Below are 72089 nucleotides of genomic sequence, written 5' to 3'. Positions count from 1 at the left end.
GGATAGCAGGAGCGCGTGTGTGCCTGCTGCAGTGCGGTGGTGCCGATGCTCATGGCTGGCGTTCGCGATGACCGCCGGCCACACACAATCGCAGGCAAGAGAGGCAGAACAGGGACGTGTGTGTGTGTGTGTAAACACACACATCCCAGTTCTGTGAGGAGAGGCAGATTGTGAGTTTATACTAGCTAGGAACCACGATCTGTCATCTCCTGTAGTCAGCCCTCTCCCCCCACAGTTAGAACACACACTAGGAAACACAGTTAACCCCTTTATGGCCCCCTAGTGTTAACCCCTTCCCTGCCAGTTACATTTACACAGTAATCGGTACATTTTTGATAGCACTAATCGCTGTATAATTGTCAATGGTCCCAAAAATGTGCAAAAAGTGTCCGATCTGTCTGCCGTAATGTTGCAGATCACCACCATTTATACAAAAAATTATAATAATAATATAAATGCCATAAATTTATCCCCTATTTTGTAGATGCTATAACTTTGCGCAAACCAATCAATATACGCTTATTGCGATTTTTATTGCCAAAAATATGTAGAAGAATACATATCGGCCTAAACTGAGGGAAAAAATTAGCTTTTTTTTAAAAAAAGTACAAAATATTGTGTTTTTTTCAAAATTTACACTCTTTTTTTGTTTATAGCACAATTCTGTTTGGGTACAGCGTCGCACGACCGCGCAATTGTCAGTTAAAGCAACGCACTGACGTATCGCAAAAAAATCCTGGTCATTGAGCAACCAAAGCATCCGAGCCACAGTTTGGAGACCACAGTCCTAGAGGATGAAAATTAGCCTCTTCAGCAGTCCTAAGTAGGGTTGAGCGAACCCGAACTGTAAAGTTCGGGTTCGGTACGGACTTTGGGTTTTTCCCGAACCCGGACCCGAACCCGAATAATTGGAAAAGGTCTGGGTTCGGGTTCGGAGTTCGGGTATGTTTTGGCGCGCTGCACGGCAGCCAATCGCCATTCGTTTTACTATTGTGACTGGGAACTGATCACAGCCATGCCTACTTATGGCATGGCTGTGATTGGCCAGTGCAGCATGTGACCCATCATGTGACCAGCCTCTATATTAGATAGAGGCACACAGCACAGATCGTCACTCTGCTTCACTAATGATAGGGAAAGGCTGCTGAATCTGCTGCTTAGGGACAATGTTAGGTGTATCCTGCTCCAGAAATCTCAAGAAGCACACTTTATTTCTTTGATATCTGCATCATCTTATGGTATCTGGCTCGTTGTCACTGTCCTTCACTTATGATAGGGAAAGGCTGCTGAATCTGCTGCTTAGGGACAGTGTTAGGTGTATCCTGCTCCACAAATCTCAAGAAGCACACTTTATTTCTTTGATATCTGCACCATCTTATGGTATCTGGCTCGTTGTCACTGTGCTTCACTTATGATAGGGAAAGGCTGCTGAATCTGCTGCTTAGGGACAGTGTTAGGTGTATCCTGCTCCACAAATCTCAAGAAGCACACTTTATTTCTTTGATATCTGCATCATCTTATGGTATCTGGCTCGTTGTCACTGTGCTTCACTTATGATAGGGAAAGGCTGCTGTTGCTGCTTAGGGACAGTGTTAGGTGTATCCTGCTCCAGAAATCTCAACAAGCACTCTTTATTCCTGTGACATCTGCTGTGCTTCATATAGTTTAGGAATTTTGTTCAGCTATAGGGGCAGTCAGCAATCTATAGGTGACTCTGAATATTTCAACAGCACTGCACCTGCCACCACCTGTCCACCTGTGATATACTGTGTTTTTCTGTCAAGTACATAGTTCAGGGACAGGTTCCAGACATTTTCCTATAGGGTCAGTCAGCAATCTATAGGTGACTCTGAATATTTCAACAGCACTGCACCTGCCACCACCTGCCCACCTGTGATATACTGTGTTTTTCTGTCAAGTACATAGTTAAGGGACAGGTTCCAGAAATTTTCCTATAGGGGCAGTCAGCAATCTATAGGTGCCTCTGAATATTTCAACAGCACTGCACCTGCCACCACATGTGCACCTGTGATATACTGTGTTTTTCTGTCAAGTACATAGTTCAGGGACAGGTTCCAGAAATGTTCCTATAGGGGCAGTCAGCAATCTATAGGTGACTGAATATTTCAACAGCACTGCACCTGTCCCCTGTGATATACTGTCTGTGCAGTACATTGTTTAGGGCTGGGTTCCTGCTTCTTGCTATAGGTGGAGAAATATATAGGTGAATCTCTGCCCATTTCACCAGCACTCCACCTGTCCCCTGTGATATACTGTCTGTGCAGTACATTGTTTAGGGCTGGCTTCCTGCTTATTGCTATAGGTAGAGAAATATACAGGTGAATCTCTGCCTATTTCACCAGCTTACACTATTTTTGTATTTAAAATTTCTCAAAATTAGGGCAAGACCCTAAATTTGAGAAATATATAGGTGAATCTCTGCCCATTTCACCAGCACTCCGCTAGTACATTGTTTTGGGCTGGGTTCCTGCTTCTTGCTATAGGTAGAGAAATATATAGGTGAATCTCTGCCTATTTCACCATATTACACTATTTTTGTATTTAACATTTCTCAGAAATTAGGGCAAGACCCTAAATTTGAGAAATATGAGGAAAACGTCAAATAAGGGACGTGGCCGCGGTCGTGGTGCTGCTGGTGGAGCTCCTGTTACAGGGAGAGGACGTGGTCGATTTGTGCCAGCTACAAGCACAAGTGAAACACCTTTCTCAGGTGCGAGTAGCCGACAGAGCCTGCAGCGGTATTTGGTTGGGCTTAATCCAGCTCTACGAATGTTGAGGCCAGGAGCAGAACAGGCGGTAGTAGATTGGGTTGCTGACAGTGCCTCGAGTTCCTTCACATTGTTTTCCAACCAGTCTTGTGCTGAAAGTTCAGAGTTGGCGCCTGCAGCCGATGTCCACCATCAGTCTTTCACCTCACCCCCTTGCAAATCAGCCAAGCAGTCTGAGCCCCAAAGCATGCAGCAATCTCTCCTTCTTTTTGATGAGTCTGTTAGCATGTGTTCCCAGGGCCATCCACCTAGCCCAGCCCCAGAAGGGGAAGAGATTGAGTGCACCGATGCCCAACCACAAAACTGTATGGACCTCGTCCTCAAAGGTCAAAATCATTATATTTTTTATTTTAATTTTCTTTATGTTATTTTAAGTTATTTCCCTATCCACATTTATTTCCAGAGTACTTGCCATGCTCTTCCCGACATTTTGCTGCCATTTGCAGCCCTCCAGCCCTTTTCCTTAGTTTTTTAGAGACATTTTTGTAGTCAAAAGTCCGGGTCCCCATTGACTTCAATGGGGTTCGGGTCAAAGTCCGGGTTCGGGTTCGGTCCCGAACCCGAACTTTTTTTTCAAAGTCCGGGTTCGGGTCCGAACCCGAACATCCAGGTGTCCGCTCAACTCTATTCCTAAGCAACAGTTTTTGCTCAGCAAGTCCAATCTTTAATTTTTCTATGGAGATGAGTTTATTAGCACAGTCAGTGTTGGGACAAGGTCATCTAGAGCCAACATGCCAAATTGCGCCCCCCTCCCAAGATGTTTGTGCATGGTGTCAGCGAAAATACGCCCGCCCCAAAACAATTGAGTACTAATTTGCATGCTCCCTCCCAAGCATAAATTCCCCCTCCTCCCAGTACAAATCTGCCCCTCTGCTAAAAAAAACCCTCAAATTTTCCCTCTAAGCATGAATCCTCTCTCCTCACTCCAAATCCCCCCTTCCAGCATATATCCCCCTAATCATCGCTACTAGCACAAATCCCCCACCTCCAAAAATATATATTTCCCCTCTATTATATTACTTTTATAGCACAAACCCCCCAAATCCCGCATCCTAGCACAAATCCTCTTCCCCATCCCCTTTCCAACACTAATCCCCCCAAATCACCACTCCTAGCACACCTCCCCAAATTTGCCCTCCTAGAACAATTCTTATCCCCTGCCATCCCCAAATATTCCCCTTCTCAACACAAATTACCTTGCCCCAATCTCCTTGTGATGCCCCCCCCACCTCACATGATACCACAGTGCCCAGGGCAGCCACCCCTCCTGCCCACACCTTGTCCTGGCCCTGAGCACAGTGCTGCGAATCAGCAGCTCATAATAAGAATCAGCAGAATCATAATGTGAGAACTCTAAAAACATGCTCCTGCCATCTATAGTCAGGCATAGTCATTATCTTAATCAGATGTAGGGTCCAAAGTCTTTTTAGACTTTAATGAGCTTCAGTATAAGTGTTGCTAGGTTACAAAAATCTGTAGAAATAAACATATAGGACCAGTGAAAAATATTATTATCCTTCTTCATAATTTACCCTGTCTATGTTTATTTATAGCTGCTTCATATATTCTTTGTGCTCTGTAGAACCCAAACAATGAATTCCCATTGATGTTTTTCTTTAAAATCTAGGGATTAACTATTAATCTTGTTCTATATAAATAAGTGAAAAGGATGAGCACTGTTGTATTTAATACAGAGGAATAGAAGCAGAGCAAGACAGGTGTTTTGTCCAGAAACCTGTGCACCATGTCTTTCAGTGTAGTATTGCCATCTGGTTTGCTTCGTTTTGGCAGCTGGGGAGGAAATCTTTAAAAATCATACAAACATCCAAAATGATTAGGTTTTCTGATCATTTCTAAGCTTTTTATTATTATGCCAGATCCATGATAACAAGGACATCTTCCACAGATAAACATTCCAGGCTGTGCTTCATTCCGTTTCATAATCTTAGATCATAACACAATAAATTAAATTAGATAGGAAAATGTCACCCAAAGCAATTAGGATACAAATCCAGAAAAGGACTCTAAACAGGGTTCTAGTATTTTGTAGACAATGTTCTAAATAACTTTAGATTTACAGTGTTTATAACATTTTATATTTTTGAGTTTGACACCGGCCAGAAGAGTGGAAATTTGGTAAAGTTTATATATACCCTAACAATGAATTTCTCTTATTTATAGCCTGTAGTCTAATAAATATACTATTGAAAGTGTTTTGTTCTCTGTCTGTTAAATAAGTGCCAAAAATATACGTTGATCATGACAGAATTTCACAGCTGTCCTGTGCACACTTCATATAGAAAATGAATATAATATATTCTTAGACAGCGCTTGCTATAACATATGAAAAATCAAACTCATGCCTTAATAAATCACTTGGGATGGGCCGAACACCAGAACATCGAATAGGCAAAAATCAAAAGTCCTAATTTTAAAGACTTACATGCAAGTTATTGCCATAAAAAGTGTATGGAGACCTGGGTACTTCTCTGGGGGACATGTACCAATGCAAAAAAAAAAAACATTTTTGAAAGGATCGGTTTTAAAGGAGCAGTGATTTTAATGATGCTTAAAGTGAAACAATAAAAATGAAATATTCCTTTAAATATCATGCCTGGGGGGGTCCCCATAGTCTGCCTGTAAAGTGGCGCATCTGTACAATGTATAGAACATGCAATTATGACATTTCTAAAGGAAAAAATGTCATTCAAATTTGCTTGTGGCTGTAATGTATTGCCAGCTCCCAGCAATACAGATTGAAAAAAAATTCAATGGTGTGGAGTCCCCACCAGTCCATACCAGGCCCTTTCGGTCTGGTATGAATTTTAAGGGGAAATCCATGCCAAAAAAATGGCGTGGTTTCCCCCCCATAATCCATACCGGACCCTTATCCGAGCATGCAGCCTGGCAGGTTAGGAAAAGGGGGCGAGCGAGCGCACCCCCTCCTCAACCATACCAAGCCACATGCCCTCAACATGGGGGGGGGGTGGGTGCTATACAAGACCCATTTTTTGATGAATGGGTAGGGGTATAATGTACCCCATACCCATTCACATATGAGGGGCCAATGTGCTTTGGGGAGCGGTCTGGTATGGTTCATAAGGGGGAGGGCACTCGCTCACCCCCCCCTTTCCTGCCCTGCAAGGCTGCATGCTCGAATAAGGGTCTGGTATGGATTTTGGGGTGGCGTGGAGTTCCCCTTAAAATCTATACCAGACCCAAAGGGCCTGGTATAGTTTTTTAGGGGCCACATGTTGTTTATTTTCTTAAGGCTGTCATAGGGTTCCCCTTAACCACTTAAACACACTGTATTATATACTCTGCACTGCACTGTATTATATACTCTGCACTGCACTATATACTCTGCACTGCATTATACTCTGCACTGTACTGTATTATATACTCTGCACTGCACTGTATTATATACTCTGCACTGCACTGTATACTCTGCACTACACTGCATTATATACTCTGCACTGCCTGTGTTATATACTCTGCACTACACTGCACTATATACTGTGCACTATTTACTCTGCACTGTGTTATATACTCTGCACTACACTGCACTATATACTCTGCACTACACTATAATATTATTATTATGGGGTACTCCGCAGTGGGCAAACGCCCTGCGAGCGCCCCATATGTTTGTTTGTTCTATGAATAAACAGACACCCGATGTTCGATTTGAACATCGGCCCATCCCTATAAATCACAAATACCAAACTATAAATGCCAATATAGATATGAATATATATAATACACAATTGTTTAAAAATCTTAAAGTGAAATAGTGCAAAAAGTCTTTATAGATTGTGAAATCTTGAGTGCTTGGGTGCCTGATCCCCAGGGTATGCCCTGTTTTGAATATTCCACCTCTTGCTGAATGTTTACACACTGCACTCACCAGATGTCGATAGCAAGCGCTGCCTAAGAATAATTTTATATCGGTTAAAATCCCCTGTTGGGAATATTAGACAGCAGTTGCATTTACTAATACCATTGTGTAAATAGGCACAGGTGTTTTTTTCTGTTTTCAGTTCATATAGAAGAATTAGTCCCCTTTTTTGTGAAGATTAAGACAGTGCCATGGATGCCATAGTTTTGCAAAAGCATTTTTGGCAGCTCAATGTGAATTATTCTAAAGCAACAGGATCTTTAAAGAGCTAAACATGGGTAATGTGCATGTACTGCAGAAATGTGCAGCATACGTTTATTTTTATTTTGCCCTGACATACATTTTAACATTTTATACCCATTTTTCAAAACATGCACATTTTTTACATCTATGGATAAGTTTACAACTGAGTTTGAATGTCACGCTCAGCATTCTCATTTTTTTTTCTCTCCTTCAGATCTATGCAGAGGGTTTACTGTCCCATTTGTAAGGGTATTGCAGCCTCTGGATACTGAGGAGTTCCAAAATGAGAGTTTCCTGGTGTCTGTTGTCCAACGTTTGGAAGGACAACATGACTGTTTTCAACATGGCGTCCCCTGACCCAGTGTGGCCTCAGAACAATAAAGACGTTAAAAAGCAGTCTCTCTGCAGCATTTCTTGCATACAAAAACATCAAACCACAAAAATAAAGTAAAAATTGCACATGAATAAATGTAATTTCAGTTCAGCTAACAGGTTACTAAGAGGTAACTCAGGGATCTCAATGAGTACACACAATCATTACAAACATCACTCCAGTTAAACTGTCTTAACAGACTACTACCTCTCCTAATGGGAGGGACAGTCCACAGCAGCATCTTTTTTTACCCTCAACATGCTTAGGCTTGTCATTTAAATGCATTGTATATCACTAATGAAAGCCTCTCATCAACAAGGAAAATTAGTAGAGAAGTTCCTGTCACAATCCAAGAGCCTATGCAATATTGCTAAGGCAGGCTATAGACGGTGACGACAGGAATTTCTTTCCTGCATGATTCCCCCATTAACGCAGACAGTGTTGACAGCCCGAGATTCAAACCATTAATGGTCCAGCTGAATTAAAGGAGTTGTAAATAAAAAAAAATGTACACTGAAATGACTGTTTACAGGGTATAGAGACATAATAGTTAACTGATTCCTTTTAAAAACGATTAAAAATAGATACAATTCAATCATATAATGTACCTGTAGTTTCTAGTTTCGTTTTTGCATGTTGTTTCCTGTCTCTCTGCTGTACAGAGCCACAGAGCCAATACAGGGCAGTGATGGTTTGGAAAACGAAACTGATTGGTGCTGTGGGGTTTTAGACACACAGTAATCACACCTCCTTGAAGTTAGTGACCACAGAGAAAAGTTTCCAGCACTGTGGTTATCAGGAAACAGACAACCAGGAAGTGTGGAGATCAGAGAAGAATTACAGCAAATTGAGAGCAAAAACGAACAATGAGGACATGAAAACAGTACTGCATTAAGGTAAAGGAAGCTATTAAGATAAACAAATCCTTTACAAACCCTTTAACCAAGTTGATCGCTAGCGATAATCACTGTCTTCTCCCAACGGGGGTGGGAGTGGGCGGTTAAAGCCGTCCCCACTGGCAGTAGACAGAGATTATCACCAGTGGCTATAGCAGGCTGGCTGGTTGCACCCAAGTTGATCGATCGATTTACTTGGTAGAATCAGCCTACCCACTGAGGCCTCGTACACACGACCAAATTTCTCTGCAAGAACCTTGCTGGGAGATATTCTATTGCAGAGGAAACCGGTCGTGTGTACATTTTCGTCGAGGAAACTGTCGAGAACCTCGTCGAGCCAAAAAGAGAGCAAGTTCTCTATTTCCTCGACGGGAGTCTGATTTGGCTCGTCGAGGTCCTCGACGGGCTGGTTTTCGACGAGAAACTCGAACGTCTGTATGCTAAGAAACCCGCGCTTGCTCAGATTAAAGTATGAGACGGGAGTAAAAGTAGCATTTGTAATGGAGATAACACATTTTTAAAGCTGTAACAGACTGAAAAGTGCAAATCGTATCTTACCAAACTTTTATTTAACACGCAAACACATGAAATTAGCAAAAGCAGCCCCAATAGTTGTGCCAGTGGAATCGAACTTCCCCTGCCGTTGTATGTGTTGCATGTCACCGCGTTTGAGAACGAGGAGATTTTGGCTTGACAGTGTGTACGCAAAACAAGCTTGTCGAGTTCCTCGACAAGCCTAACAAGGAACTTGACGAGGAACTCGATGTGTTTCACCCGTCGAGTTTCTCGGTCATGTGTATAAGGCCTCATAGTTTGAATATCGGTCTGTTCCTGCTAAACTACCCGTGATTCAAAACACGTATAGTCGGCCTCAGAAAGTCTTCCTAACTGGCACAGCAAAAGTGCCAGTAAATGCCATGCTTATATTTTCATTGGCTCAGATGTACAGGCAATGAGGATGTTTGCATCTACATGAAAATAGGCTGCATTCACACCTAAGCGACAGCCGCGTTCGTGTGTAGCGGCAGATTTGCCGCGAGTACAAATGTTTCAATTTTTTTTTTTTTTCCTAAAAGTATTCCCATTGCTGTCTATGGGAAAACGCGCCTGTCGCGTGAAAAAAAGGGTCCGGGACTTTTTTTCAGGCGACAGGCGTTGCGCGTCTATGAGATGTGAACCATCTCCATAGACAGCAATGGGAATTCTCCCCTCTAGCGGCAGAAGCGTCCCGCGTCGGGCGTTTTGTCGCTTAGGTGTGAATGCAGCCATAGCCAGCAGATCGGTGTGAGGTGAGGGCAAGCAAGGATGAAAATGTGATTTGTCACTATGCTTTCAACCCTGTAATTTGTTCACCTTATTGTCCAGCAATAAGCCTTTACTTTTTTGGTGTTCTTTAACCTTGTAGTCAGTTTCCATTGACTCCTCATAGCTTCCTTTATGAGAGATACTCCTATCTTACACATGGCATTTAAAGGTGGGACTAAGAAGACAAAGGACAAGTCAGTTAAAGCAAACCCAGGAATAATATATTGGGGTTTATTTACTAAAGGCAAATCCACGTTGCACTACAAGTGCACTGCAAGTGCAGTCTCTGTAGTTCTGAGGGGAAGATTGAAATGAGGGGAAGCTCTGCTGATTTATATCATCCAATCATGTTCAAGCAAAAATGCTGTTTTTTATTTTTCTTGCATGTCCCCCTCAGGTCTCCAGCGACTGCACTTCCAAGTTATCTTCCAAGTGCACTTGCACTGCAATTCTAGTGCAAAGTGGATTTGCCTTTAATAAATAAACCCCATTGAGTTGCAAATGAGAATTGTGATAATCCTGCCTTTACAGTACATGGACATATTGCTTTCTGATCGATAATTCATATCAGTTCTGATTTTACATGCCTTAAAAATATATAGCCAAAATGTGCTTTGGTTTTCTGTACCACTGTAAAGTTGGACATTATGGTACTAGAAGTTTTTGGAGGATGGGGCTACATCAAATAAAAACAAGTTCACTTTATTCGTCATGCTCTCTGATTCTGTCACTGTCTCTCTCTCTCTCTCTCTCTCTTTCTCTCTATACTGTATATATAGTGTGTGGGTTCAATCAACAGTAGCAACTTTCATGTCAGCCAGTGAAATATGTTTCAGGGCTTTCTGCCCACATTTATTCAAAATTATAGGTCAAAATGTATAGGTCAGCATTACAATAAAAAAACAGCAATTTTCCAGCCTACTGGCTGTTCGAAATCTGCAGTTCCTGTTCCTGTCTCTGCACAGACTCGCCATGTTATCTCATTCAGCCTCATGACAGACAAACTGCCCAACTTGGACTGCAAAGGTTCCTGCGTAATTACATACAGTCTCTTAATACCTCTCTCAGACAGTAGCCTGGTCAGATTGCCTGGTCAGACCGTCGCTCCATGAGGCCCATATAGACACTCTCCCAGTTCTTGTTCACACATACTGCTCCTGCAGCAGCTTGTCTCCAAGGTAAGGAGCCCATATGCACGATAAGGCTGATTTAAAGAAAAATGGTCCAAGCGTTACCAATCCTGAAGAAGACCACAAACCCGTTTTCTCCACTCAGAACAGACATCATACAACACCTCAACATGTGAGGACCTTTGGTGACATCTAAACCTTCTGACACATATCTGACTGTTTATGCGCCTATTTGTTGAACAGGTTGGATATTGGACGTCCCAGTGGTACAAATATGCATCATCGTCATGCATTCCTATGCACCAATAGTCTCTAAACTGCAGCCCTGGGGCCCTTTGTTTGCCTTTATCCAGCCATTGAGGCATTATTCCTGCCACTGACACCAACAATGGGGCACTATTCCTTCCACCGATACCAACGATGGGGCACTATTCCTTCCACTGGCGCCAACAATGGGGCACTATTCCTTCCACTGATACCAACGATGGGGCACTATTCCTTCCACTGGCGCCAACAATGGGGCACTATTTCTTCCACTGGCGCCAACAATGGGCCACTACTACTTCCACTGAGCCCGATGAGCCATAATTCCTTCCACTGACAACAAAAATGGGGCATGATTCCTTCCACTGACACCAACTATTTTTCCTCCCAATACCAAAGATTAGCCTGAATTTTGAAGGACAGTAAATAGGCCCTTTGTTTAGAAAGTTTGGAGACCCCTGCTATGCACTCAGTACATTTACCCATCATATCTCGTATCTACTTTAGAGATACCATAAGATCATACTAGCCAGCAGCCTTTTTTCCCCAGGTTTATCTTTTATACTAGTTTCTACCCACTTCCTGCACATGCTGTTTCTCTCAGGCTGAGCATTGTGCATTCATTTTTAATGGCACCCCAAATGTGACACATCAAAAAAGTGTTACAATGCACAGTTACAAAAGGCACAAAGCTCAACACCCCAAACGTTGGTACATTTGTCACATGTAGGGTAGCCAATTAAAATGAATGGGCTGCCCTATGCATGTAGTGCAAAAAAAGCACAAAAACATGCTGGAAATCCACAGGCACAAATTCATGTTTGTGAAATGATAGGTATAGTGCTGACTCTTTTCATAATATTCTCCATTATGGGAAAGGCAGTAGGTGAGGTTAAATCTATGTATCTCTACTGTATATCTTAGGTAATGCAATCCCATAAGTTTAACTAGGGGCCACACTTTATAGAGGTAACTCCACGAGATAGTGTGGCTTCACTATCTTACTAGTGCACTTGCAAATGTAAGCAGTTTTTAATATAGTTAGGCTCTCTATGTGCTGAAGTTTTTGCACTGTTAAGTTTAGAGAAATTCTTTTTTTTTCGGTAGGTTTAGTGGTTTTCCAGATTGTGGCCTAATCATTTTATATTATCATAATATTAATGTTTAATATTTTTTATGTACATGGGACCAGCCATAGCATATGCATAGGCTATATTCCCACTTTGGTATATACCATGTCTGTGCAGACTATTTAAATGCAATAGTAGTTATTCTACTAAGGGATAAGTAACCATACCGCCAACATATGGAGAGCCTGAAGTTGAAAAAATTCAACAACCCTACATAAATCCCAACAAAATAATTTTTAGAGATTGATTATATTATATCATATTAACTGCAATAGTCTTGCTTCAAAGGTTACAATAGTTGTCCTCCTTGATGAGAAATGTTTTACTTGTAAGTGTGTTTGAAGAACAAAAAGATGTCTGGAGGCTGAGTAGCCCCCATAACCACTTGGATACCTTTAAAAACATCCTTTTCTCTTGTAAGATCTTCCAGTTAATGCTTCTAACATCAAGATGATGTGTTTGCTAATAGACTCTTGGCTGGATTAGGCCCCCTCCAGTCACATGTCTTTTGTTTACCTATTCTTTTGAAGCATGCGAAAATATATGAGAGTGTTAATGGCTGCCAGGGCTACACACTTATATACTGTCCATGAGACAAAGCAGCACGGCTTGGGAAACATTGTTTTTACTCTTTCAAATGCCACATTCTTCCCTATAGCATTTCTTGGGGACTGGAAGAGTAGCCTGCTTCAAACTAAAGATTATGCACTGCTCTATGAAAGAGAAGAGTGTGAGAATGACCTGCATTCAAAGACTCCATGAACTAGCAGCCTCAGGTAAAGTTGTCTATTTATGTGACAGGTTGACAGCTAATCTCCTATTAAACCTTCATTTCAGGATGTAAAGGATTTATTATTACCATCGTAATCTAGCTGTGGCTTCCAGGGGTCTGACAATGATATTGATAGCAGAGAAACTGTAACTTTTATATGGCGTGTGTTTGTTTGATTCATAAAATAAATTTGTAGGTATTACAAAGACAGAAACCTGACTGATAAGCTATAAGAAAATAATTAGTATGGTCATGGCTGGATTGACCATTACACACGGGCCGAATGTCGGAGTGTAAGGCAGCTGGCTTATGCTGGACAAGCATGCTGGAAAACCAGCAGCTGACAAACTCCCGAGCCAATGGCTGAGAGCACTGACTGAAGTGTTCTGGCAGGGAGGAGGGCTGTCCCCCTGTCAGAACACAAATGAACAGCTGTACTAACATCTGATCATGAGTACAGCGACTTTGACCAGACCTGTCAGTTTATTTTGTTCGGCCAGCAGGTTGAACAAAAAATAAATTGGTGGTACAAAGCTTTAGAGACAGTAGACTTAAGCAGGAGAACAGACAGTTTTTACCTGTGGGATGACAACAGGGCCACTGATAAGGGGGACCACTGGTCCTCCTGTAGGGGGCCTGGCACACAGAGGGGCCAGGACAGCAGGAGGATCAGTGGAGCAGAGAATGAAGTATGACACAACGATGCCGTGTGTCTCTCGCCTAGCAACTGAAAGTTGGATTCTTACCCCTCCCACCGACTTTCAGCTGCTGGGTGAGAGACACACATAGCCGGATTTAGGGGGGTGGTTGGCTGCCGCTGAGCTCCTTTCCCCACCCTGCCCACACACACAGCCGGGACAAGGAGACGGCAGCCTGTAGGCTGGAGCAGTGAGGGAAGAAGTGCCAGAGAGGAAAGAGCCAGGAGCGCGTTCATCTATAGAGCACAGGATCGCTCCTTCTGTAGATCGCATTGACTCTGATGTAATGTTACAGAATGATTGGATTGATATGAAGAAATTAGTTGCTATTAACCAATGATGTTAATTATAAAAAAATGTATCTTAACCTTCATATGCAAAAGGCTAATGACCATAAGGGGAGCCCAGCAGACTTTTGGCTTGTAAGCTGACCCTCCCCCCACACCCACATGTGTTGTAAATAAAAGCATATCTGATCTTAACTTACACACAGACTTTGCTGTAAGTGGACCGCACCCATCCTATTGTGTCATTACCTGATGGGTGGGGGATGTGGACCCTACAGGTTCAATTGATAGAATTCCAGCTCTGGGCACAATGTTTCTACCACGGGAGACAATAATGCAGAAAAATGTTCCAGAAAAGGCCTCATTGTTTTTCTTTGCACCAAAAAATGTAACAGTACACAAAAAATACACACAAAGAAAAACACAAATGCAATAAGCAATACGTGAAATAGATCTAAATGCATTCCTTCAAATAAACAAACCCTCTAATAAAGTAAAATAAATAACTTTTTTTTTTTTTCAAGCAAATTTCCCCTAGGCAGCCTAATGAGCAAATTGAGAGTTTCTGTGACATAAAAATTTCACAAACCGTGAAATTGATCATTTTGCAACAAAATTCATTATTCCAAAATCACACCACTTGTGCCTTGTAATCAGGGTATGGGTTGTAATAACACTTTCCTAAGTGTGCCCTGATACTTGTAATATTATAGAACTAGGGCTGGATAAATGAAAGATTAATTCCTCGATTAATCTTTAATTTTCTTGATCAATCAAATCTCTTTTGATCGATCAAAATTCTTGACGTCACCGTCAAAAAAAACGATTAATCGAACACAACATTTTTAATCAGTAACAGCCCTATATATAACTAAAATAAACATTACATGTCTACGTAGTTGTGCGAACCAATAATACTGCGTATACACGATTGGTCCATCCGATGAGAACGGTCTGATAGATCGTTTTCATCGGTTAACCGATGAAGCTGACTGATGGTCAGTCGTGCCTACAAACCATTGGTTAAAAAAACGATTGTGTCAGAACATGGTGACGTAAAACACAACGACGTGCTGAAAAAAACGAAGTTTAATGCTTCCAAGCATGCGTCGACTTGATTCTGAGCATGTGTACATTTTTTAATTTAAAACAAGTTGGCTTTTTTTTAACCTATGGATAAATAACCGATGGCGCCCACACACGATCGGTTTGGTCCGATGAAAACGGTTCATCAGACCGTTCTCATCGGTTTGACCGATCGTGTGTACGCGGCATAAGTTTTTAACTGACATTTTTCGTAGTAGAGTTGGAAATGTATGGCACTGGATGGTAGCTATGGGCAACATTTTTCTTTCCTCTGCATATAAAATCTTTATAGGACACACAAATGAAACAAGTTTAGTTTAAGGGTGTCCAAGGATATTTTTTACCCTTGAAAACTGAACTGCAAGACCCCTTTCACACTGGGGCGCTTTGCAGGCGCTATAACGCTAAAAATAGCGCCTGCAAAGTGCCCTGAAAGAGCCGCTGCTGTCTCTCCAGTGTGACAGCCCCGAGGGCTGTCACACTGGAGCAGTGCGCTAGCAGGACGGTAAAAAAAGTCTTGCTACCAGCATTTTTGGAGCGGTGAAGGAGCGATATGTATACCGCTCCTCCACCGCTCCTGCCCATTGAAATCAATTAGCACCGCAGCTATACCACCGGCAAAGCAGTCGCTTTCTGGGTTTAACCCTGCAAATATGAAGGTAAAGTGCCGCTAAAGATAGCGTTGCTTTACCGCCAATGCCGCGGATACCCCAGTGTGAAAGGGGGGGAGAGGGTTACAACTGCTGTAATTTTTGCCGATTGTGTTCTATTATGGATATTTCACTTAATTTCCCATTTAAAAGGGGAATAGAAGGAAAAGTTAAGTGAACCAACAATGCACTAGCTTAAAGGAACCTATTTAGAAAACAAAAAACAAACCTTTACAACCCCTTTAAAGTGGTTCTAATGGCTGGTGTTTTTTTTACCTTAAAGCGGTTGTAAACCCTCCTATCTTTTTCAGCCAAGGAAGCTGCCATCTTGGCCTTTGTTCAATCTTCAACTGCCATGAAGCTGCACATGTGATCAGTTATGACACCAGCCATTGGATGGTTTGACAGTTTGGTTGAGAGCACAACCAATGTGCAGTTAGCATTCCCGGCATGCCAGGAATGTTAACAGTTTTTTTAAGTGTTACATCGATGGGTTTACTTCCGCTTTAATGCATTCTCTGCCTAAACCACTAACTATCCACTCCCCCCCCCCCCCCCCAAACAAACACTTATCTGCACTTTTTAGAGATCCAGCACTGTGCCTATCTGCAGTCTTCTCTCAACTCACGTCCTCTTCTCACAGGGAGTATACCCCATGCTAAGCCAATTTGCTTTCTCCTATTGTCAATCTATGACTTGAGTAGGAATCTTAAAGTTCCTCTGAGGTCAGGAGTGCTGTGAATACTTTTGTGAATTTGATAACAGAATGTATACTGTATGAAAGAAATAAGCACAACTTTATTACTAGTGTCACTTCTGAGGGTCAATGCAAACACACAAAATAAACATCAACTTTTGAAGATGGAGAGGATTGAAGATGACATGTGAGCTTGACCCTAATAAATGTTCGTAGTCATCCATTATGTTTACATTCTGTGTTTTTCTGTATGTCTCCCCACTGAGCAGAATGATAGGAAGAGAATAATTACTGACAGATGCATCATAATCGTGGGAAGGTAAGTTGAGTAGCAGCAAAAATACAGCTTTTTCCTCCACCGAACTATCACCAAAATCGGCCTTAAATTTCACCAGGTAAACTGCTTAGGCAAAGTAGAAAAAAAATTGGAAAAATTAAAGTAACAGTCTTGTCATGGTGCTAGTGGGTTCCCGCATGAGAGGATGCTATTGAGCCAGCACCGCCATGCACGAAGCCGTCATATGTCACATGCATGCATGCATGACAGGAATCTGGAAAGATGGACACAATCTTTGCTTATCTATTTTATATGAACACTCGGTCAGGATAGTGATAGGAGTGAAGTCTGGCCGATGTCCTGTGTGAGGCCATATTAGATTAGGGCTGTCCTGTCTACATCTTTGGTATCATTGGAGGTGGACTGGCTTGTCCTGTATTACATCGGTAGAGGAGGGAACAGATCTGGAGACATCTTTATTAAGGTTCGAGAAACTGAACCTGACATTACCAAACTTGTGGTCAGAGCAACTTCCAGGTGTTGCATAATTTGCTGCCTCCTTTAATAGTCCAATTGCAAGCTCTCCACCCAAGTGGATGGCTGAGTTGGTAAGTTATGACGTTGAAAGAGAATAACAGTCTAACCATCACTAATCTCACGAAGAAGGATCATGGCCTTCAGAATTTGGCCTATCAGCTGGGACTAGAAGAGTCCCTTTTCTAATAGCTTGACAACAGAGTGCACCTCTTTCCCTATTTCCTATAGATCAGTGTGCATGCTCTGAAATGCACTGCAATCACATCCAGTGACATCATCACGCCCAACACTGTGCCTCACCAATAAATTAGTTAACGATCTACACTCAGAGGTGCCTCTTTATCTTCTATTTTAAATCTATATAAACGCCCAACTGCTAACACAGGGTCTTTTGGCTTGTGGTATTCCATGCTGGCAATCTAAAGTAAGTAGATGGCGGGTCTCTCTCTCTCTCTCTCTTTAGTTCAGATCTGGGCTTGTAGAGATAATTATATTTATACATGCTATTTTATTATTTTTAAATTTGGGCTTTGTTGAGTTTGATATTTTCTGGTCTGATGCCTATGATCTATACAATTGGAAGACTGCTCTTCAACCACTTCCCACCCGCCCGGCGAGTTTTTACGGCCACAATGTGGCTCTAAAATGCCGGGAGGCCGTCTATATACGGCTTCCGGCCTCCAGCCACTGGGGGGTGCGCGAGCGCCGCCGCAGGCGCGCACACGCCCGCCGTGTCACTCAGGTGCCGATCGGCAGTCACAGAGACAGGGACATGGATCTCTGTGTGTAAACACAGATATCAACGTCCTGTCAGGGAGAGGATACCGATGGTGTGTCCCTTGTATGTAGGGATAACCATCGGTCACCTCCCCCAGTCAGTCCCCTCCCCCACAGTAAAAATCACCTAGCAGGGCACACATTAACCCCTTTCTCGTCCCCTAGTGTTAACCCCTTCCCTGCCAGTCACATTTATACAGTAATCAGTGCATATGTATAGCACTGTTCGCTGTATAAGTGTGAATGGTCCCAAAAATGTGTCAAAAGTGTCCGATGTGTCGGCCGTAATATCGCAGTCCTGACAAAAATCATAGATCGCCACCATTACTAGTAAAAAAATAAAATAAAATAAAAATGTCATGATTCTATCCCCTATTTTGTAGGCGCTATAATGTTTGCGCAAACCAATCACTATACGCTTATTGCAATTTGTATTTTTACCAAAAATATGTAGAAGAATACATATCAGCCTAAACTTTAAAAAAAAAAAAAAATTAATTGGATATTTATTATAGCAAAAAGTAAAAAATGTAGTTATTTTTTTCAAAATTGTCGCTCTATTTTTGTTTATATCGCAAAAAAAAAAAAAAAACACGCAGAGATGATCAAATACCACCAAAAGAAATCTCTATTTGTGGGAAAAAAAGGACGTCGGGTGGGTGCCACGTCGCACGACCGCGCAATTGTCATTCAAATCGTGACAGTGCTGAAAGCTGAAATTTCGCCTGGGCAGGAAGGGGGTATATGTGCCCAGTAAGCAAGTGGTTAAACAGTTATGATCTTTTGAAAGGTATGTCCTCTCATAATCTGCCAATGGGATATTTTAGCATCATTAGCACTCTTTAATTTGTTTTCCATTTTTTCTGAAAGACTGGCACAGATGCTGCTGAGGGAAGTGGTCCTGGGTTCACCTGAGGGGGATGGTTTTATGACCCTCCAACACAGCGGTGATCTTAACAGCTGCATGTCGAGTGATCATTAAAGATTGTTACATGCATATTCTGATGTATGAGTTATATACTGTATAGGGACTGTTTGTGATATCTCTGCCTATTATTAACTTTACACAATTTCTGTGCAAACCTGAGGAAGAAAGCAATTTCAAATCAGTTTGAGACTAAAAAGAATTTTACCCATTATACTTTATGCAATTTATGTGCAGCTTGATTTATTGTTTTTATGATATTTATAAATAAAATATGTTTTATACAGTTATTTTAGTGAATATTTATGTGAATATGTTGAATGCATAGAAAGTTTCTTCCAGATTAGTCTTTTGATATTAGAATTATTAGAATTAGAATTATTTAGGGATGCTGGCATTTAGTTGATGGGAGGAATCACTTGGGAGTTATTTTTTATAGAAAGAGAAAACCAATCCTAAAGCTAATTTCAGGGAAAACCCTACACTAGCAGCAACATTGATCTGTTGATAACATGGCTTTGTTATTCTCTCTGATTCTTGTAGTTAATTTTAGTTTCACTTAATCAAAGATATACATTATTTTAAAACAGAAGCTTAAAAAGGGGAAAACATTTTTTTTTAATTGTTAAAGGAGCATGTGCAATCCCCAGTAGCCATTTGGAACCTTAAAGTGGTTCAAAAGGCATTCTATGCATGAAGGTAAATAACCTTCAATGTGTAGCTTCCCCCCTAGGTCTCCACCCCCATACCTGAGCTCAATCCCCATCCAGCGATGTGCACAACAGCAGCATCTCAACTGGGTCTCTGCCTCCTCACTGCTGTCAATCACAGCCAGTGAGGTGGGAGCAGGGGCGTAGTTGAGCAGCACTCTGTGGGCCAGATTCTCGTCCAGCTGCGTAATTTTGTGCGGGTGTAACGTATCCGCTTTACTTACGCCTCCGCAACTTATACGGGCAAGTGCTGTATTCTCAAAGCACTTGCTCCGTAAGTTGCGGCGGCGTATCGTAAATCGTCCGGTGTAAGCCCGCCTAATTCAAATTTGGATCAGGGGGGCGTGTTTTATGTAAATGTACTGTGACCCGACGTGATTGACGTTTTTCCCGAACGGCTCATGCGCCGTCTGTGGAATTTCCCAGTGTGCATTGCTCCAAAGTACGCCGCAAGGACGTCATTGGTTTCGACGTGAACGTAAATGACGTTCAGCCCCATTCACGGACGACTTACACAAACGACGTAACTTTTTCAAATTTTTACGCGGGAACGACGGCCATACTTAACATTGTTACGCCGCACTTATTCCACCATATAGCAGGGGCAACTTTACGCCGGGAAAAGCCTAACGTAATCGACGTAACTTTACTGCTTCGGCCGGGCGTACGTTCAGGAATTCGCGTATCTAGCTAATTTGCATACTCGACGCGGAATTCGACGGAAGCGCCACCTAGCGGCCAGCCTAAAAATGCAGTTACGATCCGACGGCGTAAGAGACTTACGTCTGTCGGATCTAACAGCTATCTATGCGTAACTGATTCTAAGAATCAGGCGCATAGATACGACGGCACAACGCAGAGATATGATGGCGTATCTGGAGATACGCCGTCGTATCTCGGTTGTGAATCTGGGCCTGTGTGTCTAATAGACACACAGAGGTGGCTCAGGAGCGAACACACACAAGTGCCCCCAGTACAAGCAGCTTGATATGGGGGCACTCAGCGATGGGGAGGGGCCAGGAGCGCCTGCAGGGGACCCATGAAGAAGAGGATCGGGCCCATTTGACTGCAATGCATTTTGCAAATGCAGCCAAAATATTTAAATCAACAAAATGTCCTGATTTTTAGAGAAATTTTGGCAGGTGAGAAACTCTGTTTCACCAGTGACCAGGTATAGAGATAGAAAAAGAGAGACGTCTCTGCATATATTTTTACTTTTAGAACATAAAGAGTAGCGCTAAATATAGGTGAATATGAGATTGGATATGTTAATAAATAACCAATCATATAAAACTATACATGTAAAACATGATGAAAATATCCACAAACATAAACTGAAAAAAAGTCTCTACTGAATAGATCCTCAAAACCAGTTCATAATTGGCAATTGTGCAAAAAACTTGAAGTGGCTAATCTTCATAGATAAAAGATGGAAAAAATCCAGCACCGAAGTGAGTGGAGGCTTACCAGAAGCAGTGGACCCAAAATAGGCATATACCTAGTGGGTCATATGCGCTTGTGATTGATGGTACCAGCATAGAGGTGAAGTCCAACGCAGGATCAGGGGAGGGCCAACTTGGAATCAACTTGTTGTAAACTTGGATCCATAAGGAGGTTCAGACACTCATTGTAACAAAGGGAAGGAGAAAGAAGGCAAAGATGCACATAGTGTAAATCCGTTTTAAAAGTTTACTTGGTAGCAAAATTAAAAGGTTACACTCACATTTTCAGCACTTGTATCAAGCATATAACAAGGAGCAGTAATGTCAGCAGGTTCCCGACATGTTTCGATCTACACGATCATCATCCAGATGATGATCGTGTAGATCGAAACATGTTTCGATCTACACGATCATCATCCAGATGATGATCGTGTAGATCGAAACATGTCGGGAACCTGCTGACATTACTGCTCCTTGTTATATGCTTGATACAAGTGCTGAAAATGTGAGTGTAACCTTTTAATTTTGCTACCAAGTAAACTTTTAAAACGGATTTACACTATGTGCATCTTTGCCTTCTTTCTCTTTCCCTTTGTTACAATGAGTGTCTGAACCTCCTTATGGATCCAAGTTTACAACAAGTTGATTCCAAGTTGGCCCTCCCCTGATCCTGCGTTGGACTTCACCTCTATGCTGGTACCATCAATCACAAGCGCATATGACCCACTAGGTATATGCCTATTTTGGGTCCACTGCTTCTGGTAAGCCTCCACTCACTTCGGTGCTGGATTTTTTCCATCTTTTATCTATGAAGATTAGCCACTTCAAGTTTTTTGCACAATTGCCAATTATGAACTGGTTTTGAGGATCTATTCAGTAGAGACTTTTTTTCAGTTTATGTTTGTGGATATTTTCATCATGTTTTACATGTATAGTTTTATATGATTGGTTATTTATTAACATATCCAATCTCATATTCACCTATATTTAGCGCTACACTTTATGTTCTATTTGTTTATTTTTGGCAGGATTGATCTATTCTGTGGTGTTGGCTGCAATTTATATGGTTAATTTAGTAGCGCGGTGTTTGTTTATACTTTTAGTATAGCATTTTTTCTATATATTTTTACTTTACCTGAGGTAAAGTGATTGTAAAGACTCATTCATGTGCAAAGAAACTTAAAAAAAAAATGGATTGTCCTTGCTTGACAGAAGTTAAATTTCACATTTTAAAGTAAGTGTAACATCCTTATATCACAGATTAACCCCAATGTATAATATTAGCTATTCCCTTCTACCCCAAATAATCCTGCATTCTGAAGTTACTATAGCAAATGCAGAATATACACCTCAAAGAAAGACTTGGACCTAAGAGTGGCACTAATAATAACAGTTTCATATACCTCCCAACTTTCTGAGATGGAAATGAGGGACACCTATAAGCATAATTATGTAGGCATAGGAACCCCCCCCCCCTCTAAATTAGATATGTACAAAAATAAATGATTAGTTAAACCCACAAGTACTTTTGTACGACAACTTTTCCTTCATACTGGCTTTTGGAATTTACAAATGCAGCAAATTTAGACATTTTATGAAAGGTTTAGCACTGGAAATCACATTTAAAAAAATGAAAAATCCATTTTATATACAACTATATAGGTCAAACCTAAATGAGGGACAAATGAGGAGGAAAGAGGGAGAGAGGGACTTTGTTCCAAATGAGGGACAGTCCCTCGAAATAGGGACAGTTGGGAGCTATGGTATCTAGTTATATTAGGTTGAAAGTGAATAGTTGGATATCATTTACAAACAGTGATATGTAGTCATCACAACACAAGATATTTTCAAGGTCAACATCAGCATGATAAAAAATAGCGTGTATAGAGGCATTTGGTGGGCCAACAGGCAAGCTGTAACATGTTTATTAATGCCTACGCAAGCCGAGAACCTATGGTCAACTGTGTACAGATTTATTTCTGTAAACATTATATTCCACTAAATGATAAAAACACATGAATGTATAACACATAAAGGACAGAGTTATTTGAAAAGTACATGACATGCTGTTCTGCTGCTAGTTGGTCATGTTGTATCCAGTTACACCAAAGGTACTAAAAAATGAGAGAGCAGTTTTTCATTCAAGAATCACAGCTGTTATTTTCAGATGAGGTTTCATACGTGGAATAATACATCTTTCATCATACAATATCAGACTTCCAAGAGGCTAGAACACCTACACGATCTTCATAATGGTTTTATAAGATATTTCTGATAAGTTACGTAAAATATCGTTTTAGCTAGCAATATTTGACTATAACTTTACTTATATAACAACTTATGTAATATTTGGACAAAATTAAATATCCATGATGCACTTACAGTGGCAATAAAAAGTATGTGAACCCCAATATGGAAGCAGCACTATTGTCTTCTGTAGCCCTTGCCCTGGGTTTATTCCCACCTGTCACCTAATTGGCTGAAACGTCAGGCGCTGTTATTGGACACCTATCAGGCGTCCAATCATAGCAGAGGATGGGAAGAGAGGATGGGAGAAGACATCAAAGAGCGTGGAGGAGACCGCCGTGACCCGCTGCCCCACCAAGACAAGGTAAGTGCCGGGCGGGCGGGGATGCACGCTGGCAGCATTTGATGGGCACAGTAGCAGCAATTAATGGGAACAGTAGCGGCAATTGATGGGCACAGTGTCAACAATTGATGGGCACAGTAGCGGCAATTGATGGGCACAGTGTCAACAATTGATGGGCACACTGGCAGCAATTGATGGGCACACTGGCAGCAATTGATGGGCACACAGGCAGCAACTGATGGGCACAGTGTCAGCAATTGATGGGCATAGTAGCGGTAATTGATGAGCACACTGGCAGCAATTGATGGGCACAGTAGCGACAATTTATGGGCACACTGGCAGCAATTGATGGGCACAGTGTCAGAAATTGATGGGCACACTGGAAGCAATTGATGGGTACAGTAGCTGCGTTTGATGGGCACAGTGGCTGCATTTGATGACACAGTGGTGGCAATTTATGGGCACAATGACTGCGTTTGATGGGCACAGTGACTGCAATTGATGGCACAGTGGCTGTGTTTGATGGCACAGTGGTGGCAATTGATGGGCACAGTAGCTGCGTTTGATGGGTACAGTGGCTGCAATTGATGTTTTTTTGTTCAGTTTGTTTGTGCCCCCCAAAATGTGAGCATCAGCAGCAACTGCAACTGCAAGTACCCTAGAAATAAATTAGTTAACCTTTGCAGTGAGGGTTCAACCGCAGTGCAATAGAGGACTTTTAGGTTCTCTGGAGTTTAGCTTTAAATGCAAGCCAGTAAAAATGCTATATCTAGTAGTACTTAGTCACATTAAACTGGACTTGATGATGTTTTATAGCTTCTCCAAGTCACCTTTTGTAGTTCTGAGTGTCTGTAATCTCCAAAATCACTTCTTTAATTATAATAAGTGCCACGAAGATACCCTAACATTTATATCCAAATAGGCGGCACATTCACCCAAATCCATTTACATTGGAAAGTATTAGGGGTCTGGACTACCTATTTGGATAAAAAAAATCTGGGCTATTTTCCTTACTCTCATTAGAAAAAAATAAGTGTTTTGGCGAAGCTTCAAAAGTAAAAAATATAGCTTTTTTATTAAATTGTTGCTCGATAGTTGTTTATAGCGCAAAAAACAAAAACTGCAGAGGTGATCAAATACCACCAAAAGAAAGCTCTATTTGTGAGGAAAAGGACGTCAATTTTGTTTGGGAGCCACGTCGCACAATGTCAGTTAAGTTAAAGTCAGTCAGTTAAAGCGACGCAGTGCCGAATCGCAAAAAGTGCTCTGGTCAGAAAGGGGGGAAATTCTTCCCGGGCTAAAGTGGTTAATGTGTTTCAACCTACATATGCAATTGATGATCATTGGCACCTGCTTGGTATAATTGGTTATTCAATAACCTGACTCTAACCCTATAAAATGCTGGTTTGAATTGTAGTCACACAAAATATTGATCTGATTTGGATTTTTAGTCTGTTTGCCCGTTTTGCAGTTTTAAATTGATAAAAAATAAACAATTAAAATATATAAAATATATATTTTTAAAGCATCCTTACTCTACAGCATTTCTTCACAGCTGCTTAAAACTTTTGCACAGTAATATATATATATATATATATATATATATATATATATATATATATACCGTATTTTTCGGACCATAAGATGCACCTGACCATAAGACGCACCTAGGTTTTAAAGGAGAAAAATGAGAAAGAAAAATTCTGACCCGAATGTGTACTGAAATATTAAAAAAAAGGTTCCTAAAGTGGGTGGGTGGGCTGGCACCTGGTCAGTGTTACCATAATATCTATTTACCCAACACTGTAAAGTAGCCTTTTTCCGTTTATGGCAGTGTACTATAAGCTGTACATGTGCTATATGCTGTTTACAGATGCTTTGGGACTTGTAAGGTAGCGACCAATGAGGGCTCACTATATTGGTCAGCTGACTCAGCAACAGGAGAATAGGCAGAGTGCACGGAGTTACACGTAATGACGCGTGTGGGCGTACCGCCGCGCACTGGACCTGCTGCAAAGCTTCCTGGGGCTTCCTCTACGTAGGCCACCCGCCCCCTTCCCTTTATGTGTGATATGCTGAACGGTAGAGGTACATGCCGCTGTGAAAAATACGGTATCCCGCCGTGGACCAGTCTGATCCCGTGCGCCCGCTGATGGCGCCGGCTGCATGCAATCTTCCTGCAATCTGCAGACGTGTTCTATCCCCGGTATGTTAAATGGCGTGACGGGGGGGGGGCTGTCCATTCAGTATACAGACCATAAGACGCAGGGAGATTTCCCCCCATATTTTTGGGGGGAAAAAGTGCGTCTTGTGGTCCGAAAAATGCAGTATATACAGTGGGGATCAAAAGTTTGGACACCCCAGGTAAAAATTTGTATTAATGTGCATAACGAAGCCAAGGAAAGATGGAAAAATCTCCAAAAGGCATCAAATTATAGATTAGACATTCTTATATGTCAAAAAAAGTTTGATTTTATTTCCATCATTTACACTTTCAAAATGACAGAAAACAAAAAAATGGCATCTGAAAAAGTTTGGACACACTGCAGAGTTAATATCTTGTACTGCCCCCTTTGGCAAGTATCACAGCTTGTAAACGCTTTTTGTAGCCAGCCAAGAGTCTTTCAATTCTTGTTTGAGGTATCTTTGCCTATTCTTCCTTACAAAAGTCTTCCAGTTCTTTGAGATTTCTGGGCTGTCTGTCACGCACTGCTCTTTTAAGGTCTATCCATACATTTTCAATTATGTTGAGGTCAGGAGATTGTGAAGGCCATGCTAGAACCTTCAGTTTATGTCTCTTGATGTAATCCCCCGTGGATTTTGAGGTATGTTTAGGATCATTATCCATTTGTAGAAGCCATCCTCTCTTTAACTTCAGCTTTTTCACAGATGGCATCAAGTTACCATCCAAAATTTGCTGAAATTTTATTGAATCCATTTTGCCTTCTACTCGTGAAATGTTCCCTGTGCCACTGGCTGCAATACAACCCCAAAGCATGATTGATCCACGCCCATGCTGAACAGTTGGACAGAGGTTCTTTTCATTAAATTCTGTGCCCTTTCTTCTCCAAACATACCTTTGCTCATTCCGGCCAAAAAGTTCTATTTTAACCTCATCGCTCCACAGAACTTGTTTCCAAAATGCATCAGGCTTGTCTATATGTTCATTTGCAAAGTTCAAAACGCTGATTTTTGTGGTGAGGATGTAGAAGAGGTTTTCTTCTGATGACTCTTTCATGAAGACCATATTTGTACAAGTATCTCTTTATAGTGGAATAGTGTACCACAACTCCAGTGTCTGCCAGATCTTTCTGGAGGGATCGTGCAGTCAAACATGGGTTTTGAATTGCTTTTCTCACAATCCTGCGAGCTGTTCGGTCTGATATTTTTCTTGGTCTTCCAGATCTTGCTTTAACTTCCACTGTTTCTGATGACTGCCATTTCTTAATTACATTCCGAACAGAGGATATTGACATCTGAAAACGCTTTGCTATCTTTTTTTTTTTTTCCTTTACTTCAGACTCCACCTTGTAGAGTTTTACTTAGAACGCTCAAGTTCTTTTGCCGGCCCTTTAGCGTCTCTAATTCGCTTTCGCATCATTAGTAAAGGTGAGGTTTTTTCTTGCTCTTTTTTTCCTTTATTATATATATATATATATATATATATATATATATATATATATATATATATATATTTTCCCTTTTGCTTTTTATAGTATAATTTGTTATAATAGAATTGCTATCTTCTTATAGCCTTCTCCAGCGTCAACTATTTTCAGTTTCAGTTTTCTAGACAACTGCTTAGAAGAACCCATGGTGCTGATTGTGGGCAAGGTCAGATGAGTCTGGGCATTTAAAACCTTTGAGATTGACATCACCTGGTCTTCCCAGACGATGATTGAGAACAATCCATGACACTGGCAGGTCTCAGCTTTGCAAAGGGGGCAGTGCATGCTATAAATTCTGCAGGGTGCCCAAACTTTTGCAGACGACATTTTTTTGTTTTCTGTAATTAAGAAAGTGTAAATGATGGAAATAAAATCTAACTTTTTTTGACATATTATAAGAATGTCTAATCTGTAATTTGATGCCTTTTGGAGATTTTTCCACCTTTCCTTGGCTTCGTTATGCACATTAATACAAATTTTTACCTGGGGTGCCCAAACTTTCGATCCCCACTGTATGTATATATATATATATATATATATATATATATATATATATATATATATATATATATATATATATATATATATATATATATATATATATATATATATATATATACTGTATGTGTGTATGTATCTCATCTTTTATGTACAGAGTAAAAAATGTGTTTTAAGAAAACGTAGCATTTCACTGAAGCAGCAATATTGTCAAGTGTATTAGAGGCTGTGCTGCCCCGCTTCACAAAGGTGTTTTATTTTGACTCTAAACATGGCTTCTAGCTAGTATTATTACAGCAATAAAAACAGATACATGACTGAAAATGGAAGTGAAGCATACTTCCTTTCATCAAGTCAGATTGCAGACTTTAATCTTTGTAAACCACTTGTTCAAATGACTTTTTCATATCCTTTTAAAGTCTGTGAAACGTACACATTTTTTCCTAATAATGATTTGTTAATTTTGCATGGAAACAATTCTGCAGGGGTTATAAGAAAAAGATATCATTAAAAAGGTGAAAGAGCTATTGCGCTGAAGTTTTCAGAAAAAATAAATACGTTAGCACAAGACTTTGAGCAGATTTTTCTAGCCAGTGACACAAAAAAACGTTCCTATAAAAACGTTTGACCAAATGACACATAAATCATTTCATTTGCTTAGTGTCAGATCTGTTTATTTGTGTTGGGAGTGATCCTTTGATCCCTCTGATCAAACAGCGACCTCTTGTCAAATGCTGCTCTGTGTCAAGTACTTGCTCTCAAATAAATATTCAATATACTGATGTCATAAAAATTGCTACCAATAATTGGGCCTCGACTAAAAAGGCATTACAATTAAAACATTTGATTGAACCCAGATCTTTAATCAACTGGTTTATCTGTTTTTACAGAGCAGGACTCTTATTTTACTCCTACGGTTCAGTAAGGGAGTTCTGAGAGGCAATTTGCATGCTAACTGAACGCATGCTTCATGTAGATGACTTGGGACATCTGTTTCTGATTGTTTACCTCCTGGCTCTTCAGACTAATGTATGAAAATGCAAAAGGTAAAGGCAAATTAATGTCCAAGCAGAAAAAAAAGTGATCGCAGTTAACTCTTTCACCAGCAGGCAGTAGACTAGACTAGACTAGACTTTGGGGGTGTAGCAGAGAGGAAGATTTTTTTTGAATTGTTGGGTTTCAGAGTTGTTTATTTTGGTACATTATGTTGATTTGGGGTGTATGGTGATAGGGGGTGCATGTTGATAAGTGCTATTTAGTATTAAAGCGGAGATCCACCATACAAAAAATATTAAAAGCCAGCAGCTACATATACTGCAGCTGATGACTTTTAATATTTAATATTAGGACACTTACCTGTCCTGGAGTCCGGCGACATCGGCAGCAGAAGACGAGCGATCGCTCATCACTCTGCTGCCCCCACCGCCATCCTCGATGAGAGAACCAGGAAGTGAAGTATTGCGACTTCACTGCCCGTTCCCTACGGCGCATGCGCGAGTCGTGATGCGGCGTGCTCACTGGTCCCCGCTGTGTTCTGGGAGCCGTGTCTTTCCCAGAACACAACAGGGGGGGATCTGACGTTCTGCCCGCAGTCTACCCGCAGACTGTGTGGCTGGAAGTGGGTGCAAATACCTGTCTTAGACAGGTATATGCACCCCCCCCCTTGAAAATTGTCAAATGTGACACCGGAGGGGGGAAGGTTCCGATGAGTGGAAGTTCCACTTTAGGGTGGAGCTCCGCTTTAAATAATACAAATCTTAGTAAATATACATGATAAAGTGCAAAGTGCTTGTTAATAATTATAAACAATTCATAAATAATAATAGTTCTCCAGTGTTAATGATAATGCGAATCAAGTATTTCATCAAAATAAAGTCCATGTGTCTTTTGTGATAAGACTCCAATCCTTACACCTTCACCAGTGGCAAATTTCATATAAATCACCCAGTGGATGTGAGTGAAATGCCTACTCACCAGACCACCATGACCTCTTTGACTGGGTCAACTGTATGCGGAGCTGCACATGCACAGCTCAGTTTACATGCCAGGAAACTCTGTGAGCAGGCAGGTAGGTGTATTTTATTGCAGAAGAGATAGTGCATGTCTCTTCTGCAATAAAGAGCCTGCCTGCTTTTAGTTTGTGAAAGGGGAACTTTAGGTACATTTTAAAGCATGTATGAACCCAAAGACAAAAATTAATATATTGCAGCTTAGCAGTTCTTAGATGTTACTTTTTTTTAGCTTACCAATCCTCGGATGTTACATCTTTGTTTTTGGGTGTAGTTTTCCTTTAACCTAACCTTTAGAAAAGCGCTTTAACATGTAACCTTGTCACTAACAGGTAAGCTCACCCGTACACTAACCCTGACACAACCTAATTCCAAATCATGAATCTTATAGCCACCTTCTCTAACACTTTACCTAGCCTAGGGCCAGGTTTACCATTAGACCCAGTAGACTTTTGCCTATAAGCAGCAGAAACAAAGAGGCTAATTCATGGACTGTACTGTAGCGCTCACCCCCGAAGGAGCCGCTGATTAATTTGGGATCGGCAAATTAAGTTACCCTGACATGGCTCAAGGGGTGCAGTGGTGGAACAAATAGTGAGCGAAGGTCCAGACAGTGACTGAAGGGTTTTCAATGCTTTATTTCTAGGCCAACATCAACATCATTTTGGAAGGACAAGGTTAATGAAAGGATAGAAGGAGAGAACTTTGCAGTATCAGGCCTAGATATCAATGGAGTAGTCAGCACTACTCTGTATAGCACCACTTCTGTAACTCGTCGCCACTCTACTTGGAGTGGTTAAAGTGCCCCCGGACAGACCCCTATGATGGGCCTGGCAGCCGAAGTGTCACTATGAACTGTCTGGGAGGAGCAGGTCTGTCTCACCGACCCGGCTCCAAGCTTCGGCCACAGGCCAATTTCAATAAAGGACTTAGGTGAATAGAGAGCAACTCCTCCCAGTAGACTTTTCCTTAAACAGGCCCCCCGGATGACAGCAAGCAAACCTGTCAGTGGTTCCGGACACCCGATCCCAGACTTGGATTTTCTCAATAGGTCCTGGAACCCAGCGAAACACTGGGGTCCTCTCACCTCCGGATGAGGTTCAATGCAGCCTTGAACTTTGGCCAGGTGGGCCGCGCTGGCGGGGTCCATGGATGCGCGTACTCTTTCACCAGCAGGCAGTAGACTAGACTAGACTAGACTTTGGGGGTATAGCAGAGAGGAAGATTTGGAACGGGGACCCATGACACCTGTCCCAGATATACTCTCCCCCAGCATGCCCCGTGAGGGAAAACTCCTCCGATTGGCTGCTGGAGAAGCTTTCTCCGCCAGAACCCCTCTAGCGCCAACTGCTGGCCAGGGATGGCACTGCATCCCTGGACCACAGACTGACCCAGTGGACAATTCTGGAATGACAGAGGTCTCGAAATTTGAACAAATAATGAGTGGGAGCAAAGTAACTCTCCCACTCCCCATTAACTTTAGCGTAGTGCCCATGCTGAAAGCAAGGGGGCGCTACAGTACTATACATTTATTTACATATTACCACATTATCCTAAGCCAATTTAGGATCATTTAGGCTAGATAATGAAATATACCCTTCCTATGCATGCTTACCTCATCCTGTATCAAATCCTTCCCAAAAATTATAATAATAAACTGCCGTTTACCTTTTTGCTGGGTCACTATGGTCTAAAAAATCTGCTCCTGTGTGACGGATTTACCCCTCTGCTTAACACACACAGCAGCCCCTAGTGGTGGCCAGGGTCATATATATATATATATATATATATATATATATATATATATATATATATATATATATATATATATATATATATATAAACTGTAGTCCTAAGCATGATATTAAAGTGGTTGTAAAGGTTTGCATTCTTTTTTAAATAACAAACATGTCATACTTACCTCCACTGTGCAGTTCGTTTTGCACAGAGTGGCCTCGAACTGCGTTTTCTGGGGTCCCCCAATAGCTCTCTCGGCTCCTCCCCGCCTCAGTTAACCCCCTCTGGGAAGCGCTTTCCCAAGGGTGTTACCTTGTGGGCACGCTCCCGAGTCCTGTATTCGGCAACCATAGCCGCCGAGTACAGGACTCGGCCCCGCCCAACGGCGCCTGTGTCATTAGATTTGATTGACTGCAGCGTGAGCCAATGGATGCGCTGCTATCAATCTATCCAATGAAGAGCCAAGAAGCCCGGCAAAGGAATAGCGCATTTACAACGTGGGACTTTCCAGGGCTCAGGTACTGGGGGGCCAGTAATCGTAATATGTTTTTTCATCTTAATGCATAGGATGCATTAAGGTGAATAAACATGAACCTTTACAACCTCTTTAACAAAATTAGCATTGCATCCGCACACATGTATAAAAATGAGAATGAGAACTATTTTAGTGAAGAAGTTAGGAAGAGTGTACAATATTGCTTTTTCCTATCTTTCACAAGATGCATTTTTCTCTAAAGGTACATGTTGTTGATTTGTTTTTCAGAGTGGTGACTAATTTCATCACCTATACAGTATCTGGAATACCACTCTGAGTCCACTGAACCTTAAAGTTAGTCATACCTGTATAGCAGCCTGAATCTCGCTTGCCAACTAGTTGTATTCTGACAGCCGGAACCGCCGGCTGTCAGAATATCCTAGGAATAACTACATCTGATTGCATACATTCACTGTGCCACTGATGGTTTTTCACTGGGCTTTTTCAATTTTAATAGCGTCTTTATTGAGCTGGATGGAGCCCTCAAGGCAAACCAGGGTCTGTGAAATTCAAGTTCTTCGGGGCAGACTTCAGTTCTTTCCCCAAAATGTTTATCAAGAAAAGACTTTGTACACACCAAAAGTTCTGGCTGTAATAAAGAAAGAAACAAGCAAAATCCCAAAAAATCTGTACATTTGCATTACATCCTTAAAATATAATGATAAGAAAATATAACACAAAATTATCTTTTACATATTTATAAAAAAAAACACCTTTCACTGAATGAGTCTTATAAGGCTGGCCATACATAGTCGAGTTGCAGCAAGTACGCCCTTCTACAAACAGGTCATGTAGGGGTTAAGTCAGATAGAATAAAAGTTCTTTCAACTCTCAGATATGCTTGTTATCAGACACAGATTTTCCAATACATTTTGGTATATAAAGTTGAAGAATAGGAATTTATAGTTTCAATCTGAGTATATATAAAAAATTCTTATCCGATAAATAATTGTTACCATTGACAACTATGTAAAGGATATTTTTTATAGTTATATTTTTCCCTGACATAGAATAGTTACATCTGCTTCTTTGGTTCCCTGCAGAAAATCCAAGACAGAACAAAACTTGTTAAAAGATAATCTGCCTGCTATCATCTTTCCACCAGCTCAGGAGTTGGCAGCAGAGAAAGAGAATAGAAATTCCAATTTGCTGAAACGTAAATTCTTATTATAAGTGATGACGGCGACTGTAGGCTGATACAGTGATGTGTGGTGCGAGTGTTAGAAGGACATCATGGTACACTTTAATACTTTGATGTACTACCACAAAACAAGGGGGATGAGATAGCCCAATGATATCATGATCTGTGAATACTATTTTCATATCAGAAATCATTTGTAAATACCATGTGGTAAGAACAATTGCTTTTTTTTAATTACTTTTTTAAAGAGAACTTGTGCTGTGAAGGAGGTGTAATAGGGGGTATAGTCTTGTATTGTGTCTTAAAATAAATAAAGTTTTGTTGAATTGTGAAAACATCATCAGCACCAGGCCACTTATATCCAAAATGTAATCTGCTAAAAGAAGAAGGAATTTGCTTATCTATTTGGTGGTCCATGTCTTGAAATGCCACTTCGCTGTTCCCCGGCCTCTGCAAGTACTCCACACTTCCAGGTGTGTATAATACCTGCTATCCTGTCATTCCACCAATTTGTACTTGTTGGGCTAGGCTATTGTTTTGTAATCATAGAAAATTAAAAAAACGAATTGTGGAAACTGATTAGCAGAAGAAAGAGAAAGGTGTTAAAGATCCTGGCCCGCCTCTGTAAAAACTTGAGAAAAAGAAGAAATGGCTGCACATCCAAATCTGTGCTTAATCATTAATATAATGATTAAGCACAGATCAGATGTGTTAAACGCGTCTACGTGACTAACACCTGGTGTCTCTGGTGTATTTTGACCATCTGCAATAAAAGGCATTTTTGGAAACTTTGGATGTGCAGCCATTTCTTCTTTTCCCCTGCATCTTTCATTAACATCCAGAGCACCAGCGTGACACCAACCTCTCTCCACCATATAAAGAAAAGGGGCACAAATTAAAGCATATCTAGCTGGATGGGAAGATTTAGAATAGGTAATCAAACCTAAATAAGTGTTCATTGACTTTAAAGGGAAACAATAATGACCTGTGGTCAGATTTATTTTATTTTATTTTTTGGACAAATTTATAAGTGGATCTTTTATATATATTTTCTTTACGTTTATAAAATGTTAAATTCAAAATAAACATATTATACAGGGTGTTTCCACCGGTTTGCAGAGCCTACCGTGTTTTGTTACCAGCAAAGGCTGCTCAATTTTTGACCGGAGGAAAAAGACAGAACAGAGCTCTATCTATGCAGTGGGGATGTGCTGGATTTTGATTCTCTCCAGGGAATATAATCCAGCACATGCTTTAGTATAAGCACCACAGAGCAATGCAAAAACACTGGTTAGGCACATATTTAACCCTTTGATCGCCCTAGATGTTTAACCCCCTACCAACCAGTGCCATTAGTGAAGTGACTGTATATTTTTAGAACTAATCACTGTATTAGTGTCACTGCTTCCCACAAAGTTTCAAAAGTGTCAGTTAGTGTCAGATTGTCTGCCATACTATCGCAGTCCTGCTATAAGTTGCTGATCGACGCCATTATTAGTATAAAAAAAATTAAAAATTCCAGTATATATACCATAGTGTGTAGACACAGACAAATAACTGACATTTAGTGTATATACATCAGTAAAAGGTTTTTGAATAAAAATACCTAATAAAAAATGCAAAGTTAAAAAAAAAAAGATTTTGAAATAGCCACTAGAATGAATGTTGCATCACATGGGTGGAGGAATGCTTAGTCTTTAAAATAAATTATCCAGAAATAAGCTATATGTTAGAATAAAAAGCCAGCAGCAACTGGATGAGATAAATCAAAGTAACTCAGATGTGTTTTGGCATCTGCAACGGCAGAGTAAAGTCTGGCGAAAATTCTGAAGAAAATAAACTTTGTTTTAAACCGTAAATTGTACGCAGGATAAACAAATAAAGCTGTTAAAACTTAGCTAACTGTAGTTATGGAAATCAAAACAAACAGCTTAAGGATGGTCAGATGTAGTGCTGTCTTCTCAAAAATAACTGAAAAACTCCTTGAAAATTTAAAAGAATTGGAAGAATATAGGAATTAAAAAAGTTACTGAATGACACAATGTTGGGTTTTTATTTGCACTCAAGACTCACAACTGGTAACAAAAATAAATAAATAATAATAATAATAATAATAATAATAAATTTCAATTAAATTCAAACAATTATCTAAAGAAAAACATATAATTTTTAGTTGAACTCATTAAGGCGATGCAAAGGGGCTAACACAATAATACAGCTTTTTGTTCCAACTATATTGATTGTGAGGCCCGCTGTTAGTGTTACGCGGTCAATTCAAAGTCTCCGGTATGAATTTATTGTATTTAGCAGATTTTCATACCTTTGATCCTTAACTATATGTAGACTCAAAAACAAAAACATCTTATAAGCTTTAATTGTAAAATCAACAGTCTTTTAAAATAATTTCTAATCTGCTGCTGTAATTAAAAAAATGGTGATTCTACTATGAAGGTCTTTGTTCGGGCACTTCCTGTTATAGGATGATAATTCTCAGTCCCTGTTGCCCAGTTTCCTGTGTAGTCAATCTGTCACATCTGCTTTTCATGGAGCCTACAAGTGAGGCCTCGTACACACGACCGAGAAACTCGACGGGCGAAACACATCGAGTTCCTCGTCGAGTTCCTTGTTGGACTTGTTCCGAGGCTCGACGGGCTTGCTGTGCGTACACACGTAATAGACAACAATTTACTCGTTCTCCAGCGTGGTGACGCTCACCACGTACGACGGCACTATAAATGGGAGGTTTGAATTCTTTGGCGCCACCCTTGGGGCTGCTTTTGCTGATATCGTGTTTCCGCGTGTTAGTAAAAGTTTGGTGAGTGACGATTCGCGTTTTTCATTCGTCGTGCTTTCATATCGTTTTCTGCCATTCAGTTTGTGCTTGTGGGATCGTAGCTTGTTTATCGGGACGTGCGGTCAGGTCGTATTGTTTTACATTGCGGTTCTGTGCGCTCGTTTAAGATTTTCAGTGCGTTCTTCCTAGCACTTGCTGTTCTTCAGTGCGGTCTGATTGTGCGGTCTGATTACACGGTCATTTCTAGCCATGTTGCAGGCACCTGATCGTCGTAGGCGACTTCGTGCTATGCAAATGTATGGTTCAGGTCTTGTTGCTTTAGACCTAGACCCAGCCATGAACAGGGTGAGGAGGAGTTCATGGACCAAGAATTGGTTGCTCCGTAGGAACCAATTCTGTCATATGCCTCTGCTGCGGGAGATCCAGGAAAATAATCCTGTAGATTACAGGAATTTTCTGAGGATGTCTGATCCTGTCTTTCAGCAGCTGTTGGCTTTGGTGTCGCCTTATATTACCAGGCAGGACACTGTTATGCGGGAAGCCATCAGCGCTGAACAGAGGCTAGTTGCCACCTTACGGTATCTGGCAACTGGGAGAAGCTTGCAGGACTTAAAGTTCTCGACGGGCATCTCCCCCCAGGCTCTGGGCCTCATAATCCCAGATACCTGTTCTGCCATCATCCAGGTTCTGCAGGATGACTATATGAGGGTAAGTTTTCTCCTTTAAGATCACATGTAATGTTTTTAATGTATGCTAATGTATTGTAATTATTCCCTTCCTCCCTACTTACCATGCTTGTAATGTACTGTGAATGTCCCCTTTGCCCCCATGCATGCTCTAAGCTCTTATTGATGTCCCTTTTTAAGGCCCACATGCCTATTTCCCTTCACTTACCTCCCCAGCATGCTATCCTGGGCCCTAACACACCTAGCCTAGTCACTTTACAATGTATTGTGTTATTGTAATGTTCCCCCCCCACCTCCAAAATGTGTATTAAAGTGTAGGTTCACCCAGAAAAAGTTGAACAAATATTGGTGAACCTAGACTTTAATAGTCATTTTGGAGAGGGCTAGATGAGTTTGGGAGTTTCATGGTGGAAAAAAAAAAAGGAACTCCCAAACTCATCTAGCCCTCTCCAAAATGTGTATTAAAGTGTAGGTTCACCCAGAAAAAGTTGAACAAATATTGGTGAACCTAGACTTTAATAGTCATTTAGGAGAGGGCTAGATGAGTTTGGGAGTTTCATGGTGGAAAAAAAAAAGGAACTCCCAAACTCATCTAGCCCTCTCCAAAATGTGTATTAAAGTGTAGGTTCACCCAGAAAAAGTTGAACAAATATTGGTGAACCTAGACTTTAATAGTCATTTTGGAGAGGGCTAGATGAGTTTGGGAGTTTCATGGTGGAAAAAAAAAAGGAACTCCCAAACTCATCTAGCCCTCTCCAAAATGTGTATTAAAGTGTAGGTTCACCCAGAAAAAGTTGAACAAATATTGGTGAACCTAGACTTTACTAGTCATTTTGGAGAGGGCTAGATGAGTTTGGGAGTTTCATGGGGGAAAAAAAAAAAGGAACTCCCAAACTCATCTAGCCCTCTCCAAAATGTGTATTAAAGTGTAGGTTCACCCAGAAAAAGTTGAACAAATATTGGTGAACCTAGACTTTAATAGTCATTTTGGAGAGGGCTAGATGAGTTTGGGAGTTTCATGGTGGAAAAAAAAAAAGGAACTCCCAAACTCATCTAACCCTCTCCAAAATGTGTATTAAAGTGTAGGTTCACCCAGAAAAAGTTGAACAAATATTGGTGAACCTAGACTTTACTAGTCATTTTGGAGAGGGCTAGATGAGTTTGGGAGTTTCATGGGGGAAAAAAAAAAAGGAACTCCCAAACTCATCTAGCCCTCTCCAAAATGTGTATTAAAGTGTAGGTTCACCCAGAAAAAGTTGAACAAATATTGGTGAACCTAGACTTTAATAGTCATTTTGGAGAGGGCTAGATGAGTTTGGGAGTTTCATGGGGGAAAAAAAAAAGGAACTCCCAAACTCATCTAGCCCTCTCCAAAATGTGTATTAAAGTGTAGGTTCACCCAGAAAAAGTTGAACAAATATTGGTGAACCTAGACTTTAATAGTCATTTTGGAGAGGGCTAGATGAGTTTGGGAGTTTCATGGGGGAAAAAAAAAAGGAACTCCCAAACTCATCTAGCCCTCTCCAAAATGTGTATTAAAGTGTAGGTTCACCCAGAAAAAGTTGAACAAATATTGGTGAACCTAGACTTTAATAGTCATTTTGGAGAGGGCTAGATGAGTTTGGGAGTTTAGGAATAATTGTTTTTTTTTTTTTTTTTTTTTTTTTTATCTCCCAAATTTGATCATTGATCCATCAGAGGGGGTGATGTAAGTGCTAATTGTGCATTATATTTTAGTTGTAAAAAGCTCTTTTAATTTAAAAGTTAGAATAATTATGATGTCTTTGTCTAACGTGCTTGCAATGTTATGTTCCAAATATTTTTAAAATATTTTATTTTTCTATTACACAGCTTCCGTCCACGCCACAGGAATGGCAGACTGTGGCAGCGGAGTTTGAGACGCGTTGGAACTTCCCCAACTGCGGGGGAGCCATCGACGGAAAGCACGTCCGCATCGTGCCTCCACCCCGTTCTGGTTCTGAGTTCTACAATTATAAGGGGTTCAACAGTATTGTGCTGATGGCGGTGGTGTCGGCACAGTACGAATTTCTGTACGTTGATGTGGGCAAGAACGGCCGGATGTCGGATGGGGGAGCTTTCAGGCAGACTGAGTTCGGGGAACGACTCCAAGACGAAGATCTTGCATTGCCACCGGATGCGGACAACGTGGAAGGACTCCCCTTCGTCTTCTTGGCTGATGAAGCTTTTGGCCTGGGACCCCATCTAATGAGGCCATTCCCCCAGCGCACCCTCACCCCAGAGAGGAGTGTTTTTAATTACCGGCTGGCCAGAGCCCGGAGGGTGGTGGAGAATGCCTTCGGGATAATGGCCAGCCGGTTCCGCCTGTTCCTAACCTCGATCCATATGGCGGAGTACAAATGGAACTATATCGTATTTGCATGCTGCATTTTACATAATTTTTTGAGACGAAATTCCACAAACTATATGGCCATGGTTGGGCCTGAGGCTGGACTTAACAATCCCGAGCAAATCTTGCTGGGCCTGGAACCTGCCCGTACTGGCTTGCCCCCCCAAAGTGGCCGTGCAGTCCGTGACCAATATATGGAGTATTTTATGGGTAGGGGGGCCATTCCCTCACAAGCCAATTTGGCTTAGCTTTGTTTTATCACATTATAAATCAGTGTACCCAAAAATTTAAATTTGGTCGCTTGTGTTTTTTGAAGTTGCCTCATCATTTTACATAATGTACTACATGTAGTGTCAAGTGTATTTTCCTTGCCAACTCACAACCATTTCCCAGGTAACACACAAAGTAAACACATGTAAAGTTACAGGTTCTTTAATCAAAACACCACACACTTTATTTTTTACGATTATTTTATTTATTTTAACAATCTTCTTACCAATTTGTGATTTGTACATTTTTTAAACAAATTTTTGAAGATATCAAAATCTCTTTATATATTTTTTTTGGTTTTTTTTGATTCACAACAATCACTTTATATATTTTTTTTTTTTTTTTTGATTCACAACAAGATAAAAATCTCTTTATATATTTTTTTTGGTTTTTTTGATTCACAACAATCACTTTATATATATTTTTTTTTTTGATTCACAACAAGATAAAAATCTCTTTATATATTTTTTTGGGTTTTTTTGATTCACAACAAGATAAAAATCTCTTTATATATATTTTTGGTTTTTTTTGATTCATAACAAGATAAAAATCTCTTTATATATTTTTTTGGGTTTTTTTGATTCACAACAATCACTTTCTTTTTTTTTTTTTTTTTTTTTTGATTCACAACAAGATAAAAATCTCTTTATATATTTTTTTGGTTTTTTTTTGATTCACAACAAGATAAAAATCTCTTTATATATTTTTTTTGGTTTTTTTGATTCACAACAATCACTTTCTATTTTTTTTTTTTTTTTTGATTCACAACAAGATAAAAATCTCTTTATATATTTTTTTGGGTTTTTTTGATTCACAACAATCACTTTATATATTTTTTTTTTTTTTTTGATTCACAACAAGATAAAAATCTCTTTATATATTTTTTTTGGTTTTTTTGATTCACAACAATCACTTTATATATTTTTTTTTTTTTTTTTTGATTCACAACAAGATAAAAATCTCTTTATATATTTTTTTGGTTTTTTTTGATTCACAACAAGATAAAAATCTCTTTATATATTTTTTTGGGTTTTTTTGATTCACAACAATCACTTTATATTTTTTTTTTTTTTTTTTTTGATTCACAACAAGATAAAAATCTCTTTATATATTTTTTGGGTTTTTTTTGATTCACAACAAGATAAAAATCTCTTTATATATATTTTTGTTTTTTTTTGATTCATAACAAGATAAAAATCTCTTTATATATTTTTTTTGGTTTTTTTGATTCACAACAATCACTTTCTATTTTTTTTTTTTTTTTTTTTTTGATTCACAACAAGATAAAAATCTCTTTATATATATTTTTTTTTTTTGATTCACAACAAGATAAAAATCTCTTTATATATATTTTTGGTTTTTTTTGATTCATAACAAGATAAAAATCTCTTTATATATTTTTTTTGGTTTTTTTGATTCACAACAATCACTTTCTATTTTTTTTTTTTTTTTTTTTTTGATTCACAACAAGATAAAAATCTCTTTATATATTTTTTTGGTTTTTTTTTTGATTCACAACAAGATAAAAATCTCTTTATATATTTTTTTTGGTTTTTTTGATTCACAACAATCACTTTCTATTTTTTTTTTTTTTTTTTTGATTCACAAGATAAAAATCTCTTTATATATTTTTTTTGGTTTTTTTGATTCACAACAATCACTTTATATTTTTTTTTTTTTTGATTCACAACAAGATAAAAATCTCTTTATATATTTTTTTTGGTTTTTTTGATTCACAACAATCACTTTATATCTTTTTTTTTTTTTTTTTGATTCACAACAAGATAAAAATCTCTTTATATATATTTTTTTTTTTTTTGATTCACAACAAGATAAAAATCTCTTTATATATTTTTTTTGGTTTTTTTGATTCACAACAATCACTTTATATATTTTTTTTTTTTTTTTTTGATTCACAACAAGATAAAAATCTCTTTATATATTTTTTTGTTTTTTTTTTATTCACAACAAGATAAAAATCTCTTTATATATATTTTTGTTTTTTTTTTATTCATAACAAGATAAAAATCTCTTTATATATTTTTTTTGGTTTTTTTGATTCACAACAATCACTTTCTATTTTTTTTTTTTTTTTTTTGATTCACAACAAGATAAAAATCTCTTTATATATTTTTTTGGTTTTTTTTTTTATTCACAACAAGATAAAAATCTCTTTATATATTTTTTTTGGTTTTTTTGATTCACAACAATCACTTTCTATTTTTTTTTTTTTTTTTTTTGATTCACAACAAGATAAAAATCTCTTTATATATTTTTTTTGGTTTTTTTGATTCACAACAATCACTTTATATATTTTTTTTTTTTTTTTTTTGATTCACAACAAGATAAAAATCTCTTTATATATTTTTTTTGGTTTTTTTGATTCACAACAATCACTTTATATATTTTTTTTTTTTTTTTTGATTCACAACAAGATAAAAATCTCTTTATATATTTTTTTGGTTTTTTTTGATTCACAACAAGATAAAAATCTCTTTATATATTTTTTTGGTTTTTTTTTGATTCATAACAAGATAAAAATCTCTTTATATATTTTTTTTGGTTTTTTTGATTCACAACAATCACTTTCTATTTTTTTATTTTTTTTTTTTGATTCACAACAAGATAAAAATCTCTTTATATATTTTTTTTTGTTTTTTTGATTCACAACAATCACTTTATATTTTTTTTTTTTTTTTTTTTTGATTCACAACAAGATAAAAATCTCTTTATATATTTTTTTTGGTTTTTTTGATTCACAACAATCACTTTATATATTTTTTTTTTTTTTTTTGATTCACAACAAGATAAAAATCTCTTTATATATTTTTTTGGTTTTTTTTGATTCACAACAAGATAAAAATCTCTTTATATATTTTTTTGGTTTTTTTTGATTCATAACAAGATAAAAATCTCTTTATATATTTTTTTTTGGTTTTTTTGATTCACAACAATCACTTTCTATTTTTTTTTTGATTCACAACAAGATAAAAATCTCTTTATATATTTTTTTTGGTTTTTTTGATTCACAACAATCACTTTATATTTTTTTTTTTTTTTTTTTGATTTACAACAAGATAAAAATCTCTTTTATATATTTTTTTTGGTTTTTTTGATTCACAACAATCACTTTATATATATATTTTTTTTTCTTTTGGGATTATCAAAAATAAACAAATCACTTTGTACTTTTTTTTGACCATCCTAACTCCAAAAATCATTTACACTCTCCCCAAAATGTCCAACAAATTTTTAAGTTTATTTTCAACCCTCCTGGTCCGATTTTTTATTTCCCGGTTGGCAAGATGGATCTCCTCAACTTCCTCTCTGCATGCCCATATTTCACTGATAACCATCTGTGTCGTCTGCCTGTCCAAGCCACCACCTGCCCGTGAAATGGGGGACAAAACCATTTAGTACAATTACGCAGGCCTACATCTAGCTAACCAAATTTAGATGATACTTTACCAGATGTGGTTGCAGCCTCATCCTGATCCCGCGGGGGTTGTCCTTCATTTGCCTCCTGGCTTGCTGCTTCCTGTCGCCCTACAAGAATGAAGAAAAGGTGTTTCAAACATTATAGAAAAATATTGAAGTCCTGAAAGAGGAATATGAATAATTGTTACAATAAATTATGGGACTATTGTTGGTTTTTAACAACCCTCTAAGCAGGACACAGGATTGTAGGCATTGCCAAAGATTAAGCAAAATCTGTGTACCTTTTTTTGTCTTTTTAAACATGGAAGCCAAACAAGTATCCACTGGATGACCTCACCTTTGTGTTCGCCACTAAAAAATTTCTTTTGGATGTCCAACAATTGTGCTACTGACCGCATGTGTCCCCAACTGATGAGCACACTATCCTTTTCCTGTATATTCACTTAATTTGGATTACTAAAAACACATCTAAATTAAATCCTCATTGGATCTCACCAGGGCCGCTGAGCAAAATCATGTGGCCCTGTACAGCCTACCTGACGGGACCCCCTTAAGCTGCCCCCCTGGCCCCGCATTGAAACTGTCTCTGCAGCACGTTACGGGATTGGCGGCATTGGTAGGCACCTGGATCAGAAAAAAGGGGGGGGCTGCCGTCTGAAATCAAAATTACAAAGCGGAGGGGGGCCCTTTACAAATTAAGAATCAAAATAAAAAATTAAAAACTTAAAAAAGTAGTTTTCAGAAATAAATAACTAAACATTTATTTAAACATGAAAAAGGGGGGGCTTGGTTTGCCATTCAGGGCCCTGGGGACCTCTGGGCCCTTTAATTTGAATTTTGTAATTGTTTTTTTATTAAAAATAAAATGGGGGTTTGCCACATGGAGACCTCATGAGCCCTTTAATCTCTCTCTCTGTATCTATCTATCTATCTATCTATCTATCTATCTATCTATCTATCTATCTATCTATCTATCTATCTCTATATATATATATATATATATATATATATATATATATATATATATATATATATATATCTAAGGACTAAAAACTAAAAAATTTATAAAAATATCTGGAAAAAGAAATAAAATGTTGATGGGCACAATCTTTGGTCGTACGAGTCGTCGTTCTGTGAATTAACGACGACTTTCACGACAAATATTTGGGCCCACTAACATGAAATACATAATACAGTACAACCTTCAATAAAAATCACATGGCGAGAATTACAAACACAAGACAGGATTACCCCGAAAAATTACTTACTTTTTCTAAGTTCTCTCCGGATTTTCTGAAGGGTCTCTTGTTCCCTCAACTTAAGGTCCGACCAGCGCTTTCTCAGCTGCTCCCGAGACCTTCGGATCCCAAATTTCCTGAAGATCCTCCTTTCAACTTTTGACATGATCAGGGCCTTGAGTTTATTAGGGTGGAGATATGGCCCGTGTTTCCCGTCATAATCCTCCTCCCGGAGGATCTGGACCATCTCCACCATCTCCTGGAATGTCATGTTGGTTGCTTTATATCGGCGAGATGTGCCAGTGTGTCTGTGGGCTGGGGCAGGCATGTTGGGGTGCTCGGGTGCTGCTGCCATCTTGTTGATGCGGGGTCAAGGAGAGAGAAGGGGCGGGGAAAAGACTAAAAAGAACGTCAGGGGTGTGGAGACGGGCGGAGCGTCACGCATGCGCGTGTATAAAGGGATACCACGTGAATGAAGGCGGCGTTCACAATCTGTAGAAGGAGACGGAACTATCGACCGTGTCATACGACGGTACGTAACGTTTTATTGAAACTTTGAGTTTGGCGGCTAGCTAGATATGTTGTTAACCGAGCAGAAAGCAAGAAAATAAAGAAATTTCGATGTCAGTCAGCCAAGATCTGACATGGAAATGGCCATTTATAGTGCCGTCGTACGGGCTGTACGTAACCGCGCTTTGCTGTAACATTTCTCAAAATCTGCTGTGTGGGCAATGTCGTTATTTTTGCATGAAAGGTGTATTTTTTTGCATGATGAACCTCGTCGTTTTTAGCATGAACCTAGTCGTTTTTGGCCTGAATCTCGTCGTTTTAGGCATGAATCTCGTCGTTTTAGGCATGAATCTCACAACCTGCTCACATAATTACTTCTTGTCGATTGCGCGACGAAAGCTAAGGGGCGTGATAACATACACACGTGTCGTACGTACGTTGGGGGGTGCGGAGGAAGACGGTTGACCGACGAGAGTGTAAAAATTTTTTTATATATAATTTTATATATTTTTTTATTTTTTTTCGGTTTTAATATTAATTTGTAAAGGGCCCCACTCCGCTACTCAATTTGCGGCAGCCCCCCCCTCCCCCGGTTGTCTGCTCCAGGTGCCTAACAATGACGCCAATCCCGTAAATACAGTTTCAAGGCAGGGCCAGGGGGGGAGCTGAAGGGGGCCCCGTCAGGTAGGCTGTACGGGGCCCCATGATTTCTATCAGCGGCCCTGCCTATACTGCAAAGACATTTAAAGGCTATATGGGGATAAAGATTACTACCGTTTCTAGACTGATTGTGTGTTTTGCATATTTTTTGTCTTGCAGAAAAATGAATAAGTTCAATGACCCAGATTTTCTTGCCATTTTTATTGACAAATTAAGAGAGCTGCCCGTTCTTTGGGCCACAAAAGACCCAAGGTCAAAAAATAAAGAACGAAGAAAGGCAGCACTCAATAGTCTGCTACCATTTGTACAAAGACAGGTGGGGACCCATGTTACAACTGACATGCTGGATACTCGGATTGGGACATTGAGAGGCTCATACAGAAAGCAACGGAACATGGTCCTGGCTTCTCAGAGGTCTGGAGCAGGAGCAGAGCAGGTCTATGTCCCATCGCTGTGGTACTACAGCAGACTGTCATTTCTGGATGAGCACCTGGAAGTTAGGGAGTCACTTTCTAGCCTTCCCCCCAGACAGAGAAGATCTCGCTCCAGCCTTCCTCCCAGACGGGGAAGAGCAAGGTCCAGCCTTCCCTCCAGCCTTCCCTGCAGCCAACCTGATCCTCCTGAAGGGGAGCCCTCTCACAATCAAGAGGAGCGTTCCACCCTGGAGGAACAGCCTGATTTGCCTGCCTGGAGCCCGGTATAGTACTTTAAATGTGTTATTTGGTGGTGTTGAATTGCTGACAAAGAGATGTTAAAGCGGATGTTACATTTCTAAAAAGTAAAATTGACAAGTATGAAAATCATAAACACTGTAGCTGATGACTTTAAAATTATCTCTAAAATATTCCAATTGCACACCTTCCGGCAAAATGGCCAAGTAGTAAAAGGGTGCTGAAACGATCACCGGCTGGGAACCGGAAAGCAAATCATATATATATATATATCTTCGCCAGCACACCAGGGATCATAACGTCCAAAGATTTAATGCATATCTATTATTTCAAAAAGAGCAACGTTTGGAGGCCACGCAGGACCTCTTCGTCAGGGAAAAAGATGCCTGACGAAGAGGTCCTGCGTGGCCTCGAAACGTTGCTCTTTTTGAAATAATAGATATGCATTAAATCTTTGGACGTTATGATCCCTGGTGTGCTTGCGAATATATATATATATGACTTTAAAATTATGACACGTAACTTTCCGAGCCGCCAGCGATGTCAGCCCCCGCCGAGGCCCATACTCAATCCTAGCAGCTCCAAGCGCAACCATCCATAGTTAAAGCGGATCTCCACTCTAAAGTGGAGTCCCACTGATCGGCACCCTCCCCCCCTCCGGTGTCACATTTGACACCTTTCAGGGGGGAGGGGGGTGCAGATACCTGTCTACAGACAGGTATCTGCACCCACTTCCGGCCCTACGATACGGGCAAAGGACGGGTTTTTTCCTTCCTTCCCGTCCGTCCCCCGTTGTATGCTGGGAACACTCGGCTCCCAGCACACAGCGGGAGCCAATCGGCGGGCGCAGCGCGACTCGCGCATGCGCCGTAGGGAACCGGGCAGTGAAGCCGGAGCGCTTCACTTCCTGGTTCCCTCACCGAGGATGGAGGGGGGAGCAGCAGGGTGACGAGCGATCGGCTCGTCATCTGCTGCGATCGGCGCTGGACTCCAGGACAGGTAAGTGTCCTTATATTAAAAGTCAGCAGCTGCAGGATTTGTAGCTGCTGGCTTTTAATATATTTTTCCCGTGGCACATCCGCTTTAAGGGAAACAGGCAGTGATGCCAAACGGATTCACTGCCCGTTTCATAATGCGCATATGCAAACAGCGTGGCGCTTTGTGAATGGGCCGGCTGCTTTTGGGGACACACACAGTTCCCAGAATGCAGCGCGTCCCATTCACAAGTTGACACCCAGTGTAGGAGGAGGAACATAATACACCACGGCGGATGAAGAGGCAGATTTTTTATGTCCACATAGCAACAGCTAGTTAGGGCGAGTAAAACTTCAACATTCTTTTAATGTAATTTTTTGAGTAAAATGTTTTATTTGTAATTTAGGGTTATGGTGGAACCTCCTCTTTAATATGTTAAAAAAAAAAAAATTGGGCGAAATGTGGTTTCCATATCATTAGTCAGTAGTTGCCACAAAAGTATTTGTAAAAATAATGCTAACTCCTGGTGTCAGAATTATTAGCTTTTCTAAATATTGCCTAAAATATATCAATAGTCAGGAGCTGTAAATTGTGTGTGAATTTTAAAAACAACTTTAAAACTGACCCTTTTTGATACACAGGAGGACACCAGCCAGGAGGTTCAGGAAAGTGCCAGGCAGGAGGAGGCCAGGCCTAGTGCCACAGAGGAGGTGGCAAGGCCTAGTGCCACAGAGGAGGTGGCAAGGCCTAGTGCCACAGAGGAGGTGGCAAGGCCTAGTGCCACAGAGGAGGTGGCAGGGCCTAGTGCCACAGAGGAGGTGGCAGGGCCCAGCAGCAGCACAAGGTGCCAGGTGCCTCCCATCCGCATACCTAATCGAAGGGAAAGGAGGGATATGAGGGTCAGTGAAGCAGCACTGGCCCTGATACGTGATGCACAGGCCGCCCTCCAGCAGCCTACCACCACCGAGGAGAGTTATGGCAGCCTGGTCATGTCAAAAATGGGGCAAATGACTGAGGAGCAGCGCCTCCGATTTGAGCCCCTCCTCATAAGCCTGCTCAATCAGGGGGTGAGGGGCCTAATCACTGACGAAACAGTGATTTGGACCCCCGGCCGTAGTCACCCACCATATAATTATCCTCCTCCTCCTGCTCCTGCAAATCTTCAGACTTCTTCTTCTCCTCCTGATACTCTTCTAACTTTTCTAACTCCTTCTCATCCTCCTCCTGCTCATGAAACTCATCACACTTCTTCTTCTCCTCCTGATCCTCTTATAAATTTAACAACTCCTTCTCCTCATCCTCCTCCTGCTCAGGAAACTTCAGAAACTCCTTCTTCTTCTCCTCCTGCTGCTCACGAAACTCTTCTAACTTTTCTAACTCCTTCTCCTCATCCTCCTCCTGCTCACGAAACTTCCGCAAATCAGAATTCTTCTCCTCGTCCTGCTCCAGAAACTTTGCCTCCTACACCTTCTCCTCCTCCTGGCACAAGTACTACTCCACTGGCACCACCTCCAGCCAAGCAGAGAAGGAAGGCTGCAGAGAAGGCTGCAGAGAAGGCTGCAGATCAGGCTGCAGTGAAGGCTGCAAGGAAGAAGGCTGTCCGGAAGACCAAGAAGTGACTCCCTTGCTTCCAGGTGGTGTGACAGAAGGCAGTCTGCTGTGGGATCACTTCCTTGGGACATCTGCCTGACCTGCTCCTGTTCCAGACCTCTGGGAGTCCAAGACCAGATTGTGCTCCTTCCTGGATGAGCCACTCAATGTCCCAATTCGAGGATCCAGCTGCTCATGATGTAACATTGTGCCCCACCTGGCTTTGCACAAATGCCAGCAGGGTATTGAGTGCTGTCTTTCATTTATTATATATATATTTATTTTATTTGTTCTGTTCATGACCGAAATAAATGGTCTTTTTTGGATTTGAAATTCATACTTGTCTATGTGTTTTTCATCAGCAAAAATATGTCCCTTGTGAGAAGGAAGGTTAACTTTACAAATAATGTCAAAAGGTAATATTATTAAGGGACAGATCACATAAGACAAAACAAGAAGGTTACAATGGTGGTTACTTTCCAGAAAAAGAAAAAAAAAATGATTACAATAAACTCATAATATAAATTATCTTAAATGAAAAACTTGTTTGCAAAAAAAAAAAAAAAAAAAAAACAGCAGAGAGAAAAGATTTGTCTATATTCATGATATCAGCATTAAAAAGGTGAAACAAATTTGACAATAATCTGTGTGAAGATAAGCAGCAAAAGAATACATTTAATGTACATTTTTTTACATTCTAAAGATGGTTGAAATGCGCGGCATTTAAACGATGCTATAGAATGTTGGCAGCGTGACGAATGTGCTATCTCCATGACAAACGATACTTTTACTGAAGTTGCGCTCCGGTCTACTACTTTAATCTGAGCATGCGCGGGTTTGTTAGCATACAGACGTCCGAGTTGCTCGTCGTAAACCAGCCCGTCGAGAACCTCGGCGAGCCAAATTTGGACTCCCGACGAGGAAATAGAGAACTTGCTCTCTTTTTGGCTCGACGAGGTTCTCGTCAGTTTCCTCGACGAAAATGTACACACGACCGGTTTCCTCGACCAAAAAATATCTCCCAACAAGGTTCTTGCTGGTTTTTGCCGAGGAAACTGGTCGTGTGTACGAGGCCTGACTGTTTCAATACACATCACTCAGACATGGTCCACTGTTGTCACCATTAGATAATACGCCCTCAGAAATGCTCCTGCAACTGCGGCTGTAGAGCATATATGGACAAAGAAAGTATCTCTAACGAGTCAGCAAAAGATCAGCATCACTGAGATGTAACAGAGAATGAAAGAAAAACAAACTCACATTTATTAAAAAAATTGAGAATTGTTCCTCCAAAGACCCAAAAAAGCTGGGTTCTGGTGCTACCAGATGACCGCTTTTATTAAATAGCATCACATTTAACGAGAGTATTGGATTGGTGAAGGCACATGAAAGTTAAACAGTGGGTTGCCATGGAACAGTAAATATCCCCCTACCCCACTAAAGGTACTTCCTTGGAGCCCAGTGCTGCGTCTGTAGACTTACATAAACATCTATTTATTGCACCTACCTGGCGGTTTAGTACTGAGGCTTTCAGTTCCCGTGGCATATAATCAACCCAATCTCTCTTTTATTCGATTTTGGGTAACCCTAAAATTCTACTAAAGTTACAAGGGATTCCCTTTTGTCACTTTGTCATAACCATGTAAGTTCTGTGATGTAATAGGTAAGAAACTCCAAGTGGATAATCATGTCACACAAACAGATTTTTAGTAACCTGAAGCCTTTGCACCGTCTTCAACTCTCTCATTTTCTCAAGTCATTCCCCAAAGCTTCCTTATTCATATGCTCATTGACTCTTTTTAAGCCTCAATGTTGAATGGAAGGACCAACAGGACGTGTTCTATCTTTCAAATATAAACATTTTATTAAAGAGACCTTAAAACCATCACTTATAGCTAGATTCACAAAGAGTTACGCCGGCGTATCAGTAGATACGCCGTCGTAACTCGGAATCTAAGCCGTCGTATGTTTAAGTGTATTCTCAAACTGAGATACACTTAAACCTAGCTAAGATACGACGGCCTGTGCCGTCGTATCTTAGTTGTCTAGTTCCGCCGGCCGCTAGGGGCGTGAACGCTGATTTACGCCTAGAATGCGTAAATCAGCGAGATACGCCGATTCACGAACGTACGCTTGCCCGTCGCAGTAAAGATACGCCGTTTACGTAAGGCATTTTCCGGCGTAACGTTAGTCGAACAAATAGCTGGCCTAGTCAATGGTAAGTATGGCCGTTGTTCCCGCGTCAAAATGTGAAAAATTTACGTTGTTTGCGTAAGTCGTCCGTGAATGGGGCTGGACGTAATTTACGTTCACATCGAAACCAATACGTCCTTGCAGCGTACTTTGGAGCAATGCACACTGGGATATAAATAAAGTGTGATTCTGCGCAACATAACACGCTAGTAAAATAGTGGTATCACATAAAATGATGAGTGTAAGAGCTGACAAATATCAGCATGAGCTATCAAATAGTGAAGAAATAAAATAGTGAGTCCAAGAATAAAATAATATTATAATAATAGTGAGTCCAAAATACTCAAAGAGTAAATATGCAAAAATATGAATAGTTGTGTGCAGAGGTGTGGAATAGAAAAGTTCAATCCCAGAATGCAAACATAAATAAGCTGTCCGGACAGAAGTATTAAATGCACTGGATGAAGATGAGCACCAGCTCTATAATGTGAATGCACAGCCGTGCGATGAAAGATGAACCAGATCCCTAGCTGAGCTCCCGGGACTCTTACCTCTCGGCCCTCCTTAATGGGCAATAGTGTACAGGTCACTCGCAGCCTTCTATGGGTGGTCACTGATGTTTCCTCTCTCGATCTAATGGATCCTCCCTCTAATGCAGTGGTTCTCAACCTGGGGGTCGGGACCCCCTCGGGGGTCAAATGACGATTTTCCAGGGGTCACCAAATCCTGGACTGTTCTTGAAGCCCACGCCGCTCTCTCCCAGCCTTTTCACGGCAACTCAGCAGGGCTGGCCCTGGAGCCCACGGCCGCCCACTCAGCCTCTTCGCAGCTACCCATTCAGTTCACGGCATGGCTGTGGGGCAGAGACTAGAAGTCAGCTGACTGGTGAGGAATGTGAAGTGGGAGGGGCTGGAGGAGACCCCATCTCCTGATTTCGACATAGGTGTCACTTCTGCGAAATACCACAAAGTCGGAGACACAGTAAAGCCGGAGACACTACCTGTGACTATAGTTGCCATTAGAAGTCCCCACTACAGTTCTAAGATCAGCAGATGACCTTGATCAAGAGCACCTAAGTTGGCTGATCAGAACTCTGCCCAGCACTGCCACTCATCCCAACTCCCCACCAGCACTGCAACTCATCCTAAAATGTACCATAGGGGTTTTAATACTGTATGAGTGGAAGGGACTCAGGAAACGCTAAATGTCAGTGGGTTAGGAATACTTGTCTTGCCTGCGAAAATAATTCCCACGCTGCGAAAATAATTTTACTGTTAGGGGTCCCCACAACTTGGGAAACTTTATCAAGGGGTCACGGCATTAGAAGGTTGAGAATCAATGCTCTAATGGGATAAATGCTCCTCAGTGCCGGATGGATAATATGGGTAAAAAGAGAGAGAGGGGACTCCCATAGTGAGGTAACGTTTGGTGCAGGAAGAAATATATTTATTGGGAATAACCTGCGCTTACATTACAATAAAAACAATGTGCAACGAGGAAACAAACAAGCGGCGTTTGAATCGCCAGCTTACGTCACTCCGGGTGTATGTCCTCCAATCCCTACGCGTTACGACACCACGTGTCTTCGTCTGGGGAATCTGATTGGTAGTGTGGCTGTTGTTTATATTTCCGAAAAAACGGAAGTCTCATCGCGGCCATTAGACCGCGATCTAATAAGCATCAGACATGTTACAGGGACATTAAACACTACAGAACTCGGCATTAGATAGTGTGTATCGGAGATAACCAGGACCATATTATAGCGGGCAAACGTTCTGTTTCTGGTTATTATCCTCAGGGCCAGCTAAAATTACATTATAAAAATATATGTATGAAAAAATATAAAATATATATAAAACATATAGGCCATCGAGCTGGCATATATAAATGGTATCCATATCATCAAGTAAAGTGAAGTCTAGCACCAGAGTATAGGCATCACCGATAAAAACCATTAGGTGTCGCTCATAGGCTAAAGTATGTAGCTTATAATGTAACCATTACATGGTATTAACAAAGTTATAAAATAAAATTAATTCATATGGAAACAATATATTAAAAATGTTTAAAAATGTTTATAACTTGTGAGAACCTTTCATATATTAAAACCTAATAGTATCTATATTTATAACCACATGGGGCTCACATATCAACTGATAGTAAGGGATAAATATAGTGCTAATATTAAAATATTTTATGATGGAAATAGAGGGTATATATAAATAATGCATAAAATGGTGGTCGTACACTCGATTTGTCGCATTACAGCCATAAATATATATACATGCACACAGATAATAGGCAATTGGGTGAAAAATGTTCAATGGGTACATAATAGACCTATATCTAACTAGTCTAAAAGTGTGGGGGACTAAAAGTTACTGAGGAAGCAGTTGAGATCAAACTCAACGTTCATTCCTCCTGGTGTTAGGGTGCGCATCTTATGAATCCACTGGGATTCTTTTTGGCTAATCGTGCGCACCTTGTGGCTTCCTCTCCACGAGGGGTTAAATTTGTCAATACCCCAGAATTGCAATTGTGTGGGATCCCGATTATGTACCTGATCGAAGTGTCTAGAGACACTATGTTTCGGGAAGCCATTTATTATGTTCTCCACATGCTCACTAATTCGAACCTTCAAGGCCCTTTTTGTTCTCCCAACATATTGGAGATTACAGCTACATTGTAGCACATATACAACCGCTTCGGTGTGACATCCAATAAAGTCTCTAATCACGTGAGTTTCTCCTGTGTTTGTTGCCACAAACTCGGTACGTTTCTTTTGGAACTTCTGTGATTTTCGACATGCATTACAGTTTTTGCATGGGTAGAAGCCCTTTCCCGAAAAGAATGAATATCCTGGCTTTGGGGGTGGTTCTACTACTGATTTTACAATCAAGTTTCTTAGAGTAGGTGCTCGTTTATACACTATCCTTGGTTTTTCAGAGAGTAGTTTCCCTAAATCTTTATCTCCTTTCAAAATGTGCCAGTGTCTTCCGATCAATTTGGCCACATCTTTATATTGGGAGTTATAATCAAGGATAAGTACTGGTGCTGTTTGTTGTTGGCTCTTTTTTGGTTTGTCCTGTAGCATCTCTTTTCTATCCAGTTTTTTAACCGTATCTATTTGGCCTTTGATCCATGACTCTTCATAGCCTTTTTCTTTAAACCTCAAACCAATCATGTCTGCTTGTAATGAATAGTCGCTCTCTTTTGTACAATTTCTTCTTAGTCTAACTAGTTGCCCCTTAGGGATGTTAAAAAGCCAAGGTTTAAAATGGCAGCTGTCAGTTGAGAGATAGCTATTCATATCAACATTTTTAAAATGTGTTTAAGTAACAATTTTGTCTTTCTCAATACTGATATTCAGGTCTAGGAAGTCTACAGATTTATCGTCGATTTTCCATACCAGGGAAATGTTTTTATCGTTTCTATTGAGTGTTTCAAGGAAGTTAGTCAAGCTCTCTCTATTACCACTCCACAAGATAATGATGTCATCTATATATCTTTTGTAGAGAGATAACTCAGTGGGAGTATTCTCGTATATAGCTGACTCTTCCCATATGTGCAAATTTCGCCCCCATGGCAATACCAATTGCCTGATGGTAATAGTTCTGGTCATACCAGAAGTAATTACACTTGAGGCACACTGGGATATGTCCACGGACGGCGCAAGCGCCGTTCGGAAAAAACTTCAATCACATCGGGTCACGAGTAATTTACATAAAACACGCCCCCCCTCATCCTCATTTGAATTAGGCACGCTTAGGCCGGCCCATTTACGATACGCCGCCGTAACTTAGGAGGCAAGTGCTTTGTGAATACAGCACTTGCCTCTCTGACTTACGGCGGCATAGCGTATATGCGAAACGCTACGCCACCGCAACGATATGCCAGTCTATCTGAATCTAGCTATCAGTTTTTTTGAACAAGTAGGAAAAGGAACTCCAGCTTACATGTACACCTGCAGCACGTACTAAAATTGGGCAGTACCACATTTATCTGCATCCTTCCTCCTACACCACAATACAGCAGTATTTTTCCTATAACACAATACAGTAGTATTTCTCCTACACCACAATACAGTAGTATTTCTCCTACACCACAATACAGCAGTATTTTTCCTATACCACAATACAGTAGTATTTCTCCTACACCACAATACAGTAGTATTTCTCCTACACCACAATACAGTAGTATTTCTCCTACACCACAATACAGCAGTATTTTTCCTATACCACAATACAGTAGTATTTCTCCTACACCACAATACAGTAGTATTTCTCCTACACCAAAATACAGTAGTATTTCTCCTACACCACAATACAGTAGTATTTCTCCTACACCAAAATACAGTAGTATTTCTCCTATACCACAATACAGTAGTATTTCACAATTGGGCAGTACCATATTTATCTGCATCCTTCCTCCTACATCAACATGTAGGAATTCCACAGCCCCTCCATCTTTGCAGTGATTCTACAGGATAGAGGACATCAGATAAATAGAAGATGTAACTAGTTCCTTAAAAGATACATACTGTATCATAATTTACACAAGACATGCAGTAGTTCTACTGGATCGCATAGTTTTGAACAGAGTAGAGGATGGATTAAAATACATATTAGGTTTTATTGCTGTCTGTACCCCCCCATTATCACTGAAAGTGGAAGTAAAGGAAAATGCAACATTTTGGGTTGCCCCCATCATTGTAATAAAGGAGAAAGCTTCCAATGGGGACACTAGTTCTGGTGACCTGGGTGGCCCCAATGGATTCCCTTAATTTGCAGGGATTTCCCCTCACTTCCAGGGACAGGAAGGGAAAGTAAATTTTCCCAATGGGACACAGATGTTAAGAAAAACAGACACAGTTTAAAACCCTCCTCTATCCAAAATAAAACAAAAAAAGATTTGTTTATACTTCTACTACAAATTCAAGCTATTTAAATATCCTGGACTATATCAAATTGCTGTCTTTTTGAGACATTTTCTTTACTTTTTTTTTTATTATTATTTCCCTTTCAGCCTCGCTTGGATGTTGTTGAAACAGTTTTTTCTTCTTTTGAGGGAAATATGGTTTACTATCACTGGCCTTTTTCTGAAAATGTTGCCTCACAGGGGTTTATTTATTAAAGATGGAGAGTGCAAAATCAGGCTCACTTCTGCATAAAAACCGATAAGCTTCCAGGTTGTATTGCCAAAAGCTTAATTGAACAAGCTGAGGTTAGAATCTGATTGGGTACCATGCACAACTGCACCAGATTGTGAGTGCACCAGTTTTCGTAAATCTACCCCACTGTGTGACAATTCAGTACTTCTAAGTCACTTATCTAGTACAAGCATAGATTCTTGTCTTAGGTCAATAAGCAAAAGCATTGAAGCCAAAACAATAAACATTTTAAAAGTAGTTAAAAATGCACCAAATTCATATACCTGTCTAGAGCTCATGCTGCACCACTTTCAGAATGCACGACAAACACTGAGCCAGTTTTGTACCCCAAAAGAGAGTTAGTCTTAATTAGCTCCACTTTCACATTTGGTGCATTTAATGTAAAACAATGTAAAATTCGCGCATTTTAGAACTACCTGAATTTGGTGAACGAGTCGCTGTTAGAACCAAAAGTGTTGCAAATGACTCATACATTTAGTGCAAGACATTAACACCAGAAGAGTGGAGCAGCAATTTTTTTTTAATCCCCCCTTCCCAACTTTTATGCCCAGACATAAGAACAGAAGTGAGAATAGATAAACAGATAGACAACATAGCTAACTTACTAAGGGCTTGTTTATACTTGCAGTTTCCTGCAAAGGTGGGGGTTAATTGTGTTTCTCTGGTCTTTCTTGGTTGGTTTTCTTGGGTCTGACCCCCCCAATCCAGTTTGGTATAAAAAGGACGGAGGCCTGGGCTCTAGGGTACTGGAGTTTGGTTCAGTTCTAGTGTGCGCTGCTCTGTCAGACCCGCTCAATGCCATTGCCAGAGTCTGGATTTCCAATGCCAAGCTGAGGTCAGATACCATCTATGGACTTAGCCAGTAATGGACTTTTTCCTATGCAGGTATGCTGAGGCAGCCACAAGCCTTAAGTTAGGGACTAGGGATGTTAGAAAAATTACCACACTTTATTTCAGACTGTTTTCTGTTTTTGTCATCATGTTAATTTATTCAGGTAAAGTGTTTGAAATGTTGCCTTTGCCTGCTTTGAAATTTCTCAAGGGGTGTAATGCAAGTAACCGGCACATATAGTTAGAGCTCTGGTCACTAAACACACCAGGGTTAGATATGTGCATTCCCGTTCGTACGAATGTTATTTTCGTACGAAAATGTTCATTTTCGTACCCGCAGAATAATGTGTACATACGAAAAAATTTAAGCACCAAAATACGAAAACGACGGGATTACGAATGAGTCGCATAACGAACAACCGCAAATACGAACGAACGATCCGACGAAAATACGACAAAATGAAAACGGCAAAAGAACGAATATGACATCTATAACAAAAGACTTGCATTCTTTATTTTGTTTGAATCTTTGTTCTGTTCGTATTTTGATTTTCAGTCGTATGTTCATATGACATCAAACAAAAGATTTTCATTCTGTATTTTGTTTGATTCCTTTTTCTGTTTGTATTTTCATATGACATCTTATAACAAAAGATTTGTATTCTGTATTCTGAATTCCTTTTTTCTGTTAGTAATTTGGTTTCAAAATACAGAATGCAAATCTTTTGTTATAAGATGTCATTTTCGTTTTTTTGAATGGGCAGTGAGTGTAGTTAGTTAGTGAAGCAGCTTCTCTTTTGTGTGAGTACAGTAGTACAGTAGAGCCAAATAAACTTTTCTGTGGATTTTCGTCTGAAGGGAGAGATCAGTTGGCTAGACTTTTGAACCTGGAACCCAAAAATGGTTTCTGATGGAGTTTAAAAACGAACGAACGTTCGGTAAAACGATCGTTTTTATGTTTGTTGTTAAAAAAGTCTGACCAAGTGTATGGGGCTTAACAATAGTTAATATGGATGAGCCGCGTGTTGAAAGTGCCACGAATCCCGCGATATATTTACGAAAGTACAAAATGACGAAAATTCATGAAAATTATTGTCTAACAAGTAACGAACATGAATTAAACAGAATAACGAACCATCCCGCATGTACGAAAATAAAACGGTAACCAAAATACGAAACGATCGGAATACGAAAAAATCGCATTGTACGAATAACGAACGGGAACGAACAGGAAAACGGGCGTCTTACGAAAAACGAACGGGAACGAACCTACGGAACGATACGAAACAGAACAAAAAAAACGAAAAAAAATTCTGTGCACATGTCTAATCAGGGTATGAAGATAATGGTACAGGAGTTTATATAGTGTGAAGAAACAGAGGTTACCAAGGATAACAAAGCAGTACGTCGTGAGTGTGTACATGTGGCAGATGAGATAGTCTCTTGTAAAGATGGAGATGTTGTCAGTTCTTTGGGTCCCCAAGGGTCTTGTCCCCACAAACCTGGCCCAGTGGTTGTGGGGGTCTGCGGGCGGGGGGGTTATCGAAACCCAGAAGTCCCCTTTAACAAGGGGGTCCCCCAGATCCCACCCCCCCAAGTGAATGGGTATCGGTATATTGTACCCCTACCCATTCACCAAAAAAGTGCTTGCTTGGATAAGGGTCTGATATGGATTTAAGGGGGGCCCCACGCCAATTTTTTTAATTTTGGTGTGGAGTTCCCCTTAAAATCGATACCAGAATCTAAACGGTATATATATCTATATATATTAATACACTGCCTGCACAGTATATATAGTCTACACGACACTATGAATACTACTATATATATATATATATATATATATATATATATAGAATTTTTTGCAGGAAAATGTGAAACGGTTTTTGATTTCATGGACTATAAAAATAAAACACAAATCAGTTGCTGTGGGTAACAGAATTCAGCTGTACGGTGTCTAACATTGTGGCCTTTCTCCATGTGGAGTCATCCTGGCACAAGGTGAATAAACCATCCTTTCCTTTTAATAAATGAGAGAAACATTTTTCTAAACCTCCACAATCCAGCAGAGAATTTGCCATTCTTTATTTGTGGTAAATATCAGAGTGATGAGGTCATGCCCATAATGAATGTAACCAGGCAATTTGTAATGTGAAAGAGCAGGATGAAAATTCATGGTTTATTATGTTCCATGTGTTTCAACTACAGGGTGGCAAATCCTTTGATTAAAGAAACAATTTCTCAAACACAGAAGGTTGAGTCAAATACTATAGATTAATATTCCCTTTGTGCCGAAGCACTTAATCAAAGTAGTGTAAATGTTCATGGGTAGAACTCAAAGAGCCACAGTAAACTATTGAACTTCATAGAAGCCACAATAGAAGATTTTCCAATTTAAAAACCATCTTTAGGGGCTGCTAGCTAATATAAAAAATGTACCCCATGTGTTTGCATGTGAATTTGAGCTTCTATAGAGATTACAAAAAAAAACGTGTATTTGTGAGAGTAATCTTTTGCTTTGTCTGTAGCCATTTTTCGTTGTAACAATTCGTAGCCATGCCCAATTTTCACCATAGGCCCTCCTTCTCCCTCCCCCTATGGGTTGCAAAGTCCCAGTCCACCCTTTTACTGAAAATGCTGTGTTAGTTTGGAATAGAGTAGTGTTAGAGCACATGGACAAAAGAGTTTTATTGCTGTGTCCTCAGTGGAAAGATTTAGGGAAGATATACTGTCACTTCTGGTTGTGTTGTGTTGAACAGGAAGTGAAGGGACAGTATTAAAATCACTTTAAAGGAGGAATGGTAGAATTTTTGTTATTGTCAGTTTGCTTGTTGGGATTTTCTTAATTCTTTTTTGTCAGGATTGGAAAATGTCCCAACAGCGATGCAGAGATCATAAATACATGTTAAAAAAATGGAAATTGAAGCACCGTACCACTGCTAAGAGGTCCAGATACAATTTTATTCTAATAAAAGTAGCCATGGCGGTTTATGGATCCAACAACGCTTCCTTCATTAGGTCTTGCTAAACCAGCTGCAGGACCTGTGCTTGCAATCACACTGGACAACATAACATTAAAGGTCAATTTCAATTCTAGTCTATGCATAAGCACAAATCAAATCAGACAGGCTCTTGCACTACATAGTTGACAGTAGATCTAAAGGAGATTGTACAATCAAATTGTATATGGCCACCTTAAAGGAAGAAGTAGGAAAGTATGTGGAAATAAAGCAGAGGTGGTATAATAATGAGGGAGGTGTGGTCCAGGGTGGTAAAACATGCCCTATTCTGTGATGCAGCAAAGCAGTGCATGATGAGATATGATGTTTCCTGGATGATAAAGGAAGTGATTGGCTCAGAATGCCTTTTTATAAAATTTTGAAGAGATGTGCAGATTCAAAAGCCCGCCTCCTTGAAGAAGTCATGTGACCAGTGACGCAACTCGTCAGGCGGAGTCAGTGACATCACTTTGGTGTCTCAGTAAACCTGGAAGAAGCTGTAAGGAGGCAAGCTTTTTGATGTTTACAAGATAATTGCTATATAAGTGAGCATTTTTGGTTTAATAAAAACGTATCTATTGAAGCAATTTTGCACGATGAAGGAGCAAACAAACAATAGGTACAAACAACCATACATACAGCGGTGTTGCCCTTCAGGATTATCAAAGGGTACTTTACCTAGAGGCATGATTTCACCCGGGGGGTCTTTTCCGAAGGTGAGCAGGCAATTCAGCTAGAGCTGGCGGTGGTGATCTTTATCATGGGATTTCATTGATATGTGGCACATATTGGATGTCCAAGGAAGGATCCTAGATTCATCACTATTTTTACTTGTACTATTTATCACATATTCACCACTGAGTGTCATATTATCACTATGATTTATGTTCATGTTGCTAAACCATTAGCACTGGTAGGTTCTATAGGTGTTATAGCTAAGCTCCAGTGTTTTGGATTTATACATAGATTGAACTAGCACACTATTTTTTGGAATGTTTTAGGCCTCGTACACACGACCGAGGAACTCGTCGGAAAAGACACATCGTTTTCCTCGACGAGTTCCTTGTTAGGCTTGTCGAGAAACTCGACAAGCTTTCTTTGTGTACACACATTCAAGACCAAATCTCCTCGTTCTCAAACACGGTGACGTACAACACATACGACGGCAGGGGAAGTTTGATTCCACTGGCACAACCCTTGGGGCTGCTTTTGCTAATCTCATGTTACTGCGTGTTAAGTAAAAGTTTGGTAGGAGACGATTTGCACTTTTCAGTCTGTAACAGCGTGACAAATGTGCTATCTCCATTACAAACGCTACTTTTACCGAAGGTGCGCTCCCGTCTCATACTTTATTCTGAGCATGCGCGGGTTTCTAAGCATAAACACGAACGTGTTTCTCGTTGAAAACCAGCCCGACGAGGAACACGATGAGGAAATTGAGACTCCCGTCGAGGAAAAAGAGAACTTGTGCTCCTTTTTACTCGTCGGGTTCCTCGACAGTTTCCTCGATGAAAAACTTACACACGACCGTTTTCCTCTGCAAAAAAGCTCTCCCTCCAAGTTTCTTGATGGATTCTATCGAGGAAAACGGTTGTGTGGCCTTACAGTTTATGTTAGTGAGATCACTATTTAAATGGTGCAGCTGTTCTAGTTACACACACTGTTTTAGTATTTTTTACATAGTAGTGCTCAAGTATTCCATCCCTTTTTTTATGAATTATTTGTTGTTTGTACCAGTATAAACAATAGTGTGCATTTTGGCTGCAGAGAGGACAATTAATCCAAATCTAATTGTCAGGCATCTTTCAGATATAAAAGGTTTAATAGAGAAGTGATGGGAGGGGTGGAGGGGCTGGATTAGCATAGAGCAGGGATAATGAATTAAAATTCATGGAGGTCCAATTAGTAAAATCTTCTTCCAACCGAGGTCCGAATCACATTTTTGTGATGACTCTGATCCTTCACTTCACAGTCCAGTCCTCCTTAATTACAATCCCATTCTTACATTTTCCGCCAATCATCAGCCGCTGTTATTGTAAGCAGAGAGAGGAGCAGGAGGCCGTTCAGTTCTGATCGGTGGACAGGAGCAGCCGGAGATGATGAATGGCTGCTAGGACCGCCCTGTGTCCTAGCAACCAATCACCTGCTGGTTAACTTGAGAAGTTACCCCATCCACTGCTCAGAAATGAAAAGCCTCCCGCTCCTAGCTCTGCTTACAATAACAGCGGACGAGTCTTGGGGGAAAAGCCGGCTCCTGATTTTCCCTCAGAAATGAACAGCATTCCGCTCCTCACTCTGCCTACAACAACAGCGGTCAAAACTTTAGGGAGAAGCTGGTTCCTAAATGGCGGGACCTTGTGGTCCAGATAGGACAGTAAATTTGTCTGGTCCTCCATTTAGTGAAGCCTGGCATAGAGAGTATTTAAACTTTCTCAGAAGAGGAGAGTACTATGATGTGCAAGAAGAAAGGGAGCTGTGCTAGGAATTGACTGTTCCTGCACTATTTACATTTTTTATCAAGATCAAAGGCACAAAGTTCATGTGAATGAAAAAATATTTGTAGAAAGGAAAACACTGCAAGTAAGCATTTTAAATTAATAATTTGGTGTTATGGTCTAAATAACACAATGCACATTAACCCTTAATAATATGCATGTTAACACACTGCAATGACCTGTTTAAATATGTACAGTATGTGGCCTTCATTTAAAATGTATTTTGCAAGTTTTAAAATCATATCTAAAAAGTTACATAGAGAAAGTGTAGGTCCGTTTAATTACTCCATAGGTAAATTGCAAATACTGGCTATTTGAAAAGAAATAGGTACCGGTAGTTATATAATTTTTGCTACAGAAGCCACAAACAAGCGCAAATCCTGAAGAACAACATAGCGGCCACTTATAGCGAACTTATTTTATAATTGAACTATTCCATTGATCCAAAGAAATAAATTCTGTGGTCCTAAGGGTTAAAATGCCTATTAGCTTGGATTGCTGTGATCACCTATAATCACCATGATTAGCTGTCACAGTGATCATGGGATCGGGAGCCCATCTCACCGGTTTCTGATCGTCACTCTATGACCCGGAGCTATCAGTGACAGCACTGAGAGCATTAAACTGAGAGTGGTCTACAACACAAAATAGCAACGCATATATGAGGCAGCACAGAATAGGGCCAGCAGGAAGGGGTCTGAGATGTCTGCTTTAGGAGCTCAGCATTTTTCAAAATAGAAGCCTTCTAGAATCTGAAAATACATACAAAAAGATGTGTAGCCATCTAAACAGCTTTTCCATTAGACATTTTGGGCCTTATTCTGGGATGCTGAGGCTCATACACCATAAATGAGCCACTTTTGTATGTGGCTTGAGTCATAAGGTGCTGCATGCAAGCAGCTTATTCAAGTCTATGGGGATTCAGTGGCTGCACCAACTCGTCCTAATATGAGCAAGCAGTCCTGAACGCAGTCCTGAACGCATGTTGTCTGCCCATAAACATGAATTGCTTAACCACTTCCCTACCGCCCAGCGTCAACTGACATCCACAGATGGGATCTCCCATCCTGTGTGAACGTCATATGACGTCACGGGCTTCCCGGCCGTCTAGGGGGCACGAGCGCGCCACCAGTGGAGCGCGCACACGCGGCATCGCGCAGGCCCTGTTTCGTGTGCCCTCTGGCCAAGATGTCCGCCGGGCAATAGCAATTGCCCGCAATCACAGCAGGACCATGGATCTGTGTGTGTAAACACACAGATCCACGGTCCTGTCAGGTGAGGAGACCGATGTGTGTTCCCAGTACAGAGGAACACACATCGGTCTCCTCCCCTTGTGTGTCCCCTTCAGTTAGAATCACACACTAGGGAACATATTAACCCCTACAGCGCCCCCTAGTGTTAACCCCTTCCCTGCCAGTCACATTTATACAGTTATCAATGCATTTTTATAGCACTGATCGCTGTATAACTGTGAATGGTCCCATAAAAGTGTCCAATATGTCCGTCGCAATGTCACGGTCACAATAAAAATCGATGCCATTACTAGTAAAAAAGTAAAAATAAATAAAAATGCAATAAAACTATCCCCTTTTTTGTAGAGGCTATAACTTTTGCACAAACCAATCAATATACGCTTATTGCAGGTTTTTTTTTTTGCAAAAATATGTAGAAGAATACGTATCGGCCTAAAATGAGGGGAAAAAACGTTTTTTATAGATTTTTTGTTATATTTATTATAGCAAAAAGTTAAAAATCGTTTTTTTTTTTCAAAATTGGCCCTCTCTGATTTCGTTTATAGCGCAAAAAATAAAAACCGCAGAGATGATCAAATACCACCAAAAGAAAGCTCTATTTGTGGGGGAAAATGGACATCAATTTTGTTTGGGAGCCACGTCGCACGACCGCGCAATTGTCATTTAAAGTGACGCAGTGCCGAATTGCACATACTGTAGAGCTCTGGTAAGGAAAGGGGTAAATTCTTCCGGGGCTGAAGTGGTTAAGCAGTATAAACAAATGGCAAAGTCACAGTATACAGGCCTCAGCGCCCGCGTAAGTTTTTCTACTGACTGGAGGTCTTCGTTTGGTGAAATATGACTTGCTCCAGCCAATCATTTTCACAGAATATACCGTTGAGATTATGACATGAGCAGCCAAAGAAAAAATATACAATACATGTCAGACAATATTGACACCCATCCAATATCCTTCCTCAGTTGCACTCTGGAATACCTCTAGAATTTTAAAGTGTGAATTGTACGCGCTTGTTATTCTACCTCAGAGCACCAGGAAGCTGCGTATCATATTTTGATTGGCAGGTTTGACTTTATGTACACCTTGTTGCTAAGTGACAAATATTTGAAATGTTGTGTTAATGTCAGAATTCAGGGCCTTTCATCTTGACATATTTACTCAACACAGCCACAGTCTGTGATTTTAAAATACTGACCCCTGAATCTTAAATTGTTTTCTTAAGTAAAATAAATGCTCGCTTTCAGACGTCCACACACTTCTGACACAGTTTAGAAGTGAATAGACTAATATAATGTACTTCAGCATCAAGACAAGTATGTATAGAAGTTAAGGGGGACAGCTCACAAGAATTATGAGCACTTCCCTTGTAATGAGGAACACCAACAAACTCAAGACTCTTGGCAAGAGCTCCTTGGGTTTGCTTTTATTTCAGTGCACTGAAACAGCTAGCACAGGGTATATAGAGGAACGGAGAAACCTTATTTACTCTTCAGCAGTAGAGCAAGCACTTGGGACAAGTTTGAATGGAAAATGTGTGAGTGAGTAAAGCTGGGCCCAGTCCCTCATAAGATCTTCTCCAGTGTGTAGAACCCCTTTGTAGCTTGAAGTTTTATAATATTCCAAACACAGAACCAAACTGAAACCTAAAGGCCTAGATTCAGGTACATGTGTGTATCTTTGCGGCGGCGTAGCGTATCGTATTTACGCTATGCCGCCGCAACTTAGAGAGGCAAGTGCTGTATTCACAAAGCACTTGCCTCCTAAGTTACGGCGTCGTAGCGTAAATGGGCCGGCGTAAGCCGCTTAATTCAAAGTAGGCTGTAGGGGGCGTGTTGTATTTAAATGAGGCTTGACCCCATGTAGATGCATGGCCGAACGAACTGCGCATGCGCGCGCATGCTCAGTATCACGTCGTATTAACGCCCAAAGATACGTGGGCTCAATGCCTGTGACGTTAACGTAATTTACGCACAGCCCTATTCGCGTACGACTTACGCAAACGACGTAAAAAGATAGGCCTGTTCCGACGTCCATACCTTGCATGGGATGCGCCACCTAGGGAGCAACTTTATCTTTATGCTGGCGTATCTCTAACGTAAACGGCGTAACTAATTGCGACGGGCACACGTACGTTCGTGTATCGGCGTATCTAGTCATTTGCATATTCTACGCCGAACTCAGCGGAAGTGCCACCTAGCGGCCAGCGTAAATATTGCACCCTAAGATACGACGGCGTAGGAGACTTACGCCGCTCGTATCTTAGCCTAATTTAAGCGTATCTGGTTTCCAGAATACGCTTAAATTTAGGACGGCGTAGATTCAGAGTTACGTTGGCGTATCTACTGATACGCCGGCGTAAAGCTACCTGAATCTGGCTAAAAGACATGAAATAAAGTTTATTCAAACAAAATGTGTACATCTATCTTGTTTTGTTTCTCTTAAAGTGCAAAGGGGGCTTTACATGAAATATTACATTCTAGTGTCGTTATAGCATAAGTAAGATGTATAAATGCACCTTTGTTATGTTTCATTGTTATATTACTGACATACAGTACGGCCTCCCCCGTGTCTCCTCCTCCTCTGCATCACGGCGGCTTCCGTGTATCTCCTCCCTCCTCCTCCTAGGTGGCCAATAGGAGTGCTTCTTCTTTTGGCCAATTGGGTGACGGGTCTCATGACCCCATTTCTGATTGGCCGGGAGGACAATAGTGAATATTCATTTGCTATTGTCACACAACTGGGTGGACTGCGCTCCAAGCCCACCTTTTTTAAAGCCTATTAGAGCCTCTGGCTCTAATCGTGTGCTTAAAAAAAAAACATTGGAATGCATGCATCTGGAGCACAGAGTGTAGATTAGGGGGCGGCACCCCTGCGCCCTGCATTACGGGCCACCACTGAAAAAGAAATAATAAAATATGTCCTCAAGACTGAAAGAGGACATTAGATTAGATTACAGATTTATACATTGAGGTTGAGCTTCAGTCTGGTTTTTATATATTTTTTCTTCCTTAATTTTCATAATATGAACAAAAAGTAATTTAAAATAAGTTGATATCCATAAGTTGATACACTGTGTTATACAACCATTGTGTGAGTACTTTACAATGCTATCTTATGCACTATGTATGTAATCTAGTGATAGGTAATGTAATGTGATATGTTTTGTTATCCGTGACCAGATCCCCTGAAGAAGCTCTTTGCGTTGACATGCATCTCCTGCTGCATATTTAATTAATTGTTGGGAAATTTATTTCATCTTCAATATATACGTTACTATATGATACATAAGCATGATGTGTATTTTAATAACATGTATGAGGTTGAATGGCAGGAGTTGTGCTTAGAAGCAATTGCTTATTTCAATGCTGTACTTTTTGGGGATTCTACATTAATGCAGTAAAAAGATTGTAAATGTATATAATAAACGTTGTTTTTATGCATAAAGTGTGATGTCTTGGGAAAGTTTATGCATGTTTGAAACTCCCATCTTTTGCTTAATATATGTGATTACTGTAAAACAAGTCCTCATTCTACTTTGTAGCTATGAGTATTGTGGATAAAATCATCTTAAAGAGGTGAAGAGGTAAACTCCCTCTGCATACATTTACCTATGGGTAATCCTATAGGTAAGCCTATAATAAAGTTTACCTATAGGTAGTGAAAATATCTCTTAAACCTGTACAGTTTAGGAGATATTTACATTGCATATAGCCAGTGACATCACTGGGGCATGCACTCTGAAGGAACGGTCCTTCCGAGAACGTGCCGTGAATGGCGGCTCCCACTTGCCTGTGGCAAGTCGCTGTGGCACCAGCCAATGGCAGCGCTGGAGCCCGCGAACCCAGAAGAAACTCCATGGGAAAAATGTTGTTTGTCTCATTCAGGCCTCGTACACACGACCGAGGAACTCGACGGGCGAAACACAACGTTTTCCTCGTCAAGTTCCTTGTTGGTCTGTCGCGGAACTCGACAAGGCAAGTTTCTCCATTCCCGTCGAGGAAAAAGAAGACATGCTCTCTTTTTGGCTCGACGGGATCCTCGACAGTTTCCTCGTCGAAAAATGTACACACGACCGGTTTCCTCGGCAAAAAAAAATCCCAGCAAGTTTCTTTTTTCTGTGTACGAGGCCTCAGTGGTCTGCAGGGGCTGCTACAACAGCTTTGATCTAAGGTAAGTATTTCATAATGAGCTAGCTCATTATGCCTTTGTCTTGTAGGGTTTATTTTTATTTTTTCTGAGGTTTACAACCTTTTTTAACCACTTGCTTACTGGGCACATATACCCCCCTCCTGCCCAGGTGAAATTTTAGCTTCCGGCACTGCGTCGCTTTAACTGACAATTGCGCGGTCGTGCGACGTGGCTCCCAAACAAAATTGATGTCCTTTTTTCCCCACAAGTAGAGCTTTATTTCGGTGGTATTTGATCGCCTGTGCGGTTTTTATTTTTTGCGCTATAAACAAAAATGAGCGACAATTTTGAAAAAAAATACAATATTTTTTACTTGTTGCTATAATAAATAGCCCAATAAAAAAAAAATTCTCAGTTTAGGCCGATACGTATTCTACATACTTTTGGTAAAAAAAAAAAATCGCAATAAGCGACTGGTTTGCGCAAAAGTTATAGCGCCTACAAAATAAGGGAAAGAATTGTTTTTTTTTATTTTTATTTTTTTACTAGTAATGGTGGCGATCTGCGATTTTTATTGAGACGGCGACATTATGGCGGACACATCGGACACATTTTTGGCGCCATTCACATTTTTTCTGCGATCAGTGCTATAAATATGCACTAATTACTGTATAAATGTGACTGGCATTGAAGGGGTTAACACTAGGGGGTGAGGAAGGGGTTAAATATGTTCCCTATATAGTATTCTAACTGTAGGTGGGGGGGGGGTGACTGGGGGGGAGGTGACCGATCTGTGTCCCTATGTACAAGAGACACAGATCGGTCTCCTCTCCAGAGACAGGACGCTGTCTCTGTGTGAGCCAGCAATGAGGCCCCGTACACACGACCAGTTTCCTCGGCAGAATTCAGCTTCCGACCGAGTTTCTGGCTGAATTCTGCCGAGAAACCCGGCCGTGTGTACACTTTTGGCCGAGGAAGCCGACGAGGAGCTCGGCGAGGAAATAGAGAACATGTTCTCTATTTCCTTGTTGCTCTATGGGAGCTCTCGTCCCGCCGAGCTCCTCGGCGGCTTCAGTGCTGAACTGGCCGAGGAACTCGATGTGTTTGGCACGTCGAGTTCCTCGGCCGTGTGTACGAGGCCTGAGAGATGATCTCAAATGTTTACATTTGAGATCATCTCTCATTGGCCGCACAGATCGCATAGCAAACGGCCACTCTGATTGGCCGTTCGCCGCGATCTGTGATTGGTTGTGTCCAAGGGACACGGCCAACACAGAGTTTCCCCGCTGCGCGCTTGGGAGCGCGCGCCGGGAACGCCAAAAGGGGCGGACGTCAATTGACGTCCACTTGGATTTTCAGGTCCGCGCTGTAGCCGTCATTCGGCTATAGCGCGGGCCCCAGGTGGTTAAGGCTCCATGCACACTAGCATTTTTTTTTAAGCTCCTAGAAGCCATTAACATTTTTTTTCTGCTCCTCAAAGCTAAATAGTGTTATGCTATGTGTCCATGCACACTACTTTAGCCTATTAGCATTTTTTGAGCTTCAGCGTCTAGAAGCAGAATTTTTTTTTTGTTGTAGAGTTTCATGCTCCAGTAAACCATACCCTGTGATTTCTGCCTGTGTCATGTGCCAGCTTACCCTGGGAAACTTCAGTTTTACTACCTTGTCAGAGTAAATATGCATGTACATCATTTAGTAAATTGCATAAAAAAAAAAAAAAGGAGAAAACATTCAACAATTCCTTATCCCTAAAAGAATGTGTGCTGAGATAGATGTTGTACAGTACAGGCCCTGTATCTGCCATTTCATTCAATCACATACATCGCTACAAACAGACTCTAAATAAACAGTCCATTCGGTTTTTGGGATCATAGTGGTTCTTTGAATTTGCTTAGCATTTCCCTATGGTTGGTCTGGCCAGAAAAACAAATACATATTTACATATATTGTGAAGCAAAACCTTAGTCTCCCTTTAGATTGTAGGTCAGTACATCATAGGGATTCATGTCTGACTCTTTTACAAAGACTTATAAATATATATATACAGTACTTCTTTTTGTGTATTTTGTATAGGATTTGATTAAACTACATTTTGCCTGCTGTTATTGTCTTAATAAATAAAGAAAATATGGACATATAGCTAAATAGCATAATGGGAAATCACATTCAGTTTCCTGTAGTTAGTCCTCAATAATAGAAAACATCTGATTTGTTGCCAATAGTAATCAAAATAGGACATCTTCTGCCGACTAAACATAGAGAAAAAACTGGGCAGAAGTTGAAGAGATTATTACATAAGTACATTCCGGACAAAGGCTATTGCATTTTTCACACTGCTAAAGAGAATGTATAATGTATATTATTATTATTATTATTATACAGGATTTATATAGCGCCAACAGTTTGCGCAGCGCTTATATGGGAAGGGGGAGGGGTTGCCCTAGGTACGCCCCTGCACTATATGCGCGTTAGCACTTCAGGGTGCCACTCATTGTCATTGGCAACCCAATACACCAGGGGTCTCAAACTGGCGGCCCTCCAGATGTTGCAAAACTACAAGTCCCATGATGCATTGCAAGGCTGACAGTTACTAGCATGTCTCCCACAGGCAGAGGCATGATGGGACTTGTAGTTTCGGAACAGCTGGAGGGCCGCCAGTTTGAGACCCCTGCAATACACTAACATGGTGCTTGCCCATTTTGTAGTCTGTTTTGCAGAACACATTTAAACAAGTGACATAACACACAAGCATTAATGCAACGCAGCAGACCACCTAGGTGTGAAAGAGCCCCTAAAGTGGAATTCCAGGCTATTCCTAACTATACTTAAAGTGGGGGTTCACCCCAAAAAAAAAAATTTAACATTATATTCAGCCGAGTTGTGAGAATGACATTAGGCTGTTTTTTTTTTATTTCATTGCCATGCATACCGTATGTAATCTGCGGGACTGGGCGTTCCTAATTGATTGACATCCTTCCGACCAGCGCATACAGCGCGTCACGAGTTGCCGAAAGAAGCCAAACGTCGGTGCGCAGGCACCGTATAGAGCCGACTCGCAGTCCGGCTTCTTTCGGCAACTCGTGACGCGCTGTATGCGCCGGTCAGAAGGATGTCAATCAATTAGGAACGCCCAGTCCCGCAGATTACATACCCGGAAGCGGCGGTGAAAATACGGTATGTACGGCAATAAAAAAAAAACAGCCTAATGTCATTCTGACAACTCGGCTGAATGTAATGTTAAAAAAAAATTTTTTTGGTGAACCCGGCTTTAAAGTAATTGTAAAGTCTCATTTGTTTTCTCTAAAAATAACATCTTATGCCGCGTACACACGACCGTTGTTCATGACGAGAAAATTTCAATTTTTTAAATTGGTCATTAAAAACGACCGTGTGTAGGCTTCAGAGCATTTTTCCCATGACATGAAAAATGGTTGTGTGTACGCACGCGGCTTTATACTTACCTGCTCTGTGCAGTTGGTTTTGCACAGAGCAGCCCAGATCCTTCTCTTCTTGGGTCCCTCTTCTGAGCTCCTGGCCCCTCCTACCTGTCGAGTGCCCCCACAGCAAGCAGCTTGCTATGGGATCACCTGAGCTGACACAGTAGCCTGGTTCGGCCTCGCCCCCTTTCTCTCCTCTTTGGCTAACTGACATTGATTGACAGCAGCAGGAACCAATGGCGCTGCTGCTGTGTCTCAGCCAATCAGGAGGAGAGTCCCGGGTGGCCAAGGCACTCGTGGACATCCCTGGATCGAGATGGAGCTCAGGTAAGTATTTGGGGGCTAAGGGGGGCTGCTGCACCCAGAAGGTTTTTTATCTTAATGCATAGAATGTAGCAAGATAAAAAAAAATTTACTTTACAACCACTTTAACTGCATGCCGACCAGCCGCCGTCATTATACTGCCACAGGTTGGCATGGCTGCGGGAATCGCCGTTGTTGTATGTCGGCTGCTTTAAGAGCTCTAGAGGGCATGCGTCGGAGCCATTGCGTGTGGTCAGAGGCCACGATGTCCGTCGGTGACCCGCATTCGCTCCTCAGAGAGACAGAATGGGGGATCTGTCAATGTAAAAAGACAGGTCCCCATTCTGTCAGGGAAGTAGAGAGAGATCTGCTGTTCCTAGTGATCAGGAACAGCGATCTTTCTCTTCTCCCTGTCAGTCCCATCCCCCCACAGTTAGAAACACCTCCTTAGGGAACACTCAATCCCTTGATCGCTCCCTAGTGTTAACCCCTTCCCTGCCAGTGTCATTTATACAGTAATCAGTGGCTATTTTTAGCTCTGATCACTGTATAAATGTCAATGGTCCCAAAAAAGTGCCAAAGTGTCCGATCTGCAATGTCGCAGTCCTGCTAAAAATCACTGATCACCGCCATTACTAGTAAAAAAAAAAATAATAATATTAAAAATGTCATAAATATATCCCCTATTTTGTAGACGCTATAACTTTTGCTATAACTTTTGCGCAACTTTTGCGCAAGCCAATCAATATACGCTTATTGCAATTTTTTAACCAAAAATATGTAGAATACATATTGGCCTAAACTGATAAAATGTTTTAATTCTTTAATTTTTTGGGATATTTATTATAGCAAAAAGTAAAAAATCCAGGGCCAGATTCACGTAGCTCAGCGGATCTATAGATCCGCTCGATCTACGTGAATTAAGATCCGCTCCCGCAAGTTTAGGAGGCAAGTGGCTAATTCACAAACCACTTACCTCCAAACTTGCGACGGGGGATCCTAAATCCCCCGGGGGAAT

The 72089-nt window shown here is 40.6% G+C and overlaps 1 protein-coding gene across 1 annotated transcript; it reads left to right on the top strand.

Annotated features, from left to right (window-relative positions):
* The first annotated feature begins 36107 nt into the window (after positions 1 to 36107).
* On the top strand, positions 36108 to 39160 carry LOC120941303 (putative nuclease HARBI1). The gene is made up of 3 exons (XM_040354621.1): positions 36108 to 36203; positions 36342 to 36566; positions 38396 to 39160. The coding sequence occupies exons 1-3, from the start codon at positions 36108 to 36110 to the stop codon at positions 39158 to 39160; spliced, it is 1086 nt and encodes a 361-aa protein (XP_040210555.1).
* Positions 39161 to 72089: the final 32929 nt, after the last annotated feature.

Source organism: Rana temporaria, chromosome 5 (genome assembly GCF_905171775.1).
Source record: "Rana temporaria chromosome 5, aRanTem1.1, whole genome shotgun sequence".
Taxonomy (NCBI): Eukaryota; Metazoa; Chordata; class Amphibia; order Anura; family Ranidae; genus Rana; species Rana temporaria.
The sequence above is the reverse complement of the archived record's forward strand: the minus strand, read 5'-3'. Positions and strand labels throughout refer to the sequence as shown.

What these genes read in the sequence shown, in the direction of transcription:
- LOC120941303 (XM_040354621.1), top strand. Translation starts at nt 36,108, where the DNA reads ATGTTGCAGGCACCTGATCGTCGTAGGCGACTTCGTGCTATGCAAATG. An exon ending in TAGACCCAGCCATGAACAGG is followed by an intron (nt 36,204 to 36,341) that starts GTGAGGAGGAGT and finishes CCTGTCTTTCAG; the next exon opens with CAGCTGTTGGCTTTGGTGTC. An exon ending in TGCAGGATGACTATATGAGG is followed by an intron (nt 36,567 to 38,395) that starts GTAAGTTTTCTC and finishes TCTATTACACAG; the next exon opens with CTTCCGTCCACGCCACAGGA.